Genomic DNA, 72,089 nt, shown 5'->3' on the forward strand with positions numbered 1-72,089 from the left:
AACACGGGATTTTTTTCAACCTGACTAAAACAGAATGAAAATGATTATAAATTGACTGAAGGAGAAAGGGCAAGAATCTTCGCTGATAACATGGAGTCGGTCATCCAATCAGCGGATGTGAAGAACATTAAACAAGTAACTCTCGTGTTTATTCCGGTGATCCAGGAGAAACATTTCTACGGTGTGTGTTTCAATCTAAATGATTACAAAATAGAGGTGCTGGACAACAGCGCAACAAATGTGTCCTTTGAAGCAAAATACCAAAAATGGCCGGAGAAACTGGTAAGCAGCTTTCACAACTCATCAAACACGTCACATTAAGCTAAAACACTTTAGATTATTATAAAACACAATGTGCAAATGAAAATTCCTTATCGCTATCATATATTGGGGTTTAATGTTTGTATCGAACGCAGAGGGACGCATTTTCATCTTACCTGGAGTCTGCTTCACACCCAGCGGCAAATATACTCCGAGAGACAGTACCAATTAGATTAGAGATGCCTTGGCGTACAACCCGGAATGTAATTGATTGTGGCGTCTTCCTGATGCGCCACATGGAAACGTACAAAGGAACAAGTTTGAAGAAATGGGAATGTGGTTTGTCAAAGGAATGTAATAATGCCGGTGAAATTTCGTACAAACAGCGCAAAGAGCTTGATGAACTTAGGTATAAATATGTCGCGAAAATAATACTTAGTGATGTAAACCAAGTTAGGCCGTTTGTGGAAGCTGATGTAGCAAGGTACAAGAAGTTGACTGAAGACCAACGGAAAAGGCTTGATGCGGTTGCGTATGATACTATCCTGGCAAGGTTGGATAGTAACTAGGTATTCGGACAAGTGACATGACGTGGGTGTTTTAGACTTTATCTTGTTAAACATATATCATCGTACTTTAGTTTTTGTTTGATGGGTTGTGTTGATTGTTAGTACGTAAACTTATTTTGTTTTGGTTTGATGGGTTATGTCTGATAGATATAAAACGCAGCCTTATTTTGTTTTGATATGATGGGTTGGCTTGATATGTAAAACACATTCGATATACGTCTTTTGACTGCCGTGTTGCATCTCTAACCAGTTACATAATCTTATGGTGGAAAACTGGATTAGAAAAAAATACATGGTTGATTATATAGTTTGTAAAAACATCTGAAAAACGTGTATCCTTAGCATAAAACACATAACCGAAAAAAATAACAACAAATTTAAAGTCCGTATGTAAACAGCTTGGATACAATGAAAGACATCCAGATCTTACAAAAAAAGTAATTTTTTCTGTGGATTGAGAGGCATAAAGGGTGATACTTAGATTGTAAAAAAACAGTATAACACATTCCGCCAACCCTATAAAACCACAGTTTTGATAGCATAATAACTTATTGATTTCCAACCTAACGCGACTATTTTGTTCAGCTAACATGTTGGGAAGTATGTAAATTTCTTCCTCATTAACGATTTAACAAAAAAATCCAGAACCAAAAAATACAAAACTCGCAAAATGCTATCAACTCTAACACACAAACAAACCCAAAACCAAAATACGTGTTCATAATTATCAATCAAAACGCACAAAAAATGACAAAACGTTCAAACAGACAAATCACCAAGCATAAAGAAGTAAAAACCCCACAACGAAAAACCAAAACACATATGTTCAGAAAAAAAGAAAATTCTTATATAAAAAAACTCGACTACTCCAGCATCTGTTCGTCATCTGCATCTTCAGCTGTTTCTGATGTGTAAAACACATCATCCCCATCATCTGAGCTAGTTCCAGCATCTCCATCAGTATCTTCTACGTCTTCAACACCAACATCAGCCTTCTTTGAAGTGCTTGCATCCTTTTCTTTCACATTATATTTTCCGCATGTGCGATTATTGTGACCAAATTTCTTACACTTTGAACATCGCCTACGTTTCTTCCCAGCTTGACTTATAGCTTGCTCCTTTTTAGATTTCATGCGTTTATGTGATCCACAGCCCTTAAACCTAGTACCAATAGGAACACGAATAGTCGTCGTTTCCGTAGGAGCAACACCAAGTAGTTCGGCAAACCTATTACGTCTTGACTTAGGAGGGGCGTCAAACTGAGCATCATCAGCAACTGACATAAACTGCTTGATGTGGTCACGAAAATTACACATCTCGTCAAACTTGGATACCAACTTATTTATAACATACTCGGTTACATTACTAATCTCACGAATGCACTGGTTGACCTCAACGCTCCGATCTGGATCGCCCCCATCAGTAAGGATGGACCCGGGTAAACTATTTGGAACTGCTTCGCGAGTCCACCGCCTCAAAATATATTGTCTAGGAAACTCCCTTACATCAAGAATCCTCAAAACACAAAAAACATGACTGCACAATAGCCCAAACTGCTCAAACCTGTTACAGCTGCATTTAACTGTAACGTCCTCCTCACGTATCATGACCTGCACATGAATATAACACATTAAAAGCAACTATGTGTTACCTGATAAAAAATTAATTTAAGAAAAACACAATGTTACCTCATAAAATGCAGTTGCTGGCTGATCTAGATCCTTGACATAAAACTTGATAAAATCAGCAATATGCTCTAATCTGACGCTAGCACACCGGTGAATACCGTGTTGAATTTCCAATTGAACATCAAAAAAAATCGTTCTGGTATATGTCTCGGATGCTTGTTTCTCAAGAACAAAATCAGGATTCCATATATCGGGCGAAGTATAACGGGTATCGTGGTCGTTCTTACGGTGCTCGTGCCTTTGGGCCTCAACAGCCGTGTCGAAGTGGCTGAGAAACTCCACCAAAGTACACTTGGGATTGCAAATCTTACCAAAGAAATGGTTCTCGCTTTCGGAACGGGAAGACGTGCGCATAAGACCCGACATTTCTTCTTCACGATAATACGCTGGGATCCATGACTGACGAATCCCATATATATATACGAGCCATTCGTGGTCGGATAAGTTAAACTCATTTAATACAGCCGCCCATTCGGTCTCAAAGGCTTCATGCAATAAAGAATCCGTCCAGACAATTGCAGACAACCTTTTCCTGAAATCGGTGTTTGCACAAATAGTTGGTCCAACCTGTGGAAGTATCAGTATCGTCAAAAATAAAACAAACTAAAACCTCAAAACACATCACATAAACATAACCATAAATAAAGAAGCCTTAAACAGAAAATACAACACCTTTGTGGTAAGTTTATCCATGATATGCCACATGCATAACCGATGCCTTGAATCAGGCCAAACATCCTCAATAGCCCTCTTCATTGCAGGGTCTTGGTCAGTAACAATTACTCGTGGTGCATATCCAAATGCGTCCTTAAACACATTAAGTAGCCAACTATATGTCTCAGTTGTTTCGGAACCAATAATAGAAGCACCAAGTGTGACATTCCGATTGTGATTGTCAATCCCAGTGAAAGGCACGAACATCATGTTATACCTAATAAAACACGAAACAAAAAAAAAAAAAACTAAGACACACATTTGACGGGTAAAGCTACTAAATATATAAGCTAAAACACAATGGGACAGAAATATATAAATCTTGTACTTACTTGTTTCGCTTGTACGTGGCATCAAAGGACACAACATCACCGAACATATAAAAATTTCTTTTCATGTCCTCATCAGCCCAGAACAGACACTTCAAGACACCTTCCTCAGTAGTTTGGTATTCACACGTAAAATTAGGTAAAAACTCTTTTTTCCTAGTTAGCCGCTTGACAAGCATCTCGGCATCAAACTCACCAATGAACACATTGAGTTCTTTTTTAAAATTTTTGAAGTCACATTTGGTCGCCCCGACATTATCAAAACCACCACACAACTCCTTCATGATGTTGAATGCTCGAACCGGTCCAATATTCAAGTTGGACATCTTCTTTATCATATCCTCGTGCGAACGGGTGAGGCTTCTATTTTCCCTGAGAAAGTGGAGATCTTCTTCATGCACGAAAGCGTGGTTGTGCGCCTCTCTAAAGTAGTATAACAGATACTTCTTATCATCGTTCAACTTTATTCGAAACTCCGCTTGGCAACCAGTCCTCTTTGATGGTACCCTACGTACCCATCTTTTAGGAGGCTGATCGGATAAAGTGTCAACAGGTTTAAAAACTTTATGGCCCTCTTTTGAGCATACAAAATACTTATTTACTGTAACACCATGATTGGTATGCTCCGTTCCCTTCCTTACAGTCCAGCCACCCGCCTGTGCATATGCTTTGTAGAAAATGTAGGCAGCATCTACCGTGTCAAAAACCATGCCCTCGACTGGAGTCATCGAGGGTGGTGAGTTTGGAGTGTATGTCTTTTTTCCCGAACTCGGAGAAACATGTTCTACGCCACGTGGTTGATAACTGGGGCCGTCTGACAAAAATACAAAAATATAAAACCAAAAAAAGGTAGAAAATTAAATGACAAACACACAAAAAGTAAGTAAAACACATGGATAAAAAAAAAACACTTGGCAGGTAGTATAACACACGAGAATTAATAAAAACGAAAGACCACAAACAATAACAAAAATACACTACACCATGATAAATTAAAAACACACGTCGGACACATACACACATGTAAAACACAAAAAACCATATTTACCTCGTGAAACTGGGTGTAAAACACATCGTAAAACGCACATGTGTATCAGACAAAAAAAACATATTAAAACACATAAAACACATATATGAACAACTAAGTGAACATTTACAAAAACACAACGTATAAATAACATTCTGAATTTGAATGTATTACAACCAGTAAAACACAACATGTTACACTGACTAATTTTAAAAACACAGCAAGATAAAACCTCCAAAACCCTGGTCGAGTGATAATTATTTAAAAACCTCTGAATTATAATATAGCTGTAACAACATGATGTCAATGACAAAATACAGTAACAAAACTAAGTCAAACAACGATAAATATTAAAACACAATGGTATGAGCCTGTTTACTGGTAAAACACTATGACAAGAAATCGAACAACAAATAGTAACAACATGATGTCAACAAAATCATCCCCCATACTCAATGACAAATACATTAACAATACTAATTAAAACAACTCTAAATATTAAAACACAATGGTATGAGCCTGTTTACTGGTAAAACACTATGACAAGAACTCGAACAACAAATTGATTGTTATGTAAAATCTAAAGTTGGTAAAACAAATCAACAAGAGAACTTCGACTTTTAGAGACTTGCAGAATCAAAAAAACATTACCATCACCGCAATCAACAATAGCATTTGACGCCATAATACTGATCAGTAGAAGTGGTTGTGAAAGAGAATATGGATATACGCATGAATCGCTGGATTGAATGATATATGGTGAAACCGACGTTGATAATATAAAGAGATATTCAGTTTCCATAAAATTTGGTTAGTTAGTTATCTTATAATAAAATACATAATTAAAATAAATAATGAAATTACACTAATACCCTTTTGATAAAAACCTAGGATTGCCACATGTCACATGTAGGAGGCTTCCTACACTTTGTAGGAAAACAAGGCTTTGTAGCCAACTCCTTCCCTATATATATATATATCACACCTCATAGAAACTAAAAAAATAAATTCATAAGACTGGAACCTAAGCCAAACTCATAAAACTCTTTAACCTTAATCCTACGTCTCCACGAAGTTCTGTCCTCGACCATGTCCTCAAAGAGGTGCAAATCTAGCAAATCTTGCCTAATCCGCTCATCCAACGTCATTTTCGGTTTGCCTCTACTCCTCCTTCCATCTACCGCGAGTGTTTCAACTATTCTAATCGGGTCTGTCATCTGCCTCCTCCTGACATGCCCAAATCATCTCAGTCTCCCCTCCCTTATAACGTGAATGAACATACTCTTTAATTTTACCACTGCATTACATTTTTTTGTCCACCATAGGAATTGAACTTCCACCACTTGAAAAGACAAAGCTACATCCAATACCTTGGATGATTGGAGAGTTTGTGAATAGAGGAAAAAATGGAATTATAGTTGGACAAGGAGGATGAGTCGTGGGACACTTCCCATGGACGCCAATCCGGCCAAATGCTAACCTCTCGAAATCCATAAGTAAAACCTCTATCTCTCTTTTCTTCGATAGCGAAAATCAAAGTAGGGGAAGGGGGAGGAGTAGTGGATTGCTGCTTTAAGAATGTAAGAAGCAAACGGGTTTTCAAAGAGTGTCAAATCGAAGGTGTATCGCCTTTAGTTCAAAATTGATTAAAGTTTATGATAAGAGACATAAGAATCTAATGGCTGAGTTCAAGGTCTTTATAATAGGTATAACTTATCTAATGGTTGACGTAATATAAACATTTAGTGTGTTTCAAATGAATGAAAATTTAACCCATTTATTCATTCATTTGTGTTCATAACCCTCAAACAGCCTCTCACACACCACCTCCTCCACTTCCAACTAGTCAACATAGCCAAGTCAGGTCTCTTACTGGTTCAAAATCTCTTACCTAATCAGACCTCTTAATGGTTCAATCTTATTACGCAGAAGTTGTCAATAAACTCCTAAATATGTATAAAAAGGTGGGTTTGAGTCCGACTACAATGGTTTGATTATTAATATTTTTTGTTAAGGATCATGAAATTTAAAAGTTTAAAGTATGCATCAACAGAGTTTTGGGAATGCTACGGTTACAATGGAATGATGAATAAAAGTTAAAATTATTTCCTCTAGCTACCATCCACTATATTCTATTTATCATACTTTATCATTCAAGCGAAGTGTGAAAACTTATTATTAAATTATAACATCGTAACTTAACTGAAATGTGAATAGTTATACGTCAAGATACGGTTCATAAATGTATAACAAGTGTTAGAAACTTAACTACTCAACTAAGATCTCTACATAGATACTCATATCACTTTTGTACACTTTGATTAGCAAATTGTAAAGTATAAAGTTAATACATAGGTCGTTACCGAGAGACAACTTAACTAATCGACTAAGATCTCTACATAGATACTCATATCACTTTTGTACACTTTGATTAGCAAATTGTAAAGTATAAAGTTGATACATAGGTCGTTACCGAGAGACAACATAACTAATCGACTAAGATCTCTACATAGATACTCGTATCACTTTTGTACACTTTGATTAGCAAATTGTAAAGTATAAAGTTGATACATAGGTCGTTACCGAGAGACAACTTAACTAATCGACTAAGATCTCTACATAGATACTCATATCACTTTTGTACACTTTGATTAGCAAATTGTAAAGTATAAAGCTGATACATAGGTCGTTACCGAGAGACGAGAGAAGTGGTTAAGGTAAGCTCTATCCAATTTTCCCATTTTACTATTTTTAGGATGAAATTCATGTGATATAAATTTTCATAAACCTATATGCTTGTTATATTGTTTTTAATTGTACTAAAGTAGCATATATTAAATAGCCTTTGGGCAAGATAGTATGAAATACGCGAAGTGGCAGTCTTCGAGTATTGATTTCTTTGTAAGTCGGAAAAGCATCATGACATAAGTGATCGTCGTTTAAACATGATTCAATTTGACGTGTCATTTTGTAAAGGAAAAAGACGTATTTTATGACGTTTAAACTTTAGACTTACATCATAAACTAGCCATTTTATGTACAGTTCAACAGAGCATGTGACCTCTAGTAGCATAGGAAAATATAAAAGGTGTTAAATGGTATCGACGAAACTTTATGACATTCATTACAAAATGTTTTAACAACCTTTTGAACACATGTAAGATACGAATTTAATGTATTTTATAGAAATCCGTTGAATGAGTAAAATATCTTTTTCTAAGTTAAGAATTGTGTAAATCCAATCAAAGTAATGCCTAGTGAGGGTGAATGGGGTGGTTGCGGAGAAGGGTTCGGTGAACGGGTTTACCGTTTGGTAACACCGCCGCCGATCCTCCCACAGTGTGTATTCACCGAAGAGTGTTGTTGACCGTTGTGCTATGGCTGTTTAAATTATCTAATCTAAATATTAATAAAAGACTCCAATTAATGCCACATGGCAATCTCTCCTTCCACCTAACAATTTTACTTTTTATTTATTTAAAAATAATTTTATTATCATTATCCTTCTCCTCTTGTTATTATTATTATTATTATTATTATTACTTACTATAAGTTATCTCAATATAATATTTATCTATAAATGAATAAATATAATATATCTAGAAACATGCTAAAAAATTAAATTGAATAATATATTTATCTAACGTTTAGTACCATATCAGATATAATATTTATCTATTAATGAATAAATATAATATATCTAGAAACATGCTAAAAAAATTAAATTGAATAAGTTAACGAAATATCAATGGATAATGAGAATAAACTATATTTTATACATATTAATTTAGCTTTTAACTTTATATAATGCAAACAATTTAATAAAAGTTGCGTAGTCAATTTCTTTAAATATATAAAGATAGTTTGCATGCTTTGTATGTGTTATGTGATTAGCATGTTTATTCCGTATAAAAATAATCTAATCTAAATTCTAATAAAAGACTCCAATCGGTAGCGGATTCAGGATTTTATTCCAATAGGTTACTTTTGTTAATTATCTTTAATTCTCCCTATTTTTTTTTCTAAATCCTATAAGGCTCTCACTATTTTTTTCCAAACGCACTGGGTTCCTGGGAACCCACAAATGTGGGTTGGATCCGCCCCTGACTCCAATAAATGCCACATGACAACATCTCCTATAATCCAATTTTTTTATTAAGTTTTGTTATATTTTTATTATTATTTTATTTTTTATATTTAACTTTTTCAAGATCACATTTATAATCATTCATATCTTATATTTTCACTTTAATATATAAAAAGTAATATTTTCACTTTAATATATAAAAAGTAATCCTGAGTTTTCTTTATAGAATTTTCATCAAATCGTTAAACATAATCTTTTATAATTTATATTGCCTTCTTATAATTAAAATCAAATACACAATCTTTTATAATATATATAGACTTCTTATCATTAAAACCAAAATAATTGTTTATCTATTTTATCTTATTCAATGTTTTAACTTTTTTCTTTTTGTATTTTTTATAACTATTAAATTATAAGCTTTCGAAGTAAGAATTATATACAGGTGGTGGTTTTAGGGGAGGGGTTTTTAATACAATTAATTTTCAACCTACATGTTTCTCTTATAACTTTAAAACTAGGTTAGAACCCCGTGTATTACACGGGTTGAATAAATATAATAAGTAATAAAAAAAGTTACATCTTTAAAAACCCGTGCATTATACGAATTGCATAAACACATGTATTACACGGCTTAAATACATATAATGTAATTAGTTAACATACACAATCATCAATATATGTATTAAAGTTAATCAATGAAATATTAAGTATAATATAATCATTGTATTAATAAATTAAAGAAAATGAATAATAGGCTCTTACGTACCTAAGTTGTATGCGAAACCAATCAAAACTATGTTGTTTTAATTAAACGTAATTAATAAATTATATTAAATATTCTTATTTCAAAACCAATTGAATCATCAATTCATCATGGCATCTTTCATCCTGTTATCTATTGATGCTCAAAATCTAAAAATAAATGAAAATATGGGTCCTTTGTAAACATCTAATAACAAAAATCACAAGTTTGTTGATCTTTTACTTCTTTTATCATTTATAAATTTAACGACAATTTCAACTAAATAGAATATTCTTTTATACATGTTCTATTCTTATCATTTATAAATATAAATATCTATTATATATAATGTATATCTTTAATTATAAAAAAATAGTATTTATAATTAAGTATGAGATAAAGATTAATATTTAATATGAGATACATGGCCTAATATGATGACAAGTGTCCCATTAATGGTTTCTTTTATTATATAGTATAGATATTATATTTTACCAAAATTATAAGTATAGTGTTGCAACATATTTAATTTAATCTATGTTCGATATAAATTTTATTCAAAATTTTGTTGTGAATTACACGGGTTTGAGTAATAGGTTATGAACTTATGTATTACACGGGTTTGAGTATAAGAAAATATATCATTTAATAATGTACGCACAAATTTATATAGCTAAATTATTTTCATACATACAACTTGAGAGGTAATGGAGGTGGCAGATATGAAACTTTATTTATGGTCTTGCCTTAATGTCAACTTGTAATAAATGATTATGTATATTTATAAGAAGTGTTTCGTGAGCTATAAATTTAAAAACATGCAAAATAATTTGAAAAGGCAAATAATTTTCTGTAATCAAGGAAATAGGTTTGAAAATTATTAATATGGTATGACTATCATATGTTTGCGATATTTGATTGAGAAAAAGTAAACATCTAGGTCATATATATAAGCAAATTGCGAAAAATAATTATGCATACATTGTTAAGTTATATAATTTATATCCTTGAACCCGTGTTATACACAGGTCTATAAACTAGTAATAATAATAAAAAACACTTATAAATAATACTATTTTCCATCTCATTTTTCACCCCATTCACATACTCACACTAAATCTCAAATTTCTCATACACTATGGATAGACAAAACAAGGGTGATAGCAAGAAAAAAGTTTCGAGTTCCGGTTCGAAGTCGAGGGGGCGTGGCTCACAAAGTAGACGAGGCGGATCGAGTGTTCAAGTGTGTCATTTTAATCACAACTCGGTTATTCCCCCCACACTCTCAACATCCATATTTTTACGCCTAAATTACACAACCGGGTTTTTACAACATCCAACCCCAACCCAATTTTCCACCACAATTTTTTCACTACCACAAGGTCCCACGATGGTTGCACTTGGTCTGTATGAATATCCTATGGATGCCCAAATGTCACGGCCCCCGACCCGGTTTGACCCGTTTCAGGAGCCGCGGGACAGGAATCTCGTGGTATTTAATTTAGGCGACAGCGAAAGTCTTTTTAAAACAGGATCTTTTAATAATTCAAACTGCCCGTTTTATAGCTGAGGAATAAATCCCATAATTTACAATAATATGATTTCTCCGGGAAATCTTTTATTTTCAAAACATGCTTCTTTTATTTATTTACACTGAGCCACTTTTCTAAGCTGGGAGTGCTTCACGGCACTTCTCTTTCTTTGCTCACAACATATCACCTAAAACATGTTTGAAAAAGGTTTTGTCAGCGGGGAAATACTGAGTGAATCATTCATTTTACTGAAACGACACATTTGTTATAAATTACAGTATCAAGAGCGATTACAATGTTTCTGGTATCAAACCAACTACCCACAGTACTTGTCACTCGAACATCCATCGGTAGCCTCTTTGCCCGATGGTGTCTGTGACTATGGTCATATCACTCATTGGCTAACTCGTTGTCCAATAGTGACGGTTATTAAGTAATGCATACAAAACCCCACATACCGGCTGTAATTTGGTGATTACATAGACTTAATCCCTGTAATTATAACTTTGAAAATAATTTGGAGTTTTGTAAAACAGTTGATAAAAAGAGAATGACTCACATTGCAGATTTACGAGCAGAGTATAAGCTTTACTGATTAGCCTTCTAACCTAATTTAAATAACCATGCACACACAAACGGGATTAGTAACTAATTCAGCAGTTACGTCAATTCACGAGATTAAACCCTCACAACTATTATCAAGTGCGATACTTAACAATCCAATGGATTCACAACGAATGACAGAGCATAGTCCGAATTCGAACAGCACTCAAACATTCAAGTCGAAATCACAATGAATAACAAAGTATAAGCTCAGTTTGAGCAGCACTCGGACAATCGTTGGATAGTTATAATCGATCGGACGTTGAATCGTAATAGCGATCGAGTTATTACCCTGATTGCGGCAGCACCTCGTGATCGTGTGTGTGTGTTGTGGACTGTTTTGAGTATAACTCGACGTACAGACAGAATTCTTATGTCGTTTTCATTTCAGTGTTCAAGTCCCAAGGTCGGCTATTTATAGCAATTTTTGAGGCTTGCTTACGGACCGTAAGCTATTTCCTTTGCGGTCCGTAAGCTAAGCAGTCTAATTCATAGGCTGCCTAGGCTCGGGACTAGCTTGGGTGATTCAACAAATTAACCAATCAGAACTTTGCAACGTCTTATTTTAGATAATTATCAACTAGGGTTTGCCCCCCTCAAGTTTTAGGGGCCCTGATCCTGATTCTGATTATTCTGAAAATTCTAGGGCTAATGCAGAATTACTTGGGTGTCTCAGTTAGGGTTTTCTTATTGACTAATTATTGTCCTAATTATTGATTTTAGTGGCAGTTGTTACATCCTCCTCACCTTAAGAAAAATCTCGTCCTCGAGATTTACTGAAACAGATGAGGGTACTTTTGCTTTATTTCTGATTCCAGTTCCCAAGTGTACTCTGGTCCTCTCCTGGATTCCCATTTGACTTTCACTAGCACTAGTCGTTTGTGTTTGAGAAACTTGATCTTCCGGTCTTCTATTTGTAGGGGTTTTTCTATGAATTTCAGCTTTTCATTTACCTCTATATCTTGAAGAGGTACTACTAGGGATTCGTCTGATAGACATTTCTTGAGATTGGATACATGAAACACATCATGTACTCCAACTAATTCTTCTGGTAGTTGTAAACGATAAGCTACTGGTCCTATTCGCTGGATCATTGGGAATGGTCCAACATATCTTGGATTCAGTTTTCCTTTCTTACCAAATCGTACTACTCCTTTCCAAGGAGATACTTTCAAAAGTACTTTGTCTCCGACTTGAAATTCTAACGGCTTGCGGCGATTGTCCGCATAGCTTTTTTGACGATCTCTGGCTGTCTTTAATCTTTCCTTGATTTGTGATATCTTGTCAATAGTTTCTTGCACAATCTCTGGACCTGATAATTGACTTTCTCCTATTTCTGCCCAACATACGGGAGTTCTGCACTTGCGTCCATACAGTGCTTCAAATGGAGCAGCTTCGATGCTCGAATGATAACTATTGTTATAGGAGAATTCAATTAATGGCAAATGGCTATCCCAATTACCACCAAAGTCAATTGCACATGCTCGGAGCATGTCTTCCATTGTTTGTATTGTCCTTTCACTTTGTCCGTCCGTTTGAGGATGATATGCAGTACTTAAGTTAAGTCGAGTTCCCATTGCCTCCTGGAAACTTGTCCAGAAACGGGAAGTGAAACGACTATCTCTATCTGATACAATGGAGAGTGGGACACCATGTAAGGATACTACTTCATCTACATACAACTTGGCTAACCTTTCCATGCTAAAGGTTTCTTTCATACAGGCATTTCTAGCTGTTGTAGTAGTCCTGAAGGTTTCTGATGTTCGGCTTTAACTTGTGAACAGGTTAAACACTTAGATACATATTCAGCTATATCCTTTTTCATTCCTATCCACCAAAAATTATTTTCTTAAATCTTGGTACATCTTATTATTTCCTGGATGTACAGTATACCTTGATTTATGAGATTCTTCTAAAATCTTATTTCTTAATTCTCCTTGTTTAGGTACCCAAATTCGTTTCTTGTGGAATCTCCAAATTCCATCCTTTCCTTGTTCTAGTTCCTTTAGGTAACCTTTCATTCCTTCGGCATCGTCCTTGATTGCCGTTTCCTGAATTTTCTTCAATTGTTCCATTAAATCTAATTGTAGATTTAATCTAAGAGCATGGACTCGTCTTTGCTTTTCATGATACTTATGACTTAAGGCGTCTGCGACTACGTTCGCTTTTCCTTCGTGATATTGAATATCACAGTCGTAATCACTTAGTATTTCCATCCACCTTCTTTGCCTCATGTTTAACTCTTTTTGCCCAAATATATACCTTAAACTCTTATGATCCGTATAGATGGTAAACTTACTTCCATACAAATAATGTCTCCAAATTTTAAGGGCAAAAATTATGGCTCCTAATTCTAGGTCATGAGTCGTGTAATTTTCCTCGTGCTTTTTCAATTGTCTAGAGGCATACGCAATTACCTTTTTGTGTTGCATCAACACACATCCGTATCCTAATTTTGAAGCATCACAGTAGACTTTAAAGTCTTCTGTTCCTTCAGGTAAAGCTAAAATTGGAGCATTTGTCAATTGGTGTTTTAGAATCTTAAAAGCTTCTTCTTGTCTAGGTCCCCATTCAAACTTAACGACTTTACAGGTCAGCTTAGTTAAGGGTACAACTATCCTAGAGAAGTTCTTAATAAATCGTCTATAGTATCCAGCTAAGCCTAGAAAACTTCTAATTTCCATAGCTGTTTGCGGAACCTTCCAATTTGTGATTGCTTCTATTTTAGCAGGATCTACGTGAATTCCTTCGTGATTTACCATATGCCCTAAAAATTGTACTTCCTGCAGCCAGAATTCACATTTCGAGAATTTGGCATAAAGCTTTTCCTTTCTTAAAAGGTTAAGAGTGCATGCAGGTGCTCACAATGTTCTTTCTGACTTTTAGAATAAATAAGTATATCGTCAATGAAAACGATCACAAATTTATCCAAGTATGGTTTACAGATCCTATTCATCATGTCCATAAATGCGGCTGGAGCCTTTGTTAGTCCAAAGGGCATGACTGTAAACTCATAATGTCCATACCTAGTTCTGAAAGCAGTTTTAGGTATGTCATCTTCTTGTACTTTCAACTGGTGATATCCAGATCTTAAGTCTATCTTAGAGAAATACCTAGCTCCTTGCAATTGATCAAAAAGATCATCAATCCTAGGTAGTGGGTATCGATTCTTAATTGTAGCCTTATTCAATTCCCTATAATCGATACACATTCTCATCGACCCGTCTTTCTTTTTCACAAACAACACTGGTGCACCCCAAGGGGATGAACTAGGTTGTATAAATCCTTTGCTTAGTAATTCATCTAATTGCTTTTTCAATTCTAGCATTTCGGTAGGTGCTAATCGATAAGGTGCTTTAGCTATTGGTGTAGTACCTGGAATTAGATGAATTCTAAACTCTACTTCCCTATCCGGTGGTAACCCAGGTAATTCTTCTGGAAAGACATCTGGGTATTCTGATACTATAGGGATGTCCTGGAGTTCCTTACTTTTAGTGTTAATGATTACAGAAATCATATACACCATTTCTTGTTTCCTTGAATAACTAGCCAATTTCATTACTGAAATAAATTTCAGTGGCTTTCGAGGTCTATCTCCTGTAATTAGAATTACTTCTCCTGTGGGGGTACGGATTTCTACGGAATTCTTATCACAAAGGATTCGAGCATGGTTGGCTATTAACCAATCCATTCCTAACACCACATCGAATCCGGCTAATTTCATAGGTAATAGATTTGCAGAAAACTTATGACCTAACAATTCTATCTTTCCTTCTTGCAAAACCTTGTCTATGTTGACAGAATTTCCATCTGCCGTTTCAACAGTAAAGATCTGCCTAAGGGTAGTTAGAGGTAAGTTAAGAGCTTGGCAGAATGAAGTATTAATAAAACTTTGGTTTGCACCAGAGTCAAATAATACTTTTGCATAGACATTATGTACTAAGAACGTACCCGCTATCACGTCTGGAATGAGTTTGGCTTCTTGAGTGGTCAGTTGGAATGCGCGAGCATTCCTCTTGGTTGTCCCTTCAGTTGGTTTGCCTTTGTTATCTGCTGGTTTAACCAATTTAGGGCAGTCGGGTTTGAAATGTCCTGCTTCTCCGCAGTTATAACAGACCCTGGTCTTTCTCCTACAATCTTCCTCACGATGTCCTATCATTTTGCAAAAATTGCAGGTCACGTTGCATTTTCCAAAATGTTTCTTTCTACAATTTCTGCAGAAAGGAGGTGACGAGGATTGCCCTGTTCCTCTTTTCTTAGTATTACCCATACGAAATCCTTGGGTAATCTTCTGGGCCAATTCCTTCTTTCGATCTTCTTCCCTTGTGCGTACTAGTTCATTGGTTAAGGTATTTGCTAACTCCACAGCATCGTCAATAGTGTGTGGTCTTGCGGCCTTAACGATGTTACGGATTTCTCCGATTAATCCCCAAATATAACGGGAAATGAGTACCGGTTCTGGCGAAGCCAGGGAAGGTACCACTCTCCCATATTCGAAGAATGTCGAAGTATATCCTCGACAATCGACTCCTATCATACGATGGCTCAGGAACTTGTTGGCCATTTGTTCCTTTTCGTATTCGGGACAGAATTTTCTTTCTACAAGACTCTTAAATTCTTCCCAATTCATTGCATAGGCCATCTTTCTTCATTTTGCTTGTAGCACCGTGTTCCACCATTCTAGCGCCCCTTCTTTGAATAGATTCGAAGTATACATCACTTGATCTTCTTCAGCACATTTACTTATTGCAATTACTGCTTCGGTTTTCTCTGACCATCGTAGTGTTGCAGTTGCCCCTTCATTACCTGCAAATTCTGCGGGTTTACAGGCAAGAAATTCTTTGTAAGTGCAACCAGGTGTTGCAGCTTTCATTCTTTTTGGGAGTGGGGCCTGTTGCGGATCATGATCGTCATGATTGCCGCCTCCATTTATGTTGTTACTGCTGTTATCTTCCGGAGTACGTTTACTAGGAATTAATTGTTGTGGTTCGGCAGGTTTTTGAACAGCAACCACAATTTCTGGAATAGCATTGGCTATCCCTTGAGCAATAAAGTTCTCAATATCTTGTCTAGTTAGATATTGATCTTCCTGATTTTGCTCAGACTGATTTACTTCATTGATTGGTTCACTATTAGCGTTTTCCATCTGCTAATTAGTAGGAATTATTAGTGTCTAATTATTGATAATAAAATCACAGATAAACACATAAATCATTATAACATGCAAGCATAGCCAAAATTGTCGATGCCTCGACTTTTGTTTTGTTTTATATATTATATCTGCTTCAATACACACCTTTTATCTTACATTGTTTTATTGCCCATCTTACAGAATCAGTTTTACTATATTAGTTATAATACAAACAAACTTCTCCAAACCCCTCCTATCTTTCGGTTCACTGGCAGTTTCAGTAACGACGCTCCCTCTCGTCGTACTTCCAGGAGATTTGTTCCCCCATTTCCCGGATCCTATTCCCGGTGCCTATCAGTTCTTCACCAAACTGACGCAGTTCAGCTAAATTTTCATAGCTCATTGGCGGATTAGGGATGGGTTCTAGATCAAATTGTGGGAGAAAACTATAGGGACTATTGACTATATTTTGGAATTGCCAGTCATTGGTCCACCATTCCTCCATTTGGCCTAACGGTCGTGTGTGGACTAGTGGGTCTGGAATAGCTGGTTCTAGGTTTATTGGGAATTGGGATGTAACGGGGTAAGAGAAGAGATTATCGCTAATAGGCTCTAGTATATCACAATTATCCAGTAGGCGGTCTATTTCGTCCTGGAATGTAATTTCCTCAGGCTGTTTAGAGCTTTCTCCGATCTCTATTCCCTTTTGCTTTAGGTCTATCTCTTTTTCTGTCCCTGCTGGTTTGGAACTTTCTCCGGTTTCTATTTCCTTTCCCTTGCTCACACTTACAGGATTTTCTATTTTAGGGAGTCTCCTAGGTTTTCTTCTGCGCACTTTCCTCCATCCTACATATCTTCTTCTCTTTTTAGGTTTTGCTTTTTCCAGCGGTGGAGCTTGGAATTCCAGCGGTTCTCTATGTCAGTAATGTAACCAGTGAAGTTGTGGGAGACTTCAATTGGCACTGGATAGAGGTTGAGATTCTGAAATGCTTCCGACATCTCATTCATGCTGAGCAGCATATATGCAAAATGTACAAAATGCTAAGTTAAAACTTTGGAACAAAGTTTAACAAATGAACATTTTTATTGCACATTTAATTTGTATAACATAACAGGAAGGAGAACACACTCAGATTTATTTATTTATTTACTGGGAAGTGTTGTTACTAAACTTAGGGTTTTAAAGATTTGCATGTTCTGTTACAATAGCTAGCATATACAGGTTTGCCCATTTTTCATCTAAATTGTCTAATTCCTGGACTTCTGGATTAAACCTCACTCTCTTGGCTTGGGGTTTCTTTTTCTCTTGACCCTTTCTAAGAATTGAATTCCTTTTCTCCGTGGTAAGAGGGTTTTCATAATTTGCCTTACGGACAAAGATTCCTTCTTCTAAATTGGTAGGAGATTTGGAGGAAGAGGTTCCTGGTTCTTTAGGTGTACTATCCAATTTGTGGTAGATAGCAGAAATCTTTTGTTTACCCATACTGTAATTTTAACAATTAGTCAGTTAATGCACACATATTCACAGAATGGCAATTAGAATTTTCCTAAGTACTTAAAACAGTGAGCTTAATCAGTAAGCTTAAAACAGTGGCTCTGATACCACCTTTTCCTGTCACGGCCCCCGACCCGGTTTGACCCGTTTCAGGAGCCGCGGGACAGGAATCCCGTGGTATTTAATTTAGGCGACAGCGGAAGTCTTTTTAAAACAGGATCTTTTAATAATTCAAACTGCCCGTTTTATAGCTGAGGAATAAATCCCATAATTTACAATAATATGATTTCTCCGGGAAATCTTTTATTTTCAAAACATGCTTCTTTTATTTATTTACACTGAGCCACTTTTCTAAGCTGGGAGTGCTTCACGGCACTTCTCTTTCTTTGCTCACAACATATCACCTAAAACATGTTTGAAAAAGGTTTTGTCAGCGGGGAAATACTGAGTGAATCATTCATTTTACTGAAACGACACATTTGTTATAAATTACAGTATCAAGAGCGATTACAATGTTTCTGGTGTCAAACCAACTACCCACAGTACTTGTCACTCGAACATCCATCGGTAGCCTCTTTGCCCGATGGTGTCTGTGACTATGGTCATATCACTCATTGGCTAACTCGTTGTCCAATTGTGACGGTTATCAAGTAATGTATACAAAACCCCACATACCGGCTGTAATTTGGTGATTACATAGACTTAATCCCTGTAATTATAACTTTGAAAATAATTTGGAGTTTTGTAAAACAGTTGATAAAAAGAGAATAACTCACATTGCAGATTTACAAGCAGAGTATAAGCTTTACTGATTAGCCTTCTAACCTAATTTAAATAACCATGCACACACAAACGGGATTAGTAACTAATTCAGCAGTTACGTCAATTCACGAGATTAAACCCTCACAACTATTATCAAGTGCGATACTTAACAATCCAATGGATTCACAACGAATGACAGAGCATAGTCCGAATTCGAACAGCACTCAAACATTCAAGTCGAAATCACAATGAATAACAAAGTATAAGCTCAGTTTGAGCAGCACTCGGACAATCGTTGGATAGTTATAATCGATCGGACGTTGAATCGTAATAGCGATCGAGTTATTACCCTGATTGCGGCAGCACCTCGTGATCGTGTGTGTGTGTTGTGGACTGTTTTGAGTATAACTCGACGTACAGACAGAATTCTTACATCGTTTTCATTTCAGTGTTCAAGTCCCAAGGTCGGCTATTTATAGCAATTTTTGAGGCTTGCTTACGGACCGTAAGCCATTTCCTTTGCGGTCCGTAAGCTAAGCAGTCTAATTCATAGGCTGCCTAGGCTCGGGACTAGCTTGGGTGATTCAACAAATTAACCAATCAGAACTTTGCAACGTCTTATTTTAGATAATTATCAACTAGGGTTTGCCCCCCTCAAGTTTTAGGGGCCCTGATCCTGATTCTGATTATTCTGAAAATTCTAGGGCTAATGCAGAATTACTTGGGTGTCTCAGTTAGGGTTTTCTTATTGACTAATTATTGTCCTAATTATTGATTTTAGTGGCAGTTGTTACACCAAAACTCTTTGACACGTTTGCTTATCAGAGTCTACCAGTCTACTGACTCAATCACCAAGAGATAATGTTGAACACATGCTTCCGATATACGATGATAACGAAGAAGAATTTGTTCCCGAGACTCAAAACTTAGATGAAGACAAAAATGTAGATTATGTCGAAGAAGAATAAGAAGAATTTGAAGACGAAGAAGAAGCCGAAGATGAACCGAAAGGAAAAGGGGGTAAGGCGGATCGTCAAAATTGGATGAAGACACAAGAAGGGGCGTTAGCTAAGGCATATGTTCATTGTAGTGTAAACAAGACAAAAGGCAATAAACAAAATCGAATGGTTTTTGGAGAAAAAATAAGTTCTCGGACATTACAATGCAACGGTTGGAGGAAGTACCCGAACCGTTCATCAAGCCCGTTCAAAAGGAAAGTTGAACTTATTCAACGGCTTTTGGCATCAAGCGGTATAATTTTTTACGTTTACATACTTTTTTTTTATTTTTTATGTTTATGTCATGAAACAAGTGCTAAAAGATTACAAAAAAAGACATTGGGATGGCTTTCCTCATGTTGAGGCATGGGAGGTGGTTAGAAAACATGAGAAATGGGCCTCGGTACCATTGTTGGTGAAGATAGTGGTAGTTCTGGGCAAAAAAGAGAGTCATTGGATTCGGGTAACTATCAAGCGGGCACACCGAATAGAATTCATTAGTGGTATACCCGACATAAACTTAGACCCTTCTCAAAGAAGGCAAAAAAAGAAAGACAAAAAAGATAAAGAACCCGCAATGATCGAAAGGTCAATGGGTTTGTCCGACAAGTTCGAAGAATAAAAATTTATGAAAAAAAGGTCGATGAACATTAAAAAGAAACTAGATGAAAAATATATGGTGTTGGCGGATGAACATCGAGAGGCGGTGAGATCACTTTTGTTTGATAAGGATTTGGAGATGTTTAACAGACCACACGACAATGTTCCACCAGAGATGTTGGAAATCAAACTAGCCCGAAAACACGAGATCACAAAAAAAATATATAATTGGCCATGCAATTTCTAATTTTTTTATATGTTTTTAATTTATTTTACTAGTTTTAGTTTTATATATTGTCTTTTTTCAATTTAGTTTAATGTAATGTTTTTATTTAATTAATGTCAATTATGTTTAATTTATTTTTTTTAAATACATAATTTAAATTAAAAAAATAGTCACCTCTCTACCTAAGAGAGATGACCTACTCAAGAGAGATGATCGATCACCTTTATGTTTTTGGGCAAAATGGGACATAGAGAAGGGAGTTGAGATGACAAGAGTTGATTGGATGGATGAAAAATTTAAGGGTCCTAATATTAACACATGGCAAATCCTTATTTACACATGGTGTATACGGGCCGTATACAGTTACACGACCCGTATATAATAAAATAAAACTAACAAAGTCTGTGCCTTCAGACTTTGTCAGTTTTTTTCATTCCATACGGGCCGTATAACTGTATACGGCCCGTATACACCATGTGTAAAGAATTTGGCTGGTCGTATACAATGGATACGGCCCGTATACACCATGTGTAAAGAATTTGGCTGGTCGTATACAATGGATACGAACAATGTATACGGGCCGTATAACTGTATACGGCCCGTATAAAAAGAAAATTAGATTTTACCCAAAGTATTTAATGGATTTAAGGTGTCAATCACACGAGACGTTTTACAGTCGTTAGGTGGTCAAATCTTTCTAAAAGTAGAAAAAAATAAAACTTTAACAAGTAACAAAGATTGAAAAACAAAAAAACGTGACGTGTGACTGTAATAAAAAGGAAGGGTGAGGCATTTGATGAGAGTTGTAAGGAGAAGCGTTTTAATCACTTGTTTTCTACGGGGATGTAATGCAATGATTCTGCTAGTGGTCGGGCTTCCAATGCTTACACAGGGTGATAAACAACGCTGATATGAACCCAAACCAACTGCTTTGTCTTGAGTCGTCGGGAAAACTTTTCCTCAGGAGAGGGTGAGTAGTATTAGCTGAGTCCATTGTGGTTTGTGAATGTTCCGAATCATCATAGAAGACGTGTCGGGTTCTGCTAGAAGAGTATAAGGATTTTGTTGGTTTGTTTCCAACTCTTCTGAAAGACAAGAATACAACGTTCATGTATCACAAGTAATGACCGATCTAAGGCAGGGAACCTGATTTAGATACACAAATTCATCACCGGTTTCTACAGCACAAGCACATACACAGTTTGTTGGAAGAACCCTACACGTCTTCTGCTAGTTACTCTTTTCTTCGATTTCAACAAATCTTTCAAGGTCTTAAGTGATGGACAATTGGTTAAAAGATGTAAAAGAGTTTGTGTAGAGATCTTTACGTACAAATTTGCATCATCCTTACGGTTACAAATGAAGTATTAAAAGATGTTAGTTTCTTGACAATATGGTTTCTCGACAAATGAAGTATTATCTGTCATTGCTGCCTCTTCGGTTGGTAAAAGACATAGGATGGTTTTTAATACAGGCTCTTTTAGAGAAGCGTTGGGATTCAAGGGTTTATGAGTAAAAGATGTTAGTTTCTTGAAAATATGGTTTCTCGACAAATGAAGTATTATCTGTCCTTGCTTTATTCTCTTTAATCTATTAGAACGATCCTTGTTTTATCGCGTACATGCGTTTAATTCCCAACATCATATGTTCATCATTGTTCTTGAAGATGAAGATGAAGATGAAGAAACGAGGGTTTATTCTCATTAATCTATTAGAACGATCCTTGACTTGAATTGGTTCAATACCAACTCTTCTGAAAGACAAGAATACAACGTTCATGTATCACAAGGAATGACCGATCTAAGGCAGGGAACCTGATTTAGATACACAAATTCATCACTGGTTTCTACAGCACAAGCACATACACTGTTTGTTGGAAGAACCCTACACGTCTTCTGCTAGTTACTCTTTTCTTCGATTTCAAAAAATCTTTCAAGGTCGTAAGTGATGGACAATTGGTTAAAAGATGTAGAAGAGTTTGTGTAGATCATTGTCACGTACATGCGTTTAATTCCCAACATCATCTGTTGATCATTGTTATTGAAGATGAAGATGAAGATGAAGAAACGAGGGTTTATTTTCATTAATCTATTAGAACGATCCTTGACTTGAATTTGTGGATTTCGGTTGGATCAGAAAAACTTAACAAGAGAATCAACTAAAAAAATACAATTGATTACTCGGTCGAATAACCGGTCCGTTAAAGTTGAGCTTCCTGATGCAACTTTCACAGTGGTACCAATGTCCTACTACTACAATCCTTCCAACGCCTGATTCCGATACAACTCTCGATGTTGATGAGTGAAAGAGTTAACATTCTGATTCAGATTCAGGAAGCAGATGTTTATGAGTGAAAGAGTTAACATTCAGATTCAGGAAGCAGATGTTTATTAGTGTTTTGAGAAACTAACAAGGTAAACCTAAATTTTCAAAATTTTAGATAACTCGCCATTCTCTTACATCTGTATACGTTGATTGTGGATTTAAGTTGCAAGAATTGTGTCTGTCGCATGGACTCAGACTCATACTACTAGCAGAAGAACCCGACACGTCTTCTGTGATGATTCGAAACATTCACGAACCACAATGGACTCAGACTCATACTACTAGCAGAAGAACCTGACACGTCTTCTGTGATGATTCGAAACATTCCAAATCACTAGCAGAAGAACCTGACACGTCTTCTGTGATGATTCGAAACATTCCGAATCACTGCCGTTTTTTCTCTTCCGGTTACCAGGCCTATCATCTCCGTCTACGTTTGGTTTCAGCTACTGGAGTGAAATATTTGTTAGATACTTACTTGAATCGTTAGTAATGCTAGATGTCATTTTGGCTGAACCACAACTTATTACCATTTTTTACCATGTGTATACGGGTCGTATACTGTTTATACGGCCGTATACGAATGGTAAAAAATGTTTTTACCGATCGTATACTATGTATACGATGATTGTATACGGGTCGTATATTGTTATACGGCCCGTATACTATGGGTAAAAATGGTAAAAAAATTGGTTTATTCTCTTTAATCCATTAGAACGATCCTTGTCTTGAGAACCTGATTCTAATTTAAACAATGGAATTTGTGGATCAACAGAAATAACTGAAAATAACTCGCCATTCTCTTGCATCTGTATACGTTGATTGTGGATTTAAGTTCCGAATCACAAGTTGTTGCTACTGAGCTTCCTGATACATATCGTTCGTAAGAAACTTTTCGTGCACTGAACCTTCAGTTGTGTACTCTTCAATCTTCTTGAGTATTTTTCTAACTTTATGCTTGCATCCACCACAGTGAATATTAACTTTGAGTGAAAGAGTTTGGAAACCGGACGGTAAAAACGAAGTAACTGTTGGAATTTGTGGATTTCGGTTGGTTCAGAAACTTAACAAGAGAAGCAACTAAAAAAATACAATTGATTTCTCTTCATGTTACGGAGAATGTTCTAGAAATTGAAGGAAAAGGAAAAGATTTGTTGAAATCAAATTCAACAGAGATAACTAAATACAACCGGTCAAATCACACACTATATAAAGATTACAGAGGTTTTTACCATTTTTTACCATATGTATACAGGCCGTATACGGTTTATACGGCCGTATACTCTCGGTAAATTTTTTTATCTACCGATCGTATACAACGTATACGAACGATGTATACGGGTCGTATATTGTTATACGGCCCGTATACTATGGGTAAAAAATGGTAAAAATTGGTTTATTCTCTTTAATCTATTAGAAAGATCCTTGTTTTGAGAACCTGATTCTGATTTAAACAATGGAATTTGTGGATCAACAGAAATAACTGAAAATAACTCGCCATTCTCTTGCACCTGTGTCCGTCACATGATAGAAGACGTGTCGGGTTCTGCTAGAAGAGTATTCTGAAAGACAAGAATACAACGTTCATGTATCACAAGGAATGACCGATCTAAGGCAGAGAACCTGATTTAGATACACAAATTCATCACCGGTTTCTACAGCAAGAGCACATACGCACAAAGTGACAGAATGAAACAATGAAGATTAGCCAAACGAGGATGAAAGATACTCAAACCATCTGATCCCGTTGTTACAAACTCCTTTAATGTGAGATTCTTCAAGTTTGCACATTTTGAGAAAATACCAATGTGTTTGTCAGCTTCGTCAACACACAAAGTGACAGAATGAAGCAATGAAGATTGAATATGCACTAGGGTTTTTTCTCTTCCGGTTACCAGGCCTATCATTTCCGTCTACGTTTGGTTTCCTCAACGAAGAACCATCAGCCATTATTTGCCCTTTTTCCTTTGGTTTCTGGTTGATTTTGAGGGTGAGGGTTTTGCATTGATTCCTGTGCTCAAATCATCTGCTTCCTGAATCTGAATCTGAAAGTTAACTAGACCCCTCAAGTTGTCATTCGTAACAACTAAGCGTCTGGAGAAGAGTATGTTGATATAGGAGAGTTGAACCCGACACGTCTTCTGTGATGATTCGAAACATTCTGAATAACTAGCAGAAACCGATCCACTTACATTCGAATAACGCTGAGAATCCACAACGCTTATGGCCAGATCCTTTCCTTCAATCTTGGCAAAATCAATGTCTGCTTGTTTTATTATCACGAAAGTACTGAACAACCGAGATAGGCACAATAACAACAACAGCTTTCCATAATTTGGAGACTGATCGGAATCGAATCAGTGATTTTACTGGAAGCCGTTTGATTAGTTCCTCATGGATCTCGAAAGTACTGAACAACCGAGATAGGCACAATATACACAACGGTCTCTTTGCTTCGTCCACTAGAACTATTTGTGTATGCATTCTTTTGGTAGTTAACAACGCTAATTAGAAAAAAAAAATCTGTAAAATTAATCATATCGATTGCTATAACAGGATGGATGTGACACACACAAATAGATAAGCTGTCACAGTTGTCAAGACTGTTTGTCGGGTTTCCAATGCTCACACAGGGTGATAAACAACGCTGATACGAACACATGTGTTTCGAAATAGGCTTTGTTCTTGGTTTAATGAAGTTACACGTAACATCTACTTATATTGAGATTTAAACAATGTCCGCCTCAACTGAGATAACGGACATCCATCAAGCTCAAAAAGAAAACTTGTGTTTCCCATAGTCACAAAAGATTGCGGTTTGTATTTCGCATAGCCACCGTTTCCGTAGTAAAAAACGGTTGCTGTTTGTATTTCGCATAGCCACCGTTTCTGTAGTAAAAAACAGTTGGGTTTGCACATTCAATCTTCAATACTTCATTAAAATACCACTAGTAGAAGAACCCGACACGTCTTCATGTTACGGAGAATGTTCTAGAAATTGAAGGAAAAGGAAAAGGAAAAGATTTGTTGAAATCGAATTTGACAACTATGACAGCTTATTAAAGGTAGCAATCACCTCCAGTCATTTCCTGGTCAAATCACACACTATAAACTTTAAAGTTATCGTGTGTTGTAGTTTGGAAAGATGACCGAATAGAGATCTGAATAACAAACTGTGGAGAACTTGTTTGTGTCGGGTTCTTCTGCTAGTTACTTGATCAACGGACTGATCGGTAACGTTACTCTACTTGTGCTCCGATTTAAGCGGCGTGTTCCGATCAACGTTGTTTAAAGGTGATGAAGAGTTTAGAAACCCTAGATTGATGGTGCTTTTACGGGAAAAAACGTGATAATTGAAAAACATTAATCTATACGGCCCGTATACAATTATACGGCCCGTATACATTTGGTAAACATCAAAAACCTCAGAAATAAATCCATTGATCCGTATACTTTTTATAAATCGTATACACTTGTATACGGCTCGTATAACTATATACGGGCCGTATATAATAAAGTCAAAAAAAAAAAACATTCTCTGCGCATTTTCCTATTCAAAAACATTCCATACGGGCCGTATATTTTGTATACGGCCCGTATACGCTAGGGATGTGAAAATAAGATCTAGGGGGTGTGGGAATAATGGGAGCCAAAATTTAATTTTTTTCATGAGGTGACCACCCGTTACAATCTCATACTATTTTACAAGATATTATTAGATAACGAAAGAGAGTGAATTAGCACAGGATGCAACAATACGAATCAAATGTTATAACTATTTGTGAACTTCTTGAAATTATCTAGTATTAAACATTTGTGAATTTCTTGAAATTCTTGGGTATTAAACATTTATAGTTACCTATAACCTAATGATCTAGTAGGATGTTGTTTGCCTTCATTAAAAATAGTGTAAGTTTAAACGTTTAGGCCATGGGATGTGGTATATCGCCTCTGGCCACATCACGATCGTTAACGCCCTATAGCGTCCCCACCCCATCTCCTGTGTGCCAAAGGGGGGCATCATCGAAACTCCGTCAGCTCAGAAACAAGCGCTAAATGAAGTGTGCAGGTGGGGTCCATTCTTTTCAATCAATCAAATCTTTTTTTTTTATTTTGTTTTATATGAGGGCTTTAAATAATTACATGCAAGTTAAAGAGAGTAACTTTAAAGCCCCTTATGTGACATGTCACTGACATAGATCTGACGTGCCATTATAAAGCCCTATAAGCTTTAAACCACACCCCAATAATTAAAAACTGAAATGGTATTTAGATGATATCATTCAAAAATAACAACCCTTAAAAGCTAAAATTGGCATATTCGAAAATAGATTTAAGATGTAACCGACACAAATGAGCCTTTTAGGTCGCAATGGGATTAATAATGGGAGTGGGCCACACAATGTTTTTAAGTGATGAACAAGAGAGAGAATTCAGATGAACTATTTATTACTTGAAAGACATGAGTCTAGCTTTTAAATATAAAAAAGATCATATTTGACTCTTTTTTCTTATTAAAAGTTACATCCTCTTTTTATGTTTTAGGGTTGAAATATAGTAAACGTTTCATGTTAACTAATATTCCTTTATATATTATTTATTTGATTAAATAAACGGACAAAAAGGGTATTTGTTTACTTTTGATAAGTTTCATTGTTAAGTCTCATTTGTCAGTCTCTGCATATTTGAGTGTTCAAAACTATCCGTATCTGAAAATCCGATCCTAAATATCCGATATCCGAATCCGAAATATCCGAAAAATCGGATATCCGAATTTTTCGGATTCGGATTCAGATAGTGATTTTCAAAATTTTCGGATATTTCGGATATCCGAAATATCCGAAAATTTGATTTTCATTTTTTTTGGATATCTGAATATCCGAAAATTTGATTTTCTAATGTAAAAATATAAATGAAAATACAAGTAACAATTTTATCTTTTTATCTTTTTATCTTTTACTGTTTTGTTTTCCATTTATATTTATCCATTTTATTATTTGGTATATAAAATTAAATTTATTCAAACCGTGCAATACACAGTATATGAAATTATATTTATTTGTTTTTTTAAATATTTTTTTATTATTTAATGAAATTACATTTATTCAAACTGTTCAAGACACAGTGTTTTTAAAGATGCAACTTTTTATTTTTTGATATATAAAATTTCATTTATTCAACCCGTGTAATACACGGGGCTTTTTAAAGATATATTTTTTATTATTATTTGCTATACAAAATTACATTTATTCAATCCTTGTAATACACGTTGTTTTTAAAGATATAACATTTTTATTATTTGATATATAAAATTAAATTTATTCAACATGTACAATACACGAAGGATTTTTTAATGATATAACTTTTTTTATTATTTAATATACAAAATTACATTTATTCAACCCGTACAATACACGTGGTTATATAATAAAAGAAATAAAATGGGGACATTTTCCATTGGGTTGAGATGCATGTATTGATACAAAGAATTTTCTTTTCAATAAGTAATGCACACAAAATAGTAAAAGTGAGTAAAAAAGAATTAAAATAGTTGCATGTTTCTTTAAGGAATATTGAATTTCATTAATCCCAACTATTCGTCGTTGGCCGTCAATAGTCCCATTTTAAAAAATAACCACCGGCAGACCCAACTATTAACATATTGGCCTCCAATGGACCCTGACTAATAGAACCCTAACGTCGTTAGTCTCTGGTCGCCGTAAAAACGTTTTTGGCCGAAAAACTCATTTTTGGCAGGAAAACTCAATTTTTTGTCCCAAACCTCTTTGTAACCTTATTACTTACTTTAGGAATATTTTTCTACTAAAAGCCCCAATTATTGAGGTCGTCGTAAATTCTTTCATCGCCGGAAAACTTCTTTTTGTCCGGAAAACTCAAGTTTTTGGCTGGAAAACTCAACATTTTCGTCCCAAACCTTTTTGTAACCTTAGATCGGACCTTTAGGAACCTTTTTCCAGCTAAAAACGTTTTTTCGGCTGTCGGAGACTAACAACATTAGGGTTCTGTTAGTAACGGTCCACTGGAAGCCAATATGTTAATAGTTGGGACAATCAGTGGTTATTTTTTAAATTGGAACTGTTAGCGGCCAACAACGAATAGTTGGGGAAATCCAATATTCATTTCTTTAATTCAACTTTTCTCAAGTTTTGTTGGTGTGAATTTTGATGACTTTGTTTTTTATTTTATAATTTTAGGAGGTTTATCCCATGAAATTCAATGTTATTAGAGGTTTGTCCCATGAAATTCAATGTCATTAATGACAATTTATGAATTTATCATGTATGTTCAATCAAAACTATCAAGAGTAGATTAAAAATAATAAGTATTTACAAATAATAAATTATATCGTTTTCATTAATCAACCTGTGTAACACACAGGGCCATAACCTAGTAAAAAATAAAGTGAATGAACAGTCCTTCATATTTATGATAAAAAAGAAAGTAAATGAACAGTACTTCATAATTTATTTTTTAAATAAATTACCAATAATAAAAAATAATTCATAATTTATTTTTTAAATTAAAATTACCAATAATAAAAAATAAAGTGAATGAACAGTACTTCATAATTTATTTTTTTAAATTAAAATTAGAATGAAATACATCATTAAGAGATCAGCAAATGGTATCGGGTATAGGTACTGGTCTCAAATTTACCAAATCGGTGTATTTTCGGTACCGGTTCTGCACAGGTATTCACCGGTTTTTACCCTCAAATACCGGTGCCGTACCAGTACCGACCGGTACCGAATCGTACCATACTAGGTATATTCGGTACTGGTACCCACTTTTGGGGATTTCGGTAACGGTATTTTCGGTACCGGTTGGTACCGAGCTCATCAAATCCTGTAGCAATGCAAGTAATTGCACCGTTTAGATTACTTTTTATACACACAGTAAGTAAACTGTATTTCGTTTGAATGAAGTTTTATATACACAACAACTTATTTTGCTTTCTTTTTTGTCTTTTTTAGAATGGAATACATCATTAATTATTAAGAGATAAAAAAGAAAGTGAATGAACAGTACTTTATAATTTATTTTTTAAATTAAAATTAGAATGGAATACATCATTAAGAGATCAGCAAATGGTATCGTGTATAGGTACCGGTCTCAAATTTATCAAATCGGTGTATTTTCGGTACCGGTTCTGCACAGGTATTCACCGGTTTTTACCCTCAAATACCGGTGCCGTACCAGTACCGACCGGTACCGAACCGTACCATACTAGGTATATTCGGTACTGGTACCCACTTTTGGGGATTTCTGTAACGGTATTTTCGGTACCGGTTGGTACCGAGCTCATCAAATCCTGTAGCAACGCAGCAATGCAAGTAATTGCACCGTTTAGATTACTTTTCATACACATAGTAAGTAAACTGTATTTCGTTTGAATGAGGTTTTATGTACACAACAACTTATTTTGCTTTCTTTTTTGTCTTTTTCTGTAATGAATGAATTGTAACATGTAAAATTAACTTGGATATTTAGAATATTGATGAGCAAATCGTATCAAATCCTGTAAACGAATCGGTATCGTATCGGTACCAAATTTACTATACCAAATCATTTTCGGTACCAATTTGGTACCCACCTTTTGGCGTTTTCAGAATCGTTACTTTCGGTTCGACACCGGTCTAGCATCATACCTGTATTTATTGATTTTTACCTTCAAATACCATATCGTATTGTACCGAGCATTTTCGGTGCCGGTACCTAATTTCGATAATTTTCCGGATCGGTACTTTCGCTGCCATTACCGGTACCGAGCTCATCCATATTTTAACGTGTTAGCACTGTAATAACTGAACTGAACACAACCGAATTTCCAACGTGTTGGACGTGTAGGTCCTATTATTATATATTAGGTTATTTAAAATCGTTTTTTTATGACGGAGTGATTATTCTTACCACGTTATTTTATTCATGTTTTGATATTTTGTATCTGTTTGGCGTTGATGACACGCCTTTTGTAGTCATTAGGTCCCGTCGCAACACGCGGGCGGAAAATAACTAGTTATCTAAAAAAACAAGTTATCTGTATACTAGTGATAATTTATTTTGTGTACGACGATAAATAATAATGTTCAAAAAATATCTTGTGACACAAATATTCTTTTGTATAAATTACAATCCCCACAAAACAATAGATCACGTTATCCCACATTCCCACTAGGCAAATCCATCGGATGAGCTAATTTACTGCTTTGTCGGTGGTGGTGACCGGTAACCAACTCCGGCAATCATGCCCAGCCCGTGCACAGATTCCCGATATCTACTTTTTGCTCTAATTAAGGGGCTGTTTGGCTAAGCTTATTTTAGTGACTTATTTACTTTTTGAAAAGTTAAAAGGTGTTTGGGTTAGCTTATTATGTGAGAGAAATAAGTAAATAAGTCATTCCATATGACTTATTTGCTTTTCAAATAAGCAAATAAGTAAATAAGCCATTCCAATAAGCTTAGCCAAACAGCTCTTAGTCGAAAATTTGACTTTTTTGGAGTAATATTTTATATAGGGTCGTAAACGAGACAAGTTACTTGTGAGTCGCTTATTAAAAGCTTAAACGAGTTTAAACTCAAGCTTGAACATAAATTTTTAGACTCATTTAGTTTTGCAATCCTAGTCAAGTTGATAGACGAAACTTAGACTTGAGCTCGATTAAACGGATATAATAAATTTTATTTTGTATAATAAATCTACAATTATATGATAATATTATGATAAGGGTGAGAGTTGGCGATAAAGTTCATTTTTTCTACAAAGTGTAAAAAGTCATAAAACATCATAATGCCAACCAATGTTTTGAAAACCGGTAAATACCGGCCGGTTATACCGGTATTACCGTTTTCAGATGTAAATCCGGCACGAAACACCCCGGTAAATAAGTGAAACGACATAGGTTTGTACCGGCGGTAAAATCCGGTATACCGGTTTGAAACGTAATACTGGTAACGGCCCAGGGTTATTTTAGTTTGGGTTGTTACTTATTTTTATTATACATGTTGCTTATCTTACATAATTTTTATATATTATGATTGTTCGTAACTAAAAGTTCTTATTTAATTTAATATTGTATGAAATGAAAATAGTTATCCTCTAGTTGATGAGGGTGGCGATAATAGTGAATTTCATCTTTTATGCAATCGTGAACTTGATGTATTCAACACTCAAATGACTTAAAATATTGTACACTTTCATTTAAAAGAGTTTGTTGGAAAATTGAATGATTTTCGATTATCTTTGGATAATTTTTTATTATGAATTTACTTTTGGACCATCTTTTAATATGTAATCATGCATTTTTAATTAATTTTTGAGTTGATGTTGTAATTTATGAAATTATAGAGTTAGTAGTCAACCCGGTTAAACCGCTCAGTACAACCCAATTCAACCGGTTGAACCATTTTTTAGCCTAATCCGGTTTGATTTAAAAACCAGTTTTTACAACATTGATGCCAACTATAAAACACATTCAAAACCACAAATAACAAAGTGAGAATTACTAAAACGCTATATCTATGGGTTTTGTGATGTGTTTTGGATGATAAGGCTTTGATTATCAAATGACTAACATTAGTGTATTTTATGTTGATTATAATGTTGTGTTTTATATTCATAGTTCTACGATGGTTTGTTTGAAGTTTTTGTGGACGATTAGGGTTTGGATATTATGTTTTAGTGATTTTCACTCTGTTATTTGTGGGTTTTGAGTGTATTTTATGGCCGAAGTTGTGATGTTTTATGACTTTGTACACTTTGTAGGAATTAATTTTGTAGCTGAACCCCACCCAAAACCAACCAACTAAATTATATATGTTTTGTTATACATAAATTTATAGTTAAAAAGACAACTATACATGTTTATTGATAAATTAATTGTATATTAAATAAATAATAAACGCTCTAAGCCAGGTGTTTATAGATAAATTAATTATATATTGAATAAATAATAAGGTTATGCGTAATGGACATTATAGGGTGTGAAGAGGCTTGATAGCGTCCCTAACACCGCCCTCCAGGCATTTAATGAGCATGAAAAGGGAGAGACGTTTCTAGAGTAATGCTAAATAAGGAGAAACCATTTGGAAAATAATAATTAAAAAAACGTATTAATCATTACACATTTTTTAAGGAGCGATATGATGCTAATGTGACAGAAAAATTCTCTTACGGGGCATTAACTATCACTGATGGTCTAAACGTTGTAGCATCGAGCATGAGACCATGTGTAGTCATAAAGTTCATTTGGGGGCGTTATACGACACGTGGTGAAATGCGTAAGAGATGGGCTTTATAGGCGTTATATCAAAATAGGGTGTAGTGGAAAGGGGTTATATAAAGCCCTTCATTTATACATACATATGTATGTATATATATGTGTGTGAGTGGGGGGAAAGATGGTGGAGAACATCATGCCGCGAAGGAGATCACGCCGGAGAAGAAAAAACCCTCATAACGTCCGCATAATGGTACATGCTTGTTTTTAGCGTGATATCAAGCCCCACTACGAATTGAATAAGCCAACTTGAAAACTTGAGCTCTCTCAAATGGAGTCAAGCTCCAACCGGCTTAACGCACTAAAATGCCAATATCTCTAAACTTATATTTTTCAAAAAGCAAACATTTCAAATACTATTAATTATTATTACTATACCTACAAAATAGATATGGTAAAGAGTATCCTTACCAATGTTTTAAAAACCAGATTTCAAGTAATATCGGATTCGACTTTAAAATGGTTTAATCAGTTGAATCGGGTTGTATCGGGTGGTTAAATCGGGTTACTAGTTAATCCTATTCATCTCAAAAAATAATTAAATCTTAACTTTGATTTATGTATCTGATTATAGTTTTATCTAAAAAAACTATTTTTCTTGTAAACTATTAAAAATATTTTTATTAGTTATAAACAATATTGAATTGTACGAGGTGAGTAATAGTTTCAACAACGATGAAATATTGGAATAGAAGACATTAGGTTAATTACCGGAAATATGGAAGATCAGTATTACCTTAATATTATATTTTATTAAAATTAAGAAATCAAATCTTAAGATAATGCAAACCGGTAAAACCGGATTTACCGTCGGTACATAAGACATACCGTATTCGGGGTTTACCGGCCTTTATCGTACCGGACTCGTGTCCGATATCCGGTTTAACCGGCTGGTTCATACCGGTATTTAAAACATGAGTTAAATGCCATTTTAGTCTCTGTGGTTTGGGCCATTTTGCCAGTTTAGTCTAAAGGTTTTATTTTTAACCTGTGGGTCCAAAAAGGTTTCACAGTTGCCATTTTAATCCACTGGATTAACTTCATCCGTTTTTCCTGTTAACGAGAAGGCCAATTCGGTCATTTTATATGGTTGAATTGCCCTTTTAGTTAACAGAATTACATACAAAATGACCAAATTGGCCTTCTCGTTAACAGAAAAAATGGATGAAGTTAACCCAGTAGACTAAAATGGCAACTGTGAAACATTTTTGGACCCACAGGTTAAAAATGAAACCCTTGGACTAAACTGGCAAAATGACCCAAACCACAAGGACTAAAATGACATTTAACTCTTAAAACATTGATCCTTACCATCAATGTTTTAAAAACCGGTTTTTAAATCAAACCAGATTAGGCTAAAAAATGGTTCAACCGGTTGAACCAGGTTGTACCGAGCGGTTCAACCGGGTTGACTAGCTAACTCTAAAATTTCATAAATTAAAACATCAACTCAAAAGTTAATAAAAAAAAAAATACATGATTACATATTAAAAGATGATCCAAAAGTAAATCCATAATAAAAAATAATCCAAATGATAATCGAAAAGCATTTAATTTCCAACAGGCTCTTTTAAATGAAATTATACGATATGTTTACCATTTGAGTGTTGAATAGATCAATTATTTTCGTTTCATACAATATTAAATAAGAACTTTTAGTTACAAATAATCATAATATATAAAAATTATTTAGAATAAGAAACATATATAATAAAAATAAGTAACAACCCAAACTAAAATAACCATGGGCCGGTACCAGTATTACGTTTCAAACCGGTATACCGGATTTTACCGCCGGTACAAACTTTATGCCGTTTCACTTATTTACCGGTTTTTAAAACATTGCTTACCATAAATTTAATGCCACATTCTTCCTATTTATTCTTTATCCATTATCTTTGGCACCTAGTATTAGTATTCAATAAAAAAAAAAATAACTAACCAAACACCTATCAATATCATTTTGGATATATTACGACTAACCTTTTTTTGGTTTTTTCTTTCGTTTCCTATAACTGGTACATCGAAACTGGCTGAATTTTCACTCGCCGCAACACGCAGGCTTTAATATACCATATAATAACTCTCAAGTCTTAGTCTTATCTTATGTAAAATATAATATAAGAAACATGATATCTTATGTAAGATTTTTCTACAATTAAAGTGTTACGTTATGATTTCAGATCTGCCCCTTGACCCAAGCAATAGTTGTGTGTGAAGAAATCACCACATGTATGTATGCTGTATGCACCTCCCCCAAACACACTACTGCATAACCTCAGACGTTAATCTCGGCTTTATCACGTGACCTCTCTCTCTCTCTCTCTCTGCAGCAGTTGATCCAAATTGAGTACACTCGCAATAGAATAGAAGCAGTTTTTGTTTGTAGATCGATTGAAATCTCCGATAATGAAGGCCAAGCCACAAATCTCCAATCCCCCTCTTGTCGCCTTTGAACATAAGAGGTACTAGTATTTCTTGCTTTCTCCCCCTTTTCTTCGATCCTATTTCCATTTTTAGCTTCTTTTATGTTTAGGTTACTGGAATATAGTGTCATCATGTAATGTCACATTGGAACTTCTTACGGAATTCATCTTAAGAATGGAATTGAGTTAGGTCTTTTTTAGCGGTGCGCATACTTAATTAACTTTGCGATTAACAGTGATTTAGCAGTTTCTAGGATCCGTATTTTTGCGATTAACTTCAGAAGAGCTAAGATGCTTTGAAGTTTCAACAGTAATGATTGTCAAGATGAAAAAAAAAGTATTGCAAATGAAATTAAATACAATACTCCCTCAGTTTTGTTGGATTTCATTTTTCATACATTAATTATGATGTGACTACCGATCAGTTCGAAATATCCTTTAAAAATAACAAAACAGGGGCATTTTGGCTTGGTAATGGGGACTAGATAAATATGTTTTCGTTAGCCATTGAAATCGCCGTATATAGAACGGTTTCTGTTCCATGGTACATAACGAAGGTAGTAACAAGTATGACTGTTTGAATGGTCTTGATCTGTGTTTAAAAAAGCGCGCTTTAAGCGTGAAGCGCTGGAAACATCGCTTTTTTTGGTCTGAAGCGTTACATTACGTGAAGCGCTGTGAAGCGAGCTTTAAGCGCGAAGCGATGATGGTTTGAAGCGACGCCTCAGCCCAATCAGGTCACATTTGGGCCATTTTTAAGCCCAACAGTCTTTAAATAGGGTTAAATGAGGCCTATTTCTTTACCCTAAGTATGTTTCGACTTTAATTTATGTTTTAACTATGTTTTTTATGTGTTAAGTGTGTTTTTTAATCATGTTTTTGTGTTTGTTATTGATTAACAAGTAGAATAGGTCATATTGATGTCTACAATATATATATATATATATATATATATATATATATATATATAGATATATATATATATATATTTTAATTTTGAGCGCTTCGTATACATGAAGCTCTCGCTTCGCGCTTGAAGCTTCGCTTAAAGCTTTTGGAACCAAAACGCTTCGGAGCGCTTCGCGCTTTTTTAAACCAAGGTCTTGATGTAGGCTTCTAAAGGGATGCTAAAAATCCATATATGTGTGGTTATACCATTTTAATGATTCATATTTGCTGCTTGTGGATGTGGTTATGGATATGGATATGGATATGGCCCTATCTGTTTTCAAAACTACCGGATACCCGACTTTTTTATGTAATGGCTGATGTGTGATTCGTGATATGTTTGTAAAAGTACTTGTGAACTTAGAAGTAGATGTGTCATGTGTGATTGGAAAGGTTGTTTGGCTAAGCACTGATGTAATTTTGCTGGACAGAGACGCCTATGGTTTTGCAGTGAGACCTCAGCATGTACAAAGATACCGTGAATATGCAAACATCTACAGGGTTCTTACTCTCTCTCTCTCTCTCTCTTCACATTATTACTTATTCAAACACTTGATAACACAAAACCTGCTAATCTTTAGTATTTAACATGGTTTTAGGAGGAAGAGGAGGAACGATCAGACAGGTGGAAGAACTTTCTAGAACGACAGTCGGAGTGTGCTCAGTTGCCTGTAAATGGCTCATCCGCACAGGAACAAAAAGGAGATTCAGTTGACGGCAGCTCTGATAAGACTCAAGAAGGAGATGATGGTTTAAAAGAACCCAAAGCTCAAAAGGATGAAGCATCTTCAAAAACTCATCGGGCCCAAATATGGGCTCAGATTAGGCCATCACTTCGAGCCATCGAAGATATGATGAATGCCCGTGTTAAGAAAAAGATTAATGCCACAAAAACAGAGAAAAATACCGGAGCTGAAGAGGACTCTGAAGATGAATTTTACGATTTGGAGAGATCTGAATCCGACCCAATTTCGGAGGTCCTGTCAACTGACGGTGCCGGTGCCCCAGCTCAAGGTTCTGCTGACGTGTCACCGGAATCTTCGATTCCATGGAAGCAGGAGTTGGAGTTTCTTGTTCAAGGGGGAGTGCCAATGGCGGTTAGGGGAGAGGTAGGCTGTTTGTTATCTGATTACACTTAGGGATCATGAGTTAGATGTAGGATTTTACTTTTTTATATTATAGTGTTAGATTTTTAATAAATTGCCACTTGGAATTGCAGCTCTGGCAAGCTTTCGTGGGTGTGAAGGCTAGACACGTTAAAAATTATTATCAGAATCTTCTACTTCGCGGCAGTAAGAATGATAATAGTGTGGACAATCAAGGATCAGAAGTAGACGAAGCAAACAATATTAATCCAACAACAGATTCGGTGCATGTACCCGAAAAATGGAAACTGCAAATAGAGAAGGTCATCACCTAAACTTTTTCATTTTATTCATAACCCACTTAGTTTTATTTATATTTCCTAATCGTATAAATTGAGTTTTTCTACAGGATCTGCCTCGGACTTTCCCGGGTCATCCTGCTTTGGATGAGGGTGGTAGAGATGCTTTGAGACGTATACTCACTGCATACGCTCGCCATAATCCCTCTGTTGGCTACTGCCAGGTCAGCATACAAGTTACAACTCATCTGATTACAACTGTTGTTTTGCAATTTTGCAAATATTCTTAGTTTCATAATATGCTAATATGTTGGATTGCGTGCAGGCTATGAATTTCTTTGCAGCCTTATTGTTGCTTCTGATGCCAGAAGAAAATGCATTTTGGTGGGTTTGAACTTTCTTGTCTATGCTTACAATATTTGTATCTCGTAAAGGTTAATATGATTCTGATAGCTAGTATTACATTTTATTTTCAGGGCTTTATTGGGTATTCTTGATGATTATTTCGAAGGCTATTATTCAGAGGAAATGATAGAGTCTCAGGTAAATTACAATGCCTCATGTCTGGACTCTACAGTAAATAAACTGTTTAAAAATAGGCAACTTGGATTTAAATAATCCCAACTTGCTCAATTTGGCCGATAATAATCCCAACTCAGTTATTGGCCGATAATAATCCGAACTGGTCCACTTTTGGCCGATAATAGTCCGCCGTTAAAAATAGCTTAACGGAGTTAAGCTTTTTTCCGAATTACAAACCGATGTTTTATGGATTTTGATCAGAACGAGGATACGATTCGATTTATGTAAAACCTACCTCGAAACAGTGCTGCAAATGACTTGAATTTTGTTAATTGGAAGTTTAAACACCCAAATTGAAGCACCGTTTTCGTCGTTTGGGGCAGTATTTCGAGGTAAATTTTATATCAATCAACTCGTATCCTCGTTCTGATCAAAATCCATAAAAACATCGGTTTGTAATTCGGAAAAAAGCTTAACTCCGTTAAGCTATTTTTAATGGCGGACTATTATCGGCCAAAAATGGACCAGTTCGGATTATTATCGGCCAATAACTGAGTTGGGATTATTATCGGCCAAATTGAGCAAGTTGGGATTATTTAAATCCAATTTGCCTTAAAAATATGATTATAAGGCAGGGTATTTTATCTATTACACTGTGGTTATTCTTAGGTTGATCAACTTGTTTTTGAGGAGTTGGTGCGTGAGAGATTCCCTAAATTGGGTTCGTTTTCATACATCATCTATGTTTTTTAACTTTTAACGTGACGTATTTCATAGTTTCTGATGTCACTTGATCATCTTATGCAGTTAACCATCTAGATTACCTTGGAGTCCAAGTAGCCTGGGTCTCCGGACCATGGTTCCTTTCGATATTTATGAATATACTACCCTGGGAAAGTGGTCAGGTTCTTCGTTTCATTAGCCACACTTCATTTGTGTCTATTAATCAACAAGGGTTATAAACTTATAATAATATTTGCAGCTTATAAATAATTGTTATCATTGTTTTTTTTCTTGCTGTCCAGTTCTTCGAGTGTGGGATGTACTTTTATTTCAAGGGAACCGCGTCATGCTCTTTCGAACGGCACTAGCTTTAATGGAATTATATGGTACATTTTCTGTTATTTTTTGTTTGACGTATTTAAGAAATTGAAACTTAAGGTTGTTCAGTTTTGTATAGGACCTGCATTAGTGACAACAAAAGATGCCGGAGATGCTGTTACATTGCTGCAGTCACTAGCCGGATCAACTTTCGATAGCAGTCAACTTGTATTGACCGCTTGCATGGGTTATCCAAACGTATACGAGGAAAGACTACAAGAATTGAGAAACAAACATCGGCCAGCTGTACAAGCTGCTCATGAGGAAAGATCAAAGGGACAAAAGACGTGGAGGGATTCCCAGGGTTTGTCGTACAAACTCTATGGCTTCAAAGAAAATAAAACAGAAAGTAAAATCACAATTGGTGGATTATCAAGAATTAATTCTGAATCTTCTAGTACAGACGGAGACTCGGAGATTAATCCTGTTCCAGATCTTCAAGAACAGGTATATTACCACTTTGAAACCAATCGAGAACCAAAAGGTCCATATTAATGAGTAAAATATGAATTAATATATTCCGTTGTTAATGACTTTTTGTTTTTTTGTAGATGGCATGGCTGAAGAATGAGCTGTGCAAAGAACTAGAGGAAAAACGATCCGCCATAGTCAGGTCAATAGGCTACTTGTATATTCATGAAAATAGTGCAAAAAGATGGTAGATATTTACACTTTGCATATTGGGTTGTCGCAAAAATAATGTTTACCTTTGGTTACTGAAAAATATCCTAATCATTTTTTATCTATTTTACCATTAAAACAATCATTACGAGGTATTCGTGAGATTTGATATTGGTCAACTAGTTTTTTCGTGTCTTTTCTTATGAAGGGGTATTTTAGGTATTTTATTATAAGCCAAATTTTTTTATTAAATTGTGTGCCAAGTCAAACATCGCTTTTTTACAGCTAATCATCTGTTTCTGCTTAGTCCATAGTGTATATAATCACTTCCCAAATACCCGCAAATCTTAAATGATCAATTTCCGTTTAGGACCACATTGAACATGTAGCGTGCAGTTTTTGCTATAATCATTTTTTGCGCTCGAGTCCTCTACTTATATTTCTTAACCGTTCTTAAAAGTTGGCCTAATGTTCTCTTCTCTCTCCAGAGCGGAAGAGCTGGAAACTGCATTAATGGAGATGGTCCAGGAGGACAATCGTCGAGAATTAAGTGCAAAGGTATGCTACAAAAACTTTCAACAAGTTGGGCAATTAGAGAAAAATGTCGCTATTCTCTGACTGTTCCAACAATATTTTTAGATTGTTACTCTGATATCACACATAATGATTTAAATTTCATTAGGTTGAGCAATTAGAGAAAAACGTCGCTGACCTACAACAGGCCCTTTCTGACAAGCAGGAACAAGAGAGTGCCATGCTTCAGGTTTTAATTTAACGCTTCATGTAATATAAAAATTTATTAGTATTTGATTACATACAAGTTTTAATGGTAATTGCTTAATTGTTATTCCTTAAGGTTTTGATGCGGGTAGAGCAAGAGCAAAAGGTAACAGAAGATGCTCGTAGATACGCTGAGCAAGACGCTGCAGCCCAAAGATATGCCACTGAAGTGCTTCAGGTTAGTTTTTATATGTTTACTAGTATTTTGACCCGCCGAGTGTTGCAGCGGCATCAAAACTTAAAGTAACTCGAACTTATACCGTCAAATATTTGACCCGACTCGTTTTTGAACAAAATGTATGTCAAAACGTAGACCAACTGAAAACGCACATGAAAATAAGCACGAAAACGTGTTATATCTGACCTGACTCATTACCGAGAAAACTTACGTCGAAACGTAAACCAACTTGGATTTATAACGAAACGTACTTAAAAATAAGCACGTAAGAAAATAGTGTTTTTTACGTATAAGAATGGTACCATGCGTTGCGGCGGAGTCGAAACGTAAAGTAACTCGAATTTATATCTCATAGTGAAAACGTATTATATTTGACCTGACTCGTTTCCGAACAAAACGTAGACCAACAAAAAAACGTACATAAAAATAAGCGCGAAACCACGTACATATAAATAAGCACGTAAAACTCGATAGGGTCAAAATGACATGTTACAAAGTTTTTAGAAAGTTAAGGGGGTGTAAGTGGCAATGCTAAAAGTTGAAAGGTTGACACACAAAAAGAAAAAAAAACCATGGGTTGGATGGCATCGTTGTAAATTTGGCAAAGATAAACAATAAAAAAAATAGAGGTTGTGTCTTAGGTACTATTCCTAAAACACCCTCTTTTGTTATATTAATAATAATAATAATAAGAGTGAATTTCAAGAATTGTCCTTTATTTTTATATCAACTTTCAGGCGTTGTCCTTTATGTTCAAAATTGACGAGTTTTGTCCTTTATGTTTTCATATCATACACGTTTTGTCTTTTAGGCCTAACCCAGTTAGTTTTTCAATTAAATTTGGTCATATGTTTTGCACATAAGGGCATTTTTGTCAATTCAAAGGTAAGTTCAACGACAGATTTTCAGCTCAAAGCTTCTGCAACCTTTGAATTGACAAAAATGCCCTCATGTGCAAAGCACATGACCAAATTTAACTGAAAAAACTAACTGGGTTAGGCCTAAAGGAAAAAACGTGTATGATATGAAAACATAAAGGACAAAACTCGTCAATTTTAAACATAAAGGACAACGCCTGAAAATTGGTATAAAGATAAAGGACAATCCTAGAAATTCACTCTAATAATAATAATAATCTACCTATTAATAACAACTGAATATTTTAATTTAAACATTTTGCATTGTTCAGGAAAAGTACGAAACAGCAAGTGCTACCCTTGCTGAAATGGAGAAGAGAGTGGTTATGGCAGAAACAATGTTGGAGGCAACTTTGCAATACCAATCCGGTCAAACTAAAGCACAACCTTCTCCGAGGTATCACTCGGGCCAACCCGCAAACGCTTATTTTCGTTTTTTTTCATTTCTTGATGGTAAAAGAATAAAACCGTTGCTCTATATCATGTAGATCTACAAATCAAGATTCTTCAGCGATAAGAACAAGTCAAGAACTTTCACAAGAAATACCACCAAGAAAGATTAGTCTATTATCTAGACCATTTGGGCTCGGGTGGCGTGACAAGAACAAGGTTAATTTTTTTTACTTCTTTTGCCACTGGATTTTTTCTACGTTGAAACCTTTTAACTAGGGTTGTAGCCTTGTTCGTGTTCGTTCGTTAAGGAAATTAATGTGTTCACGAACGGTTCATGAACACTTACCGAACGAGATTTTGTGTTCGTGTTCATTCATTAAGGAAATGAGCGTGTTCGCGAACGGTTCACGAACACAAATAAATTTGGCGAACGCGACGAAGGATAAAGATAGACGGCCCAAAGAGTAGCACTCGCACTTGAATCCCTTATTGTGGAACGGGGGTCGACCGTATTCGCCGATGTAAATAATGAGAAATTAAAGGGAAATAGTGCATAAACAAGGTGAAAGAGGGTTTCCTAGTTTAATTGTTAGGGTAATAAAATAAATAAAAGTTTAATAGTATAAAAAGCACACATAAAATATATGCAAGTACAAAGATCTTCGATTAAAGCACAAACATATGAACATAAAAGAACGCAAATCAATGAATGTTCATAAACACGTTCACGAACACCTTACCGAACGTTCACGAACACAATCGAACGAACAGGACCTCTGTTCATGTTCGTTCATTTAACTAATCGAACGGAATTTTTTGTTCATGTTCGTTCGTTTATTAAACGAACGAACATAAACGAACTTCCCGACGAACGGTTCACGAACTGTTCGCTGAACGTTCGGTTCGTTTACAGCCCTACTTTTAACTAATATATTTGATTTAAACTTTTAATGAAAATTACAGGCAAAGCCAGCTGAAGAGCCGGCTGATGTGAAGGCTACAATCGAGGAACAAAGTCCAAAAGTCGTGGAAAAACCAGTAATAGAGCAGGTGCATGCGAAGATAGCTGGTGATGAACAAAATGCAAAAGTTGTGCAGGAAGATGAAAATGGTGATCAAATGGAACAAGTGTCTTTGGCTGATGATGGTAAGTAGATGAAGTCGACGTGTCTATACTTACGGTTGAGGAGAAATGTCGGTATTTTTGTCTGTAATATTTTTCTTTGATACATTATTTATAACTTACATGTAGCTCATTAGCCATTTGATTTTTAGTTATCAATAAGACCCTAGTTCGTTTGAAGAGAAATGTAAAAAGAAAATTGGGAATTATGGTATTGTATTTTTGCTAGCTTTGACTTTTGAGCAAATTCTTTTTTCTTGTTGACTTTGATCTTGCTTAAAAGTTTCTGCTTTCCGAACAGGAAGGAGGATCTGTGTATCAATTAATTTATGATCATTGTGTCAGCCTAGTGGCCACCGACCCCCACTTTAATCCGGCTCGAGGACCCTGTGAGGTCACAGGTTCGAATCCTGGCTGAACCCAGGCTCTTCAGTTCCCCTCGAGTTGGTAGGGGTTTCGCCGCCAGGCAGCGTTGTCGGATCGCTAGCTTGGGAAGTGGGATCACTTCCGCAGTCGGGGGTACCGTGCATCTACCTTTTTTATATGAGGTTAAATTATGATAGTTGGTGGTAAATTTTGAATATGATAATCAAGTTCAGAACTTTTAGGTATCCTGGAAAGTCTTAACATCACTGGGCGACCCCCTGCTGATGCCACCCAGCTGGTTCCGGAATGTTTCATTTCATTATTATGTGGTAACTAAACAATGTCAAAAGTTTTTATATAACTTGAATATTTGTAGTCAAAAGCCACAATGTGTGCGCCGAAGCGCTCATGTGAGGCCTAAATGCCTTAGAGATACGCCAGTAGCGTATCGTCTAAAAACATGGTGGAGGCGCACACCTCCGGTTAGGCGTGGGCAAATGCTTGGAGCCCTCTCCTCTCACATATTTGGTGGGCCTCTTTAGTAGTCCCCGTTAAAAAGTAATATCCCTCTCACTTTAGCCATCCTTTTATTTTGTGTAAAATGTTTGACAGGTGGAGGGTGATAGCGCGTACTTCAACAAATAGTACACCACACACTAGAGTGTAGAATACGTTTCTAAAATCTTATTTATAAAATATAAACATGAAAAAATTAACTAATTTAGTTGCTCCTAAATAAAGAAAACTAAGACCAAACAAGGTGGAGCGTTCAACTAATGGTCTTGCACACAGTACATAAATGGTCATAACCACAAATATGTTTTAGGGTTAAATATATTTCTTGATACATGTTTAGTGTTAGTTTTCCACCACCGTTGGTCCATTAAGTTTAGTGACCTCTTTGCATTTAAAATAGTTGGCCTGTTAAAACGGGCATTACAACTCAGTTAACAGGTCATTCCGCGTAGGGCTATTCCAACGTTTTTGAAAGACGCTAAGCGAACTACGAAGTGGGGACCCTAATTTCACCCATAAACTCTCCTTCAATCCCAATGGACCCATCGCCATGGGTGATTACGGCTACTTTTTTCGTCTAGTGAAAGCCGATAGCCTAGAAATTGAAAGCAGGTTGTGATGAGAAGTGGGAACGATGATTGCGGCTGTATTTTAGGGGCTTTAGGCTACTGAATAATGATGATTAGATCGATGGTTGTTGTGTTGTAATAGCTAGAAATTAATATGAAATGGGCGTTGAAACTGGGTCTTTTTTTTGTTAAACACTATTTACTTTGGGATACCTCAATGAAAAACTAGTTTAGTTTTGAAATAAACGTATTTATTTGGGCTTAAGGGTTTAGCTTTAGGGTTTAGGGTTTAGCTTTAGTGTTTAGGGTTTAGCTTAAGGGTTAAGCTTTAGGGTTTAGCTTTAGGTTTAGCCTTTAGGGTTTAGCTTTTAGGGTTTATAGTTTAGATTTTACGGTTTAGTTTAGGCTTTAGCCTTATTTTTTAGCTTTAGGGTTTAGAGTTTAGGAGTTAGGATTTAGCGTTTAGGGTTAAGAGATCTTAGTTAGGGTTCGACGAGCCGGTTCCAACGCCGCTGGAATGAGTCCAATCGGAGTTCGTTTGAGTCGGTTCCCCGTTGTTCCCCACTTTTTTAGTGTTCCCCAATGAACCTTCCCATATTCTAAAAAACTGGAGGCCCTTATTTTTTTGTGGGCCTAGGCCCGTGCCTAGGTTGACAAGCCTATGGAGCCGGCCATGATTCTACGTTCGTGTCAAAACATGTCAATTCTAAAAAAGGTTCGGTTGTTCTCGCCATAATAAGTTTGGGTCAAAACAACTTTTCTAGAAAAAAAAGTATCAAATAACCAAAATTATCATATAAAACAAAAAAGCAGTTACAACATCTAACTTCAGAAAATTGCTATAAATATTCAACTTCATTAGCAATGCCAACTTCCAGAAAAAATGCATCAGATTACCAAAATGAAAAAAAAAATAATAATAAAATAAAAATAAAAATAAAAAAATAAATATAATCAATAACAACAATATGTTCAAGCATCAGCAGCATTTTGTAACTCAATCTCAAGTCTCTAAGAACACAAAAACGATTATAAAACACTCCAAGTCTCCAAAGAGACGACTCTGGTTGGGTGATGCGGTGAAGAGCATAGAGCGACTATTTTCATCTTTGCTCATTCCAACTCTTTTTCCCCACTTGGACCCATTAAAATGTATTTAATCTAGAAATATTGGATTTTAATAAGTCTCAATTATTCGTCGTTGGCCGCCAACTGTCTCAACTTAAAAAATAACCACTGGCAGTCCCAACTATTAACATATTGGCCTCCAATGGACTCTGACTAACAGATCCTTAACGCCGTTAGTCTCCGGTCGCCGGAAAAGCATTTTTGCCCCGAAAACTCAGCATTTTCGTCCCAAACCTCTTTGTAACCTTATTACGAACCTTTAGGAACCCTTTTCTAGTAAAAGCCCCAATTATTGAAGTCGCCGGAAAACTCTTTTTTTCGCCGGAAAACTTCTTTATGTCCGGAAAACTCAACTTTTTGGCCGGAAAACTGAACATTCTCGTCCCAAACCTCTTTGTAACCTTAGATCGGACCTTTACAAACCTTTTTTGGGCCAAAAACGGTTTTCCGGCGATCGTAGACTAACGGCGTTAGGGTTCTGTTAGTCAGGGTCCATTGGTGGCCAATACGTCAATAGTTGAGACTGCCAGTAGTTATTTTTGAAATTGGGACTATTGGTGGCCAACGACGAATAGTTGGGATTATTAAAATCCAATTCCTTTAATCTAAAACAACCCATAGCCTTAATTATAAATCCAAAAGTGTTCTGAGTCAAAAGTGCCCTCACTAGTAAAGTACATAAACAAGAAAAAAGGTCTATACTAAGTACCACTAGTCTTTATATAAAGCCAAATTGACTGTTACCCTTTTTATATAAAGCTTGCTAATTACAAGAATCTCCAATCCTTATATTAAAGAACACAAAAATTCAAGTGAAAGGAAAAAAAAAAAAAAGAATGGTAAGACAAAATATAAAAAAGTTGAAAAGAATAACCAAACATGAACATATTCCCATGTGTTATATAAACACAAAAGGGTCATATTTCTTGTTAGAAAAATATCGACCGTTCACCTCACCTGGTCGAAGCATCGCTGTTTCTTTGTGTTCTAGGGGTGGAAGAGCCTGAACGAGTGGTTTGAGACTGGTAGGTTCGCGGGTCATATTTTTGAGAAGCGAGATATGTAAGGGCTGTAACTACATCTGCAATCACGGGTCGCATGTTGGGCTGCTCTTGTACACACATCGCGGCAACAGCAAGTGCCTGATACAAACCTCTTACAGGGTACTGCCCTTGTAGCGTGGGGTCCGCCATCTGTCCGAATTTTCTACGGTCTTTGAATAAAGGGCGCGCCTGCAGTTAAAGTAGAACTCTTTAACACTTAACAAACTTGAATATGTAAAAGTAGAGGCCTGTAAATGAACCGAAAGAACACGAACATATAATCGAACACATTTTTTTGTTCATGTTCGTTTATTAAGAAAATGAGCATGTTCGTGTTCGTTCGTTTAAAAACTAAACGAACGGTTCACGAATGTTAATGAACATAAACAAACAAACTTAAACGAATATAATTTAACAAACAATAAACAACACAAAAAAAAAAAAAAAAAAAAAAAAAAAAAAAAAAAAAAAAATAATTGAACAAACAGAAAGTAATTTTTAATAGAGTAAAATGCACGGATAGTCCCTGTGTTTTGGTGAAATTTCACCTTTAGTCCCCAACTTTTCAGAATTACACTCTTAGTCCCTGTGGTTTGACAAATTGTTACTCGAATAGTCCCTAAAGCGAATGAAGGTTACTCGGATAGTCCCTGTGGTTTGATAAGTTACTCGGATACTCCCTGTGGTTTGACAAGTTGTTACTCAGATAGTCCTTGTCATTTCACACCCACTTAACCAGAAAAACTAACCTCCATCCGCTTTGGGGACTATCCGAGTAACAACCTGTCAAACCACGGGGACTAAGAGTGTAATTTTTAAAAGTTGGGGACTAAAGGTGAAATTTCACCAAACCACAAGGACTATCCGTGCATTTTACCCTTTTTTATATAAATAATGATTAAACATGATATTGCAAAACCCATTTTTATTACTAGAAAGCTCAATTACCAATTAGTTATATTTATATAGGTAGTTAGAAAGTTTTACTTATATGAAACGAACAAACATAAACGTATGTAAATGAACGAACATAAACGGACATTCATGAACATAAATGAACGAACAAAACATGTGCTCATGTTTGTTCATTTAATTAAATGAACAAAAAATTGTATTCATGTTCATTCGTTCATTAAATAAACGAACTTCTCGCCGAACAAGTTCACGAACAGTTCATGAACGTTCGGTTCGTTTACAGGCCTATGTAAAAGTAAAGCGGCTTGTTTCTTACCCAAGCAACCAGATTGTGTTCACAACCGGTTTTCGAATGGTCAATGGCCTTCCTCCCGGTTATAATTTCAAGAAGAACGACCCCGAAACTGTAAACATCTGACTTCAGTGTGAGCTGACCTGTCATTGCGTATTCAGGAGCACAGTATCCGTATGTCCCCATCACTCTTGTTGACACGTGAGTCTTGTCACCAACGGGCCCCAATTTGGCCAACCCGAAATCGGAAAGTTTGGGATTATATTCTTCATCAAGCAATATATTTGAGCACTTTAGATCACGATATATAACCGGTGGACTAGCTTTATCATGCAAATACTCCAAGCCTTTTGCTGCACCGGCAGCAATCTTCATTCTTGTGTTCCAATCAAGTTGTTGTTTATCAGGTGGTAGATCTGGATGTAAAAACAGATTAATAATCAAGAAAACTTTGATAATTAGGTTCTTTGTATAATTATATGAGAAGGTAAAGGATCAAATAGAAATAAAATTAACGTACGAAACGTACGAATTGGGGGAAAAAGCAAAAAAGTGGCGGTGTCATTTTGGTAATTATCAGCAACTTCAATATTACTGGGGAAAAAGCAAAAAGTGTCTTGTAAAGTAATTTTGAGCATTTGTAGAGTAATTTTGAGCATCTGTAGAGTAATTTTGGGAAATGTAGGGTAATTATCAAATTACTCTAGTAGAGTAATTTTGGAAAATGTCTTGTAGAGTAATTTTGTTAGCATTTAGTTATGGGGTTTAGCTTTATGGTTTAGTTTTTAGCTTTTAGTTGTGTGTGTGTGTGTGGGGGGGGGGGGGTAGTGTAATTTTGATAATTACCCTACAGTTTTGATAATTACCCTACACGACCAAAATTACTCTACATGAACATTTACAATGGTTTAGGTTTTTTTTTTTTTGTCTGTGTGTGTGTGTGTGGGGGGGGGGGGGGGGGGGTTGTATAATTTTGATAATTACCCTACAATTTTGATAATTACCCTACACGACCAAAACTACTCTACATGAACATTTACAAAATTACTCTACAGAAGCTCAAAATTACTCTACTAGAGTAATTTTGAAGTTGCTGATAATTACTGAAATGACACCGCCACTTTTTGCTTTTTCCCCCAATTCGTACGTTTACTTTATTTTTACAAGAACTTAACTCTATATGAGAAATACTACAGATAAAAAGATTCTGATGTTAATAGACATTTTCCTACAAATCTAAATAAACTTTGAAGAAAGAGTAAATTGTCATTTTCATCCCTGAGGTTTGGCCACTTTTGCGACTTTCATCCAAAGGTTTGATTTTTCGCATCTGGGTCCTCGTGGTTTCAAAATCTTGCCATTTTCGTCCCTAAGGTTTGGCACTTTGTTGCGACTTTCGTCCCTCGAGGTTTGGCCCTCAGGGACGAAAATGACAAGATTTTGAAACCGCAAGGACCCAGATGCGGAAAAACAAACCTTTGGATGAAAGTCGCAAAAGTAGCCAAACCTCAGGGACGAAAATGGCAATTTACTCTTGAAGAAAATAATAAACTAGGATAAATATATTTTTGAGGTTTGATTGCTTACCATGCAAATGGTCTTCTAACGATCCTAGTGGCATGTACTCATAAACTAAAAGTCGTTGATCTCCGTCAGCACAATATCCAATTAAATTAACCAAATTAGGGTGATGAAGTAGGCTTAACATCAATACTTCAACAAGGAACTCTCTGTTTCCTTGCAAACCATTACGATCAAGTTGCTTGATCGCCACAACCTGCAGAAATATCATAGAATTAAAAATATGCTTATATAGTTGAATTTTGCGGTCAAGAATAACCGTTTTCAAGTTACATTGGTATATGTTCTTTAAATTCTCAAGAAAGTTATGATTGCTATACTAATACGTCAATAAGTACCCTCTCTGTTTCATGAAATTTGCAACAGTTGACTTGACATGTAGGTTTAGTATAATATTTTAACTGTTTGTCAAATATATTAGATGCCCTTAGACCATGTGTAGTCAGTGGCGGATCTAGAGACGAAACTAAGCCGTAACGTTTTATAAATAAGCCGTAACGAAATCGAAAAAACGTCAATTTTTTCCAAAATTTACACTAATTTTTCCAAATTTTTCCGCGCCAAGCCGTAGCGGAGGTTGCCCCCCGGTAAGCCTTATGTCCGCCACTGAGTGGTAGAAGAAAATCAGCGTGGAGCGCTACACGTGGGCAAATTGGGAGTGGAACACCCCTTCAAACAAGTGTGTGAGTTCCCCTCTTGCCTACGTGTCGCTGAGGTGGCAACGCTTTTTTTCCACATTCATTTGACCACTACGGATGTTCTTAAAAGTTCTAGCAAATATATTTTTTATGGATCAAAATCAGTGCTGACAAATTGTGTAATGATGCATTTGGGCAAATAAGTAATTTGACTTGCAATCTTTCACAAAATGAAATACTATAGTTTCTAAAAAAATAGGAAAAATTACAAGTTTTGTCATTTATCTTTATACCACTTTTCAGACGGTGTCCTTTTTAACGAATGTTGACAGGCGGTGTCCTTCACTAGGTATTTTGTTGCAAGTTTAGTCCTTTACACCCAACCCAGTTAAAAAACCCTGTTAATTGTTGACAGGCGGTGTCCTTTACTAGGTATTTTGTTGCAAGTTTAGTACTTTACCTAGGTATTTTGTTGCAAGTTTAGTCCTTTACACCCAACAATTAACAGGGTTTTTTAACTGGGTTAGGTGTAAAGGACTAAACTTGCAACAAAATACCTAGTAAAGGACACCGCCTGTCAACATTCGTTAAAAAGGACTCCGCCTGAAAAGTGGTATAAAGATAAAGGGCAAAACTTGTAATTTTTCCAAAAAAATATTATGTTCACCAAGCTTAATCGGTTATCAGAGGGTTAAAATAGACATTTGACAACAAATCCCACTCGTTAAAACTACATATCATGTTAAAAGTAATAATCTCCACCATAAAAAGTGTGTCATGTAACAAGGTTATTTATTATATCTACCCAATATATGTATTATCTACAAGAATTGACTCTCTAAAGTCAAAATGCCTCTTTTTTCCTAGAAATTGACTTAACAAATGGAGTCATGGAGAATGAATTTAGTTCACATAAAAAGTATATAATAATTATAAACAAAACTCGATAAATTTGACAAACCTGGTTGGTACTCTCTAACCGCCCTCTATACACTCTTCCGAACCCCCCTTCACCCAAGAGATAATCCGCTCTAAAGTTTTTGGCTGCAGCCGCCAATTCACGAAACGTAAACGTGTGTGCTGCAATGTGTGTAGACCCCCCATCTTTAGAAGCTTCTTTATGTACACCAACAGCCGAATTAACCTTCGATTTATCTGAAAAAAAAAACCATAATTAGAACAATAAAGTACAAAATTTCAAATTTTCAATACAAGATTCAAAAGCAGACAATAGATTACCAAAACCACTAAAAATAAACAATCATAAAGTCCAAAACAGACCACAAATAGCTTAAAGTTTCCGCCTTTACGCATCCGGTTAACAAAAACTGTATTAAACATATTCTTATGATTTCTAATTTGGGAAAGAATTTAAACACTAAGTAATTAAGTATACAGTTACTACCAAAGACTATGAATCCTATGATTCATTTAATTAAAAATCATGACAAATAATTCACAACATTATTAATTAATAACAATAAATGAAAACAAATACAGAACCTTCAAATGATTAATCAAACACTGACCACAAATTCTCTTAGTATTCCCACTTTTGCAACACTACTGATAATCAATATTCAAAACCACAAACAGATTAAAGAAAATGCTAAAAACAAAATTACCCAAAAATTAATTTTACTAGGTCATATCAGATCAGCCCCCACAAATTCTTTATTCAACTTAAAGCATACCCTTTTTTTAGTTTTAACTTAAATAAAGAAGTTCAAAAATAGTAAACCCTATGAAAAGAATTGTTAAGAAAGAAGAAATTAAGAATTGGGGTAATTGAATTGATCCAAGAAAACAATGTTGAAAATGGGTTTGGGATAGAATTTGAAAATTATGATTTGTGTGAAGTGGGTACCTGAAGTTGATGAGATCTGATCTTGTGGGTTCTTGTTGTTCTGCTGAAATTTAGGTTTGTTCTTGGATTTGTGAGAGCAGAATAAACAACCCATTTGTTCTTTTTTGTTTCCCTCTCTAGAAGACACGCAGAGTTCACCAGACTCTAGAGAGAGAGTTGAAAATATTTAGACAACAAGAGAGAGAGAGAGAGAGTTTCATTAATCATTTTTGGTTATTTGTCTTGTTGCGTCTCTCTGCTTTTTGTCTTGGTCTATAATGTAAATTCCTCCATATGTCTTCCCTTCTTTTAATTTCAATTACAATAATTAACTTTTTAGTTTTAGTTTTAGTTTTAAACCAGTGGAGATTTTGTACATGTACGTTCTTTGCAATCTGATTTGTGATTCACTAACAAAAGAAAGTTTTTTCGTATAATGTATCGTGAAACTTGTAAGTGAAGATTTTGTATATATACGTTTGCAATCTGATTTACTAATAAAAGAAAGGTGTTCCGTAGGATGTATCGTGAAACTTGTATATTACTTTTACAGATCAGCGGAGATTTTGTATATATATGTTTGCAATTTGATTTACTAACAAAAGAAAGATTTTTCGTATGATGTATCGTGAAACTTGTATATTACCTTTACATGTTTTTAAACATGACATATAATTAAAAAAAAAAGCATAAAATGCTACATTTATGAAAATTTATGATATCAAAAAAATATCTTATTTGACCAAACATTATAATTTGTGATATCAAAATTGTACTTTATTTAACTAAACAAAACATAAAAAGTAAATTTTTATTCTTCATCTTTGTTGGATGGTTGAAGTACATAATTATATTGTGCATAAACGTAAAATATAAAAAAAGACAATTAATTGTTATTAATTGTCGTTAGGTAGTCAAAGTGCATAATTATATTTCGTTAAAGTTGTTGATCCAATAACGTGTGAAAACCGATAGCGATACAATAATGCTTTATTTGACTAAACATCACCACTTACGATACAAAAAAGTATTTATTTGATCAAGCATAAAAACAATGAGAGAAGGTAATTTCTACTCTCAATCATCATCGAATAGCCAAAATGCTTAGTTATATTTCACTGAAGTTACTAATGAAGCACTTGCAAAAGTTGTTTACAATACTAAAAAAATATACTAAAACTCAGATTTTAATAAAATTTATATTGGAATGTTGACAAAAGATTAATATAAGGGTGCATTAAAATGGTCAAGGTTTATTAGAGAAAATCAAATTAAACAATAAAATAGAATATTAAAATAAATATCTAGATGGTAAGCATGAGATGGCATTGTTTAAATGGTGAAGGTACCATCCATGAATTTCATTTTCGTTATTAATAGAATAAAATAGAATTATCAATAGTTGAAATGATTAAACAAAAACAAACATTTTCGTCTTTTGATCGGTGAATATAACTCATGTGAAGTTATGGTTGTGATTGTGAATCCAAAAGTCAAATGATAGGGCATAGATGATAGATGTATTATTGTATACCACTTAAAAAATAAATTCTTCATTTACTATAACAAGTTGCCATCAAGTGTATTAATAAAGCTAGAAACACAAAATTACCTTCAACAAGTGAAATCTCATGTTTGCTTGTCAAGTTGAATCAAACATTCAAGAAAATGTAAATATGTCTACAATATAATGTGGGGATCCACTAATGGGCCTCACGTTACATCAAATTCATTTATAAATATAAATCATTAACCATGATTCTTAATTCTTATATAGCTTACAAAAACACACCAAACCCTCATATGCAGTTCCTCATATTCTTATATTTATGTGCCGAATCATGAATCATATTATCACCAAGAAAATAACTTGGAATTTGAAAATTATACGAATTTATAACTTATGATCACATATATAAACGACTTTACATAATTAACTGTAATTGAGTGAAAAGTGTATAAACAATATGATTGTAATTAGATTTTAAAAAATATGCCTTTCGGTCAAATTTGATTAAGTTTGACTAATTAATACACAAATGCTAAATGTGTGTGACGCCTAAATGGTTGTTCTATGTGACCAACAATCACCTTTCATATATTTACTCGCGTGGTAAACTTTATGCATGTCTATGATTGGTGATGGGGATGTCCATTTGTCCATAGATTGAAAGGACATAGTTTTGTAAGGTTGCATATGGCATGGTGGTAGTTGTGAATGATGATGCGGGAAGAAACGATGATGTCACTAAGGCTATAAGTTGTGGAGGAGCCCATCACTTGGAGATGAGCCTCCGCCTTCACGTAGACAGCCACGGCATCGAGTGTGAGGGATGGGCCTAAAGTGTGGGTGATGAGCCACAACAATATATACAAGATGCATGCATGTATGTATGTATGTTGATAAAGAAAGAGAGAGGAACGTCCTCTTCATCGGTTGGGCGACAGGACGGCCCCCAAAAGGGCGGTGTGGATGAGCCGGGACGGTCATCGCTGGACCGGTGTTGTCCCCCACACCTTATAGCCTAATGCTGACAAGTATATAATGAAATGGGTTTTAGTTTTGTGTCTTTTTAACAAATCCATGTGTTACATATTTCTAGAAAGAGGACTAACTATCCATTTAATTTTAAAGTGGAAAAGTTGAAATCTCTAAATTTTAGAGAAACACATGCACTATCGAGTATCCATGTAGAATGCTCTTTCCAGCCTTTTCTACACGGCCTATTATTTTTTTTTTTTTTTTTCTAAACGCACACTCACTCATGTAAACCTTATTTCTTATATTTTTTGATTTTTTTATATATTTTTATCTAAAAGTACACTCACCCATGTAAACCTTATTTCTTATACTTTTTGAAAACACGCCTCTTATCTCACATAATGTTTCTATAAATTTTTCATACACATCTTTTACTCTTATCTCACATAATGTTTCTATAAATTTTTCATACACATCTTTTACTCTTCATATCACTACTTTTCAAAAATATATGCCATCACATTATTTTTTACCTTTTACGTGATTTTATTGATTTGTTAAAAGATAACATTCTTTTTTATAGATTACAATGATATATCACTTATTAAGTTATAATTCTTATAAATTTATTCTATATGCTTGAAGAAAACTCCTTAAAATTTCTCTACAACTTAAAAACACCATACAATATACTAAAGTAAAAAATTGATAGAAACAAAGTAAAGTATATTTATTTGATATAGTTGAAGTAAAGTAATATTATCCAATGAGTAAAGTATAAAACAAAATTATCCAATGAGTAAGGTATAAAACAAAATATTTAATACGCTTAAAATAGAGCTTTTTTTGCATTTTTTTTTTCTGTTTTTTTTTTCTCTTTGAATTGCAGTTCCTAGATTTTCTAGGCAGATACCATAAAAGGCTTAAACCCTTAAGAAGCATACGCCAATAAGAATGTCATCATATGTTTGTTGATTATATAGTTATAACTGTTCTAATACATTAAACTAAATTCAGCAAAATGTGTTGTGTTAAGTCGTTAACTTAACCAGTTCAACACACTTATTGAATCTACATGACTTATAACTAAACGTGTCATTTACTTAAACACTATATCAAATACATTAAAAGAAATAAAAAATAATAAACTCTATAAAGCAGAAACACATTTGCACGAATGAGACTTGTTTCTGAAGAGTCCTTGATGAAAAACGTTCCCTTCATATCTACATCTTCATATACATACACCATAATCCATATAACCCTTCCTTATGAATCTGCATCTTTCCCACCTTGTCTGACAAATTGCCCACGAACACGTGGCCTCTGTTCTGCCAGCTTTTTTCGGCTCTGATATCGCACCTTCAAATACAATCAACAAAAAATGTTGTCAAACAAGGACAAAATGGTGTTGTCATTTGTATGAAACGTACCTTTTTCTCAAAACATCTATTTTTTCGCTTTTGCCGGAACTTACTGAGGGCAGCTTCTCTCTGAGCTAATCGGTCTTGATCACCCCCACTTCCACTTATATTTCCAAATTTACCCTTTTCAGCGAGTCCATTATCACCACCTTCAATTACGGCGGCATAGCTGTCACCCTTTTCACCACTGTTTCTATTCTCACCATTACTCTTACTATTACTTCCTGATGCACTTCCATAATTTGTTTCAGCTGGTGCAGTCGAACCATTAGACACAACGTTTCTTGATGACCCATCATCTTGGTTCGCCATTTCTTGCTGCTGTTGTATCTTGTGGGCATCGTGGTGGACTTGAAACCGTGCCGCCTTGTCACCCTCAAGAGGATTAGGCACACCATCCAATGCATTGTTGGTGCTTGAGCCCATATCGTTATTAAGAGTGCTACTGTCATTAGAACGTTGATTCGGGGCTCCATTTGAGTTAGATTGTATGTTCATGGGGTTCGCTGCTTCCGAGCTAATTGTAACGGCTAGTGGCGAACAGCTGCCTGCGTTTGTGGTTGGAGCTTGATTCGCATTCGATGTGGTGTTGTTATACCTGCATGACAACAAGCGTTAAAATTTAACTATTTCTAGGCAAAATCAGATGACAATATTAGTACCTGGAGAATGCTGAAAGATCAGACTGTTTTAGAACATTTCTTTTATGAGTGCTGACATTAGTATCCTCCACGTCGAGTTGTCTCTTCAAACTGAGGTCAAGGGCACGTGAGCACTTACTATTCGGCGACGCATTTAATTTCCCGATCATAACATTAGTAGTAGACTTGGTTCTTGGTTCACTCGTTTCCTTCAAGTTTGACTCAATGGTTCTTTCTAATTTTCTAGGGGCTCCTATTTCCAAATCTTTCCCCATCGCAATCGCATCTGCAGTATGTTATAAAATACATGTATCCAAAAGAGAATACAAAAAATATAATGATAAAAATAAGTGTCGGTGGGTTACCTAATTTATCATCCTCTCCAGCATGCTCTCTTGTGCTAGTTTTATCTGGTCTTGCATGGACAACCTGGGCACAAGTGGTATCAGGGGGATTTTGATACTTTGTGGTTTCAACTTCTACCACTCTTTTTGGCCAAGAACTCTATATAACCAAGAATATGTATATTAGTGGCATCACTTTACAGTATTGAGGCCTAGATTTTGATATAAAAATAAGGGTTAATGTTGGATAAAACCAAATTTTCAACATTTATGTGGTTTAGTCCTTGTGTGGCGATTATATCCCTCAACTTTTTTTAATTAACATATATAATTATAGTAATGCAAGTTCAAAAAGTTGAGGGATATAACAACTGCAAAAAGTTAAGGGACGATTGGTTGGTTTTATCCGACATTAATCCTACAACTAAATGACTAATACACACACTCCTACCATAAGATGCCAATACTTATATGCAACACTGCCTTCATTTCTAATGTATTCACGTGGTTATTTATTTACATCCGATTAATAGAATTACCTGAGTGCCACTTCCATCATCACTTCCATCCTTAGCTATCAGGTCCATGCTCCTGTCATCATCCTCATCACTTTCATCACTCTCATCATCAGAGATTTCAATGCTTCTTGCCTTGGTAGGTTTATGAGCACCAACACCACTCTCACTCTCACTGCCGCTAGACTGATGAAAACGCGAGAAATTAATGCAAAAGGGGAAATATTATCGCGTACTTTGTTAATGTATTTTGTTTAAAAGATAAAGTAGCTGTAGTCACATTCATTGGCGAAGCTTTGAAGGGGCCGGGAGGGGCGCCCGACCCCCCGAACTTTTCGGTCAGTAGTGTTATATATGTAGTTTTCGTATAGAAATTTTTGGGTATATACATTTTCGACCCCCCCCCCCCGGTCGAAAACGTCAAGCTTCGCCACTGGTCACATTAACCCTGAAAAAACCAGAAGCCAGAGTCCAATTAACTCACACTGTGGCATTTCCTCCACACATGCTGCCAGAGGTTTTTAAGCTCATTCTTACGAATGGGTTTGACTAAAAAGTCAACTGCACCTTTAGATAAACAGTTAAAGACTATACCCATAGAGTCATCAGATGACATCACTGCACACAAAATTTGTTAGGTATACGAATTGAATGTATAATTTATAGCAGTTTAAATTTCTGATGAGAAAAGGAATAATACTCACTGATCACTGGAGTATTTTTGCGAGGTACGAGGTTCATGATCTTGGACAAAAGACCAATTCCTGAGAGATGTGGCATGACTACCTCGGTTAAAACTAGATCAATTTGTTTGTTGAGATCAGTTAGTACTTTCCATGCTTCTAGACCATTAGCTACAGCAGTAACTGCATGGAGCAACACATATGTGGTCAAATAACTATGAAAACATAACAGAATACTGATCATTCAGATTACAAGTGGGAATCAACAGTATCACATACAAAGCATTCAACAATTAGACTTTCTCGATTTTTCTCAGTTCATTGACCACTAAACAAGTAACATTCAACTAATATCCGTAATACAATAGTTACAACAGACCTTCATAGCTGCAATTACGCAGCAGCGCCCTGACAACATGACGAGTCGAGTCATCATCTTCCACAAGCAGAACTTTGAGAGACCTAAGAGGCAAAAACCTATCCCACTGAATCACAGCTCCTTCATGTTGCTGTTGCTGTTTAACCGACTCTACACGATCGCTACCACTAACATCCTCATTAATCCTCAACTCCTCTTTCTCCAAACAACCTTTTACCATTAACCGCACCTCCATCTCACACTTCCTTCACCTCCTTTAGTTTTCTTCCAAACAGACGAAGCATCCAATCATCCAACAGCAAAAACACACTAATTCAAAATAATTCAAAGTAACAAACATAAGTATATAATATTCATACACAATTCATCATTAAACTAGTAAAATATTAACAAATACACTTAATTAGATCACAAATCCAACGAATTAATGAATTATCAGTAAATAAACCTAACAAAGTCATCAAAAAGCTTATCATGATCTCATACTTTAACATAATTAGTGAATTATCAGTAAATAAACATAACAAAATCATCCAAAACCTTATCATGATTTCATTTCATAACATAATTAGTCAGAAACACTCACATTTACGCGAATAACGGAGATACGAACATCAAATCTTTGACTCACAGCTGAAACACGAACAATTCAGTCAAATCTGTAGACAAATTATTGTGAACTTTTAGAAACTTGTATGAAGTGAAGCGTGAATCTAGGGTTTGTAAAACGTCGTCGTCGAGAACAGAGAACGGTTACGATCTACTGGTTGATGAATTAAGAAGATATTATAATCGTTATGATGACGTGGAGGAAGCGAGGGTCCAGAATGTGCCACGATAGTGAATAGGTAGGATGGAGGGTGATAACGTGTGTATATACGATTGGAGTGGACACGTGGTGTGGTGTGAGATGAGTTAAAGGTCTGTTGAATCAGTGTGGGCCGCCATGCAGTTGAAGGATAAAGTGGTTTATACCGAAAATGCCCTTGACATGTCAGCAAGAAAATATCTGGATTGATTCGCGGTACGAATGACCAGTTAGCGGTTGTCAAGTGTTGCAAGGTAATAAGTTGTGTTGGATCTCGGAGTTTTTCTGGATCAGTTCCCACGTTCTCTAATGATTTCGAATTTTCTTTTTTAAAGGGAAAAAATTGGCTAACTTTTTTTTATTTACATAAAGCTTTATTTTACGTTCTTTAAAATAGAATCTTATAACTTTTTTTAAAGGGAACAAACTACGAAAGCAACCAACATGATATATGAATTTAAAAATTTACCCGGTGTACTTGGTTTTTACGAGAATCGCGTGAATCACTAAACTACTTGATTCACACGGTCCTCGTCGATTGAGACAAGATGTTTTCTATACACCGTATTGCATTCTGTTTGTATTCATAAGAACTTTTCTTTAATTTAAGTATAGGTTAACGTAAGGTTAACGTAAATGAACCATAACTATGTAGCCCAATTCCTATTAGACTTACCTCAAAATAGCATATCCAAATTATATGAAAGCCTAGAGTCGTCACAATTGCAGAATTTGCTCCTTGCAAATTTTTATTTGTTCGAGTATTCAAATAAATTGCGAATACGATCCAAGTAATAAAGACCCAAGTTTCCTTTGGATCCCAACTCCAATATGATCCCCATGCTTCATTAGCTCCTGAAAGAATACCTATGGTTAAAAAGATAAATCCTAGGCTAATCAAACGATAACTCCAATAATCCAATTATTGAATAAACTGGGCCTTGTAATAATTCTTATAGAAAAAATATGATTTTTGAAAAATATTGTTTCTTTTATTTTTGTATTGGATTTCACCAAATGAAAACGACTCATTTAATTTTAATAAATTATTACTTTTTCTATTCAGAAAGGGATAGCGGCGCAGTTTGTTGCTCGTCTACCTGTTATCCTTATGTAATTTGCCCTGATGATTGGAATGAAATAAAAATATATTAATTTAAAAAAAAAAACTATAAAAAATCTTTCTAAATGTAATGACTAGAAGTGCTACCGATAATAATGATCCACAAAGAAGAGTCACATAGCTCAATATCATCATACTTACGTGCATTATTAACCACTCCGATTGTAGCGCAGATACTAATATTGTGGGTCTGTGTTTTTCATTTAAAAGACCCAAAGTAGCAAAGCCTTGGGTAAAAATAGTAATTGAGGCAATTATTATGGTTAAATCATTTTTTCTTATTTTGAAATAAGGCACTATATGAATAAGGGAGAAACTTCATGAAAGAAAAATCAATGATTCATATAAATCATTTAGCGGGAAATGGCCTGAATAAATCCAACGAGTGGTTAATTATCCTGTTACACATTAAAAAGTAGCTATCATCCTCTTTTCTGACGAACCATATGGTTTATAGTCATGCAAACTTAGGGTATCCTGAATTGAAAAGGCGTAAACGGGAGACAAATGACACTACAATGCAATCGCAAGCCAAACTTCAAATGAGAACCTACAAGAAGTAAAAGGATGATCTACCGACTCCGGCACGTCTCTACAAAATGGGTAAAAGATGGAAATGATCTGTATGTTTTTTCGATGAAAAGCTTCCTTGGTTGGAAGCGGTTCAAGATTTACCTTTTAACTAAGTTAGTTTTAAATGTAATTGTGTTTTGAAATAATTAATGAAAAAAAGGTTATTAAGGTTATGTACTTATGTTTACTAAAATATTTATTTGTATTTTTAATGAAATGGTACTTTAGGTTATGTTTAATAAAATTTATCAATTAAGTAATAAAACTAATTTTTTTATACAAATTATGAATATTGTCCTTGGGATATTGAAGTAACAAGCCTACCCAAAGTGGTGACTTGGGCATTTGTACCCAACCCATGCCCCAACCCTCGTCCCATACTCCATAATCTAATAAATGAATATAAAGTATTATATGATAAAATTAAAACACTGGCCATTTGTACCCAACCCATGCCCCAACCCTCGCCCCGTACCCATAATATAATAAATGTATATAAAGTATTATATGATAAAATCAAAACACTGTTCATTCAGTTTTGATTTTATCATATATAGATGGTATTGAAGCATTAAATCTATGTCTTAAGAGTTGTGTCTTTTACTCTCTTTTTAACAAACGTCTTTTATCTCTACAAAACATTTTTATTTTCTTCACATTTTATTCCTTATACTCATTCAATCCTTAAAATCGAAAATACTATCTAAAAACATCACTTTATCATATTCCTTATCCTTACAAGTTATATCTCATCTATATATTATTATGAAAAACTAAAGTGAATTCTTGTGTTTAAGAAAAAATAAAGTAAAAATCTTTATTTTGATGGGAAAAGGAATAAGATGTTTGGAAATGGGTGATAAATTTACTGAATAATGATTTTTAATTAAATTATATAGATAGATAACGAATGGGATGTTGATGCTTTTTCATATTATCTAATCTTGAATATTTAGTTGTTTTTTAGTTTCACAATCCAACTCTTTTATCTAATCTCGAATAATGATTTGTTTTTAGTTCAATAACACTTCGATTACGAATGGAGGGCTACATGTTATACAGGAGGGAACAAAATCATTAAAGTACAACTGTTCCTTTAAACACAACCATGATTTGATGACTATCTATGCATCAAGAGCTATAGGTTCACTACATAAGATTTGCCATTTCTGAAGGGAAAAAAACTGAGAATTTAACACAAAACTATGTAAGCATTGCAGTAAAATTTACAATTAAATCACACAAAACACTTGTTTTCATGCTAAATCATATCCAGCCTTCAAAACAAAGGGCAGAGAAAAGATCGACCGAAATTAAAGAAACACAAAATTAAAGAAATACGCTAACAAGGCATTAAAACATACAACAGAAAACATGAAAAATGAAACATGAGCTTTTGTTCTTTATGAAACGGCTGTCGCATATATTAGGTAAGGCATACATTATCGTCTGCTACAAACTACACCTTCTCTGGTATCTTACATGTGGTCTTTGCTGCGGTCATCCCCACCATGCCTGCACAAAATTTAGCAATGAAGGTTCAAACTTTACAAAGTGCAAGTGTGCAACTCACCGTGCATATCAAAACCTTAGCTACTTGTACATGACTACAACTGATTATGTTACATAAATTTAACGAAATAGTTCTATAGTAAAAGTCACCATGTATCTCATTCAGTAAAAGTCACCAAATAAAACACCCTAGAAGATAACAAAAGGGCATACTGCAACAAAATGTATTCAGCTATTTGTTACGAGTCAACATGTGAGAGTGAGGTTAAATGTAATTGTCAAGTAGTTTAGGGGGTCATTGTGAATAATTCAATTGTACTTAAACAATCAGTTAGTGAATGACAAGGGTATCGATGATTTGAGATAAACTTCTTCTTCTTTGTGTTCTTCTTCCTCTTTATCGATCTTGTGCCTTGATTACCATTTGTGTTCGTAACATATGTATCGGAGCCAGAACTCGGAGTGGTGGCCTGGAGAGAGCCAGCCCCAGCCGTGACCAACGAGGCTCGGAGTGGTGGCCTGGAAAGAGCCAGATGTGACCAACATGGCCGTGACCAACGAGGACGTTGGCCCTTAAGGAGGGTCGATTGTTATGGACTAGTACCATTGCAAGGTATGGGACTTGTCCCACATCGGTTGTATGGGCAACTGATGTGGGGTTTATATACCAAATGGGCACTCTCACCCACCAGACTAGTCTTTTGGGTTGAGTTCTCTCGTTTGGTATGTAACACTATTGCATCTTTTGCTATTGTATGTACAGAACGAACAAACTTAGCTTTTAAACGATGACGACCACCAGCAGCAGCGACTGCCACCGGTGGCGGCAAATCGGAAATAAGCCCAACCCCTAAGGATTTTTCTATGTGGTTGATGGTCCATGCGGGTCCACGAAAGTGTAGGTTTCGATTTTGAAACCGGCCACCCGCACCAACTAATCTCATACGTTAAAGAGGCTAACCAATTAGGTTGGATGAATCAGTTTTGGTTGCTATAAATTCTAGGGTTTTAATTCGTTTTCTTCCTCTAAAACGGTATGCGTAGAAGAGGACAGCAGAATCACCATTATTTCATCTACATCTCCAACCACAACGGCTACTAGTTTCCCTAAATTGACTTTCAGGCCACCATGATTATCATCGGTTATGGGAATAGCTGCAATTGCAGCGGTGCAGGATTTCTAATAAAAACATTAGGTGGATTTGAAAGTGACGAAGGAACCGTGAATATTTTCTCGAGTGATTTCCCACAAGGATTTAGGCTTCCCACAAAATACTCAATTTTCTGAGTAGAAAACAACAGCTTTGGGGTCCTTTTTATTGTTTTGAATTTTGATTTCTAACTAAAAAAAAAATAGAAGTAATCTGGCATAAATGATAATTTATAAATAAAGAAGCTACCCGTTACCTGCTGCATGAGAAACCGGGTACATACAACAGAATTATATAGTAAAATTTTTATACAGCAAAAGGTAAGTTTGTTAGTTCGATACATACAATAGCAAAACGTGTAAAGCTGAATACAATTTTATGTAGTTTGGGTGTAACAAAACTAAATGCGGGCATGTTGACCAACTTACTTAAAACGGGTTCAGTCTGGGTTATTTTTTCTTCAATGGTATTTAAAAAAAATTAAAAAAATCAAAGAGTTAGGAAGACAAACCGCCAAGAGGTGGTCAAGTTTCGAGCCTTTCTGTCCAACTGAAGATTCTCAAGGGCAATTGAGGCACGGCTAATATCCTCTGAACTATCGTCATTTTCATATCTCCAGTTGTAATCATCACCCCTGTAGCTAGAGTTTGAGGAACCTCCTCTTCGCTCTGATTAATTAACAAATTCATTAATTAAACTATCGATGAAAATTGTTAAAAATAATGTAAAGAAGTAGTAATGCTTACCAGATGCTTGAGAACCGGTACCTTGTCTAGGGTAAGGAAAACATATAAATATTGTTAATAACTAAATGTAATTAGACGATATGGTAAATTAACATGTTGATAATTATAATTATAATTACCTTCCCAAAGGAGCTAATCCCCCAACAACAGATGATGAAGATGGCCTTCGGTTTCGAGAATCTGGATTACTTCTTCCTTGAGATTGACTCTGTAAGAAATGATGCAAGCATAAACTATGGTTAAACCGGTTTTTCCATGTTAAATTAAGTTCAATCAATTTATCTTTACTAAATTAGCTAATCTATTTATATAATCCAACTTTGCATTTATCAAAATCCGATCCTACTTAACGCATAATAAGTAAATAAAACTTTCCCAAAGTTCGGTTTGAGTAAATAAATATCAAACCTCAAATTTCAAGAACCCTTCAAGCACGTCCAACAGCAACGGGCCACTATCTCCGTTCCTGTTTATATCATATCCGTTCTTATTACTAAAGTCCCTTAACTCCGCTTTCCATGCATCTTTTTGCTGCAATGGCATATTTATTCCGCATTAATAAGAACTGTGATTTCATAAAACTCTAAAAGCGTATCAAAATAAGTTTATTACCAAATTACACTCCGGCAAATAAACTTTCAGTGTGTGATCCAACTGTGCCCAATCCAAGTATTCACATATTAGCGCAGTTAGAAGCCGGCCTGAAAGCGTATCAAAATAAGGCACCAAAACACATAACGCCATATAAACACATATTTACGCGCCGTGTAGGCTTGAAAATACCTGAAGGGGAAGCATGAAGCTGCTTTGCACGATCATTGCAGCTACCCAGCAGCGCAGGCGGTAGCCCTTCGTCTTTTTCAATTACTTTATCTTCTTCCTCTATTGCCTCAAATACACTTGCTCTGAGTTCAGCCTTCAAACAAACAATATTCAATTACATACATAAGATCCCCCATTGAAGCCCTAATAGCTAAAAAAGCTAAAATTATCTTACATCAAGATCTCATCACTGGCAAATTCATAACCCTAAAACACCAAATTAAGTTCACATATTTGATTCTAACCTATAAAACACATAATACCTACCGGATCCGACAATCCTAACAAAATAATTTTAAATAAATTAAACAGATATCCACATAATTGCGAGTATATGAAACATATGTGGCAGAAATCTAAATGAAATAAAAAATAGAAAGAAATAATACTCGGATCTTAGCGAGAACCCCTTTCTTTTCTAGGGTTCGAGTGACGAGCGTCTTGAGGTCCATCATTTCTCTGGTATAATCATCCATATTTTTCTTAGATGCTGCTGTGTCGTTCGTCTTCTTCAGTAGCGTCTGGAAGATTGATTTGGGGGTTCGTTTGAATTATTTTTCGACTGTTTTTTGTGTTGATGATGATGATGATTCGGGTATGTAAGGTGGATCCGAAAGTTGAAACGGGTTGTGATTTTCAGGATCTGGTTATAGTCGGACTGTTCGACGTCAATTAAACGGGTTGTGACTATGGTTAGTGTTGATATAAATCAATGATCAAATAAATTTATTTGTAATAACTAAATTTTAAAGGGATCCATAATTATATATGTAATTTAGATAAATTATAGGGACTATCTTTTTTAACTTCATTTGAAACAACTACCACTAGTGATCTTCAATATCCGATCTTCTTTTGACTATGATTTGGCCCTACAGTGGTAGAACCTGGTGAATCGGGCGTACTACTTCTCAACCTTCTGTGAACTTTTCTCATTCAAAATTGAAATTTTACCCCTTCTCCTCAACATCAACCACAACATCGGCCACCTTGATTTTCGCCACCTGATGTCGTCGGTTGAAGCATCGATGAAATTTTATCTAGTGATGTTCGATCACATAAACCATTAACCGCATAAATGACTAATATTTGTTTTTCTATTGGAAGTGGCGCATATTGTTGTTGTTTTGGTACTTTTTAAAACCTTGCACCTCTATCATCATGTATACTAAAGAATGATCATAGGAAATGGCATACTTTTACATCATAAAAAAATATTCTTTATACATTCAAAACACACATAAATAAAGATAAATCGAAGATAAAGATCGGATGAGTAACGAGAAGAAGATCTCACTTCCCAAAAGACCTAAAAACCCAACAACAACAACAAGATGACCTCGGTTTTTTTGTGACAGTCGATGATCTTGTCACGTCCTTAACTTCCTTTATTAACTCCCCACAAATTCTAGCTTTCACTTTTCCTCTCTCTGGAACAAGTCTTGGTGGCGTTCGCGTTCCTGTCTTTTCCATCTTTCCCTTTTGGTATTCCATCAACGAATTCTTGCCCAATGATAAAACAATATTTTTGTTTGTACACTAAAAGAATAAATTTTGTATCTATCTAAAGAAAAAATACAAGACTTATTGTTTTCAAGAAAGTGAAGTGAAGTGAAGGTGAAGAGCAAGTTGGGGTGGGTGTGATCTTCTTCATAGAATATATATTCATAAAATTACAAGTGGGTAGTGTGTGAACATAATACGTACGGGTTACAATGTTGGGGAATTTTTCATGCTGGATTGATTTGACATACAAAGTATTTTGAGAAAAACATGTGCTTTAAACACTTTTTAATATTAAGAGAGTAATTATTATTATTCTTATGTGACTAATATTAAAAGAGATTGTTCAGTAATGTAATAAAAACGGAATTTAGAATATAGAAAATACAATGCTTTTTTCTATTAATCACATAAAAAAATAACACATGCTAATAACTTTTGCTTCAAAACGATTAAGAAAGGTATCGCATCTTGTGCCCGAATAGTTTAGACAACAACATCCTTGTTTAAAATTGAAAGTTGAAACCAATCAAGCTCATTGCCCATATAGTGATCGAAGATTTTTTATTTATTTTTTTTAATAAAAATTGGCATATTTCATGCAACTGTTACTTTTAAAAAGTTTTATCACCTTAATTTGTGAAAAGTTACTTTTGATGTTACATTATGGATGTTAAAAAGCAAGAATGCATCTCCTCCAGTTTAATTAAGTTTACTATTTAAATCCTAGACTTTTTAAGTTTTCTATTTTCGGCAAACACATGTTGACGTGTGTCAAACTCTTGATAGTTTTTGGTGTTTTCGTTTAAAACTTTTAAAACTTTATGTCTTATAAAATTATGAATATAACTTTACAACCTGTTTATTTTATCTATGTTTAAGTATGTACACATCGTTAAAATTGTATGCATATGAGACATCAACTTTTTTCAAGGTTCATGCACTATTACATCACGCATGATGGGTTTAGAGTTTACGTAAATGTTTTATTTTTATATTTATAAAGTTTCAACGACATTAAGGTTTTTTTTTTACGGTTTCACGAGCCCCAACTCCCATAAACTAGTTGTTTATATTGACCAACTTTATGCACTTCACGTCATCAAAACTTTGACTTATTAGCCACATAAGCATCCCAGGTTATTAAAACTTTGATTTTTTGTCACATAGGCAGTTCATGTCAGCAAAATTTAACTAATTTAACTTTCAGTTAGTAGTTTGTATGAGATTGCTAAAAAAATATGTTCAAAGTTAGAATTGTCTGTAAACATTTTATGAGTTAGGATTAATCTTAGACAATAGGTCAAAGTTTGAATAATTAAAATCCAATTTTCCATGGAAAAAAGATAATACATAAGACTAAAGGGAGTGGGGCGTCTCCCCTACCCAAGCCGCCCCAAGCCGCCTCGCACACCGCCCCCCATCGGCGTCCCATGGGGCGTCCCCCCTTTGGGCGTCCTCTTCTCGTCGCCAACTCCTCACACAAATCAAGAATTCCCCCCCCCCCCCCCTACTTTGACCAATTATTGTTTTTTTTAAACCAAATCACCTATATATATAACACTTTATATTTTTAAATGGGTGCCACGTGTCGCAAGACGCCCTACCCAGCAAAGTTGCCCCACTTCCTCTTTTTTGCTTAAAATCCTCTAATCTGACGTGGCGCCACATGTCGCAAGACGCCCTCTCAAAAAGGATGCCCCACTCCCTTTAGTCTAAACTATCCAACATTAGCTCAATACCTTTTTCAAAATTTGACAATTTACTAAGTGTTTATGCTAACCAATTCTAATAAGGGAAACCAATTATTACTATTACTACTTAAGTACAAATCACATACTTCTTCTAAGTTATGTCATTCATTTATGATATTAGACTGTTTGTAGAGAATACCTAAAAAATGAAAAAGTTCATGTCACTTATGAGATGAGCCTTTTACTAAATACACCTTAAAAAGTCTATAGTAGTTTAACTAAAAAATACAAATAATGTGACATCATGAGTGGCTCAAAAATATAAATAAAAAAGCATTGTTTCACTCTCTCTTTCACCTCTCCCTTCATGCATGTTAATGCCCTTTTAACACATCCCAATTGTGATGTGTGACGCCCTACGATGATGTGACATCAAGCGTCAAACCATTACACATGGTCTTATACTAGCTTATATTTTATCCACGTTATCAAAGTTTACTTTTATAATCACCAACAATTTCAAATATAAAAACACACATATACATGTTTCGCTTTCTCATTGTTGCATATGCTTTATACAAGAACTACATAATGTGTATTCTAAAAATTCCATAACTTTTTTCGAGAATAAATATCACGCTAATCTTTTATATTCATTGAATGAAACCAAAAGAATCATATATATTGGGTTGTTATATTATTGATATGATAAATGCTTTATTAAAATATAAAAGTGAGAGTGCATGCGGTTGTATAATAAGCATTATAGAGAATAAGAGCATTCACATCCAATCCACTAAAAATATACATACATTCCACTAAAAAACAACTCCTATATCAATATATTTCCACTAAAAACAAACATTTTTTCTCTCTCATTTTCAATATATATTACATTTTCTCTCTCCTCCACTCACAACCACTTTCAATATATATTAAAAAAGTATAGGGGGTGAACAGTGCCCCCCCAAATATACAGATGAACAGTAACATTTTCTCTCTCCTCCACTCACAACCACTTTTTATACTTCTTATATTTTAAAACCCCCCCACACAGATTTTGGTGGTTTGGATGAGAATGCTCTAATATACGTGTTTTATATGGTTTGGGGCAAATGGTTGCGAGCACAGTTGTAGTTATTAACCCTTTTTTTTCATACAAAAACACGTAATCACGTAGATAACATGTGAATCCTTTGAAACTGAAATTAGACATGGAATTAATTTCATTGAAAAATATGTTTGATTGATTAAGGAACATTTCATTCCAATGAATTCCCTCAATCACATGAAAGTTCAAATCATATAAGACATCCTAAGGCAACACATAAACCTAGATACATGAGGATTGGAAATCACTAACCCTAAAGCATAGATAAAACCCATATATACCACCCCCCCTAAAGGTCGTTAACCTTTATCCTATATCTTCACGAAATTCTATTTTCGACCATGTCCTGAGAGATGTACAGATCTAGCAAATCTTGCCTAATTTCTCATGCCAAGTCAATTTAGGCCTACCTCTACTCCTCCTCCCCTCCATAGTGATAGTTTCCACTGTTCTAAATGGCGTCGTCGTTTGCCTCCTCTTCACATGCCCAAACCACATTAATCTTCCCTCCTTCATCTTATCTGAAATACCAAGAACTCCTAACCTTTCCCTAAGTACCTCATTTCTTATTTTGTCTAACATTGTATGCCCATACATCCACCTCAACATCCTCATCTCTGCTACATCCATCTTTCTTTGAATAACAAACAGATCAAGCCTAAAAAAATCACATGGGAACAGTGGCAGGATTTTAATATCACATTTGGTTGAAGTTTTATTTTTTCTAGGTTTTCCTGTATTCTCTTATGGTTGTTAACTTCTGGCTAAGAGCTGGTTGGTTTATATATATATATATATATATATATATATATATATATATATATATATATATATATATATATATATAACATATTGTATTTGACATGACTCGTTAAAGTAAAGTAACTCAAATTTATGCATTATAATAAAAACGTATCACATTTGACATGACTTATTTTTGAAAAAAGAATTACATCGAAATATAAACTAACTTATATTTATATCAACACGTACATAAAAAAATAAAAATAAGCACATAAAACTTGAGGGAGTCAAAGTGACATTTTACAAAGTTTTTAGAAAGTTAAGAGAATGTAATTGTCAATGAAGTCAAAACTACTCTACCAAAGCAGTCAACTAATTATATATATACATACACACATAGGGTAGGGATATGGTAAAAAGTGCCTAAAATGTGAGAAGGGTAAGAAGTGTTTTAAACCATTGGATATTTGATCTAATGGTTGAGATCAATAGGGTATAAAATGTAAATTGTGTTTTAATTAGAAGGACCTTATGTAAAATTAAAGGACAATAGTGACTTTTCCAACGTTTCAAATATGGTAACCGTTTCAAAAACCCCCATCAATCTCCTATAAATCAGCGAATTTATGGTAACTATTTCAAAACCCCCATCAATCTCCTAAAAAATCAGCGAATTTCTCGTACTGAAATAAATTCTTCGATTTCCTTCACAACAACTTTTTATAACACTATAAAGAACAATATATTATATGATAAAACACTATAGGAAGATATAACACTATCTGTTTACTGTAAGACACTATACATAAATAAAACACTGTTGATGGGGGATAAAACACTATGAAAAGGAACAATATATTACATGATAAAACATTATAGGAAGATATAACACTATCTGTTTACTGTAAGACACTATACAGAATAAAACACTATTGATGAGGATAAAACACTATGAAAAGGAACAGTATATTACATGATAAAACACTATAGAAAGACATAACACTATCTGTTTACTGTAAGACACTATACAGAATAAAACACTATTGATGGGGATAAAACACTATGAAAAGGAGATTAAAGATAGGGGCGTGAATTTCTGACACGACCTGAAAACCCGACACGAACCTAACACGAAATTCGCGGGTTTAGGTTTAGTC

At 35.1% G+C, this 72,089-nt stretch overlaps 5 protein-coding genes across 8 annotated transcripts; 1 reads left to right on the forward strand and 4 right to left on the reverse strand.

Moving 5' to 3' along the window:
* Positions 1-1,693: 1,693 nt before the first annotated feature.
* Positions 1,694-5,805, reverse strand: LOC110907854 (protein FAR1-RELATED SEQUENCE 5-like). Its single transcript, XM_022152775.1, has 5 exons — positions 5,613-5,805; positions 3,565-4,375; positions 3,191-3,449; positions 2,519-3,085; positions 1,694-2,440 (listed from the first exon to the last, which is right to left on the reverse strand). Exons 1-5 carry the CDS (start codon positions 5,803-5,805, stop codon positions 1,694-1,696), a joined length of 2,577 nt encoding a protein of 858 aa, XP_022008467.1.
* A 29,750-nt stretch (positions 5,806-35,555) lies between these two features.
* LOC110904987 (rab GTPase-activating protein 1) lies at positions 35,556-44,030 on the forward strand. The gene is made up of 18 exons (XM_022150846.2): positions 35,556-35,855; positions 37,196-37,265; positions 37,364-37,873; positions 37,984-38,172; positions 38,259-38,372; positions 38,474-38,532; positions 38,625-38,691; positions 39,340-39,391; positions 39,478-39,570; positions 39,696-39,779; positions 39,851-40,218; positions 40,323-40,384; positions 40,881-40,950; positions 41,075-41,155; positions 41,249-41,350; positions 42,540-42,664; positions 42,756-42,876; positions 43,624-44,030. The coding sequence occupies exons 1-18, from the start codon at positions 35,800-35,802 to the stop codon at positions 43,813-43,815; spliced, it is 2,415 nt and encodes an 804-aa protein (XP_022006538.1). The 5' UTR covers positions 35,556-35,799; the 3' UTR covers positions 43,816-44,030.
* A 3,049-nt stretch (positions 44,031-47,079) lies between these two features.
* LOC110904988 (probable serine/threonine-protein kinase PBL7) lies at positions 47,080-52,908 on the reverse strand. Its single transcript, XM_022150847.2, has 5 exons — positions 52,699-52,908; positions 51,793-51,986; positions 50,200-50,389; positions 48,637-49,028; positions 47,080-47,594 (listed from the first exon to the last, which is right to left on the reverse strand). Exons 1-5 carry the CDS (start codon positions 52,790-52,792, stop codon positions 47,316-47,318), a joined length of 1,149 nt encoding a protein of 382 aa, XP_022006539.1. The 5' UTR covers positions 52,793-52,908; the 3' UTR covers positions 47,080-47,315.
* Positions 52,909-56,102: 3,194 nt separating this feature from the next.
* Positions 56,103-60,254, reverse strand: LOC110904989 (two-component response regulator-like PRR73). 4 transcript variants are annotated; one of them, XM_022150848.2, is made up of 9 exons: positions 59,732-60,254; positions 59,146-59,454; positions 58,788-58,949; positions 58,568-58,701; positions 58,108-58,269; positions 57,590-57,728; positions 57,246-57,510; positions 56,593-57,181; positions 56,103-56,521 (listed from the first exon to the last, which is right to left on the reverse strand). In XM_022150848.2, exons 2-9 carry the CDS (start codon positions 59,378-59,380, stop codon positions 56,429-56,431), a joined length of 1,779 nt encoding a protein of 592 aa, XP_022006540.1. In that variant the 5' UTR covers positions 59,381-59,454; positions 59,732-60,254; the 3' UTR covers positions 56,103-56,428. The 4 variants fall into 4 exon arrangements, with proteins under 4 accessions (XP_022006540.1, XP_022006543.1, XP_022006542.1 ...); XM_022150851.2 differs by having other exon boundaries at positions 57,246-57,489; positions 57,590-57,653; positions 59,732-59,972; XM_022150850.2 differs by having other exon boundaries at positions 57,590-57,653; positions 59,732-59,970.
* Positions 60,255-62,840: 2,586 nt separating this feature from the next.
* Positions 62,841-67,499, reverse strand: LOC110904990 (protein TONNEAU 1a). Its single transcript, XM_022150852.2, has 8 exons — positions 66,270-67,499; positions 65,842-65,974; positions 65,671-65,759; positions 65,467-65,589; positions 65,178-65,266; positions 65,059-65,084; positions 64,824-64,980; positions 62,841-63,164 (listed from the first exon to the last, which is right to left on the reverse strand). Exons 1-8 carry the CDS (start codon positions 66,354-66,356, stop codon positions 63,128-63,130), a joined length of 741 nt encoding a protein of 246 aa, XP_022006544.1. The 5' UTR covers positions 66,357-67,499; the 3' UTR covers positions 62,841-63,127.
* Positions 67,500-72,089: the final 4,590 nt, after the last annotated feature.

Source organism: Helianthus annuus, chromosome 14 (assembly GCF_002127325.2).
Source record: "Helianthus annuus cultivar XRQ/B chromosome 14, HanXRQr2.0-SUNRISE, whole genome shotgun sequence".
Taxonomy (NCBI): Eukaryota; Viridiplantae; Streptophyta; class Magnoliopsida; order Asterales; family Asteraceae; genus Helianthus; species Helianthus annuus.

Bases quoted from the DNA above. Each gene is read 5' to 3' on its own strand.
- LOC110904989 (XM_022150848.2), bottom strand. From the start codon at position 59,380: ATGGAGGTGCGGTTAATGGTAAAAGGTTGTTTGGAGAAAGAGGAGTTG. The intron at 58,702-58,787 runs GTGAGTATTATT...TTTTGTGTGCAG, and splicing joins CAAAAATACTCCAGTGATCA to TGATGTCATCTGATGACTCT. The intron at 57,729-58,107 runs GTAATTCTATTA...TTGGTTATATAG, and splicing joins ATGATGGAAGTGGCACTCAG to AGTTCTTGGCCAAAAAGAGT.
- LOC110904990 (XM_022150852.2), bottom strand. From the start codon at position 66,356: ATGGATGATTATACCAGAGAAATGATGGACCTCAAGACGCTCGTCACT. The intron at 65,760-65,841 runs GTATTTTCAAGC...ATACGCTTTCAG, and splicing joins GCTTCATGCTTCCCCTTCAG to GCCGGCTTCTAACTGCGCTA. The intron at 64,981-65,058 runs GTAAGCATTACT...TTAATTAATCAG, and splicing joins TACCGGTTCTCAAGCATCTG to AGCGAAGAGGAGGTTCCTCA.
- LOC110907854 (XM_022152775.1), bottom strand. From the start codon at position 5,805: ATGACAGACCCGATTAGAATAGTTGAAACACTCGCGGTAGATGGAAGG. The intron at 3,450-3,564 runs GTAAGTACAAGA...GTGTTTTATTAG, and splicing joins GCCACGTACAAGCGAAACAA to GTATAACATGATGTTCGTGC. The intron at 2,441-2,518 runs GTAACATTGTGT...ATTCATGTGCAG, and splicing joins CAGCAACTGCATTTTATGAG to GTCATGATACGTGAGGAGGA.
- LOC110904987 (XM_022150846.2), top strand. From the start codon at position 35,800: ATGAAGGCCAAGCCACAAATCTCCAATCCCCCTCTTGTCGCCTTTGAA. The intron at 37,874-37,983 runs GTAGGCTGTTTG...TTGGAATTGCAG, and splicing joins CAATGGCGGTTAGGGGAGAG to CTCTGGCAAGCTTTCGTGGG. The intron at 42,877-43,623 runs GTTAATTTTTTT...TGAAAATTACAG, and splicing joins GGTGGCGTGACAAGAACAAG to GCAAAGCCAGCTGAAGAGCC.
- LOC110904988 (XM_022150847.2), bottom strand. From the start codon at position 52,792: ATGGGTTGTTTATTCTGCTCTCACAAATCCAAGAACAAACCTAAATTT. The intron at 50,390-51,792 runs GTTTGTCAAATT...ATATTTCTGCAG, and splicing joins GGTTAGAGAGTACCAACCAG to GTTGTGGCGATCAAGCAACT. The intron at 47,595-48,636 runs GTAAGAAACAAG...CTTTAACTGCAG, and splicing joins AACACAATCTGGTTGCTTGG to GCGCGCCCTTTATTCAAAGA.